The sequence below is a fragment of the Cheilinus undulatus genome, linkage group 15 (assembly GCF_018320785.1).
Source record: "Cheilinus undulatus linkage group 15, ASM1832078v1, whole genome shotgun sequence".
Taxonomy (NCBI): Eukaryota; Metazoa; Chordata; class Actinopteri; order Labriformes; family Labridae; genus Cheilinus; species Cheilinus undulatus.
The window spans coordinates 39,550,246-39,622,334 of record NC_054879.1 but is presented as its reverse complement, the minus strand read 5'-3'; the positions used below and the strand labels follow the sequence as shown (position 1 = coordinate 39,622,334).

General features: G+C 38.0%; 4 protein-coding genes across 4 annotated transcripts in view; 1 reads left to right on the top strand and 3 right to left on the bottom strand.

Moving 5' to 3' along the window:
• Positions 1-8,198, bottom strand: part of LOC121522964 — a 17,749-nt gene extending 9,551 nt beyond the window's left edge. Inside the window, exons 1-5 of the mRNA XM_041807670.1 lie at positions 7,983-8,198; positions 6,237-6,527; positions 5,450-5,722; positions 4,021-4,125; positions 3,607-3,660 (exon numbers count right to left, since the gene is read on the bottom strand). Of these exons, the coding sequence (XP_041663604.1) occupies positions 3,607-3,660; positions 4,021-4,125; positions 5,450-5,722; positions 6,237-6,527; positions 7,983-8,031 (772 nt within the window). The 5' untranslated portion in view covers positions 8,032-8,198. The remainder of the gene's footprint in view (positions 1-3,606; positions 3,661-4,020; positions 4,126-5,449; positions 5,723-6,236; positions 6,528-7,982) is intronic.
• An 8,850-nt stretch (positions 8,199-17,048) lies between these two features.
• Positions 17,049-34,063, bottom strand: LOC121522227 (serine/arginine repetitive matrix protein 2-like). Its single transcript, XM_041806379.1, has 17 exons — positions 33,781-34,063; positions 31,961-32,251; positions 31,173-31,445; positions 29,756-29,857; positions 29,339-29,392; positions 24,952-25,086; positions 23,530-23,559; positions 23,380-23,457; positions 21,843-22,082; positions 21,267-21,347; positions 20,575-20,757; positions 20,063-20,299; positions 19,489-19,569; positions 18,796-18,978; positions 18,284-18,520; positions 17,718-17,798; positions 17,049-17,209 (listed from the first exon to the last, which is right to left on the bottom strand). The coding sequence occupies exons 1-17, from the start codon at positions 33,827-33,829 to the stop codon at positions 17,049-17,051; spliced, it is 2,496 nt and encodes an 831-aa protein (XP_041662313.1). The 5' UTR covers positions 33,830-34,063.
• A 1,007-nt stretch (positions 34,064-35,070) lies between these two features.
• klhl6 (kelch-like family member 6) lies at positions 35,071-50,032 on the bottom strand. The gene is made up of 7 exons (XM_041807632.1): positions 49,615-50,032; positions 49,370-49,535; positions 45,728-46,177; positions 45,370-45,607; positions 43,597-43,799; positions 38,031-38,244; positions 35,071-35,561 (listed from the first exon to the last, which is right to left on the bottom strand). Exons 1-7 carry the CDS (start codon positions 49,869-49,871, stop codon positions 35,263-35,265), a joined length of 1,827 nt encoding a protein of 608 aa, XP_041663566.1. The 5' UTR covers positions 49,872-50,032; the 3' UTR covers positions 35,071-35,262.
• A 5,100-nt stretch (positions 50,033-55,132) lies between these two features.
• LOC121522751 (immunoglobulin superfamily member 3-like) lies at positions 55,133-69,851 on the top strand. The gene is made up of 10 exons (XM_041807389.1): positions 55,133-55,338; positions 55,784-55,861; positions 57,706-58,077; positions 58,179-58,595; positions 58,716-59,114; positions 59,201-59,542; positions 64,936-65,298; positions 65,381-65,773; positions 68,179-68,574; positions 68,665-69,851. Exons 2-10 carry the CDS (start codon positions 55,792-55,794, stop codon positions 68,874-68,876), a joined length of 2,964 nt encoding a protein of 987 aa, XP_041663323.1. The 5' UTR covers positions 55,133-55,338; positions 55,784-55,791; the 3' UTR covers positions 68,877-69,851.
• The last annotated feature ends 2,238 nt before the right edge of the window (positions 69,852-72,089 follow it).

Sequence of the window (72,089 nt, the reverse complement as noted above, 5' to 3'; positions counted from 1 at the left end):
AATTCCACAAAGAAGAGTGGGCTAAAATTCCTCCACAGCGATGTAAATGACTCATCACCAGTCATCACAAACGCTTGATTTCAGTTATTGCTGCCAAGGGTGGCACAACCAATTATTAGATTCAGGGGGCAATTACTTTTTCACATAGGGACAGATAGGTTTAGATTTTCTTTCCCCTTTATAAATAAAATCAGCATTTACAAACTGCTTTTGTATTTACTTGGGTTGTCTTTGTAAGATATCACAATTCGTTTGATGATCCAAAACATTTAAGTGTGATAAATATGCAAAAAAAATGTGGGATCAGAAAGGGGGAATGTACTTTTTCCCGGCACTGTAAGTATATTTTGGGGGAAGCCTCTATAATTCACTACATTTTAAAAAACATCCATTACTTTGTTAAAAAAAAGAAATACAAAACTAAAATCCAAAACAAGGAGCTTCAAGCTTTTTGTAAATGACATGAAAACTGGCCTGTAATTTGGCTTTGACTACACATGGCTTAAAGTGAGAGGTCACCCCTGCATTTTTCCATAATATCAGAGCCAAGTTTATTTGGACATATTCACAGTATCAACAAATGAGTGGTGGAGAAATGAGACTTGTACAAGCAGTAAAAAGTACAAAGGTGTTCATTACATCTCTGATTGCAGGATATAAATTATTCCTGCCTGTTGAGTTGACTTCTAAAGTTAATTTCATCTTTAGTCTGGCAGGAAAATGTTGGGTTCTATCTGGTGGCAACAGTTGTCCTATATACAGTGCCTATAAAAACCCTTAAGCCCTTGGATGTATAACCCTTTTATTGATTTTATAAATCAATCATGGTCAACTTAATTAATTTTTTTTTGACAAAGAAAAGTATTTAACATATTTAATGTCAAAGTGAAAACAGATTTCTACAATATAATGTCAATTAGGTATAAACATGTAAGCTACAATAAGTGATTGTGTAATGTTAACCCCATTTAAAGTGACTGACCTAAATCAACAGAGGTCCAGCCAACTGGTGCTAGTAGTCTCACCAATAGTGACAGAGGGGTCACCTGAGTGCAGTGAATGTGCCTCTAGTGACTGTAGTATAAAGACACCCGTGTCTGCAAGTTCCAGTCACTGGTTGTTCAGTATTCCTGGCTACAATTACACCATGATGATAAAAGAACACTACAAGCAAAAACAGCAAAAAGTGTAAGTCAGGGGATGGATACAAGAAACGTTCAAAGCCACCAAACAACCCCCGAAGCTCAGTTATATCCATTATAATGAAATGGGAGGAATGTGGCACATGTGTAGATTTGCCTAGATCAGGCCGTCCTCAAGAAGGAACTAAGTGAGAGAGGCCACCGAGACACCTATGAATACTCTGAAGGAGTTACAAGCTTCAGTTTCTCAGATGGGAGAGACTCTGCATACAACAACTCTTGCCTGGGTTCTTCACCAGTCAAAGCTGTATGGGAGAGTGGCATGTTGAAGACGTCAAATCAAATCTGGACTAGAGTTCACCAAAAGGCATTTGATAGACTACGTGGTCAAGTGGAAGAGTTCTTTGGTCTGATGAGGTCACTTTGATGCTTTTTTGCCATGAGACAAGATGTTATGGTTCGCGGACACCAAACACTGCACATCCCCACAAACACACCATCCCCACCGTGAAGCATGGTGGTGGCAGCATCATGTTGGGGGGATGCTTCACGGCAGCCTTCTCTGGAAGGCTTGTAATGATAGAGGGTAAAATGCACGTGGCAAAATATTAGCTCATCCTGGAGGACAATTTTACTTTTGTGAATATTTATGTAGTCACTTATGCCAAATTATTTTGACCATGATTGATTTATACAAACCAATAAAACAGCAAAACATCCAAGGGACTGAAAACTTTAATATGCAATTTATATCTTTCTGTCTTCTTTAGAGTACGCAAATAAATACGTGTAGAGAAAAAACTGATTATTTTGGAGAGCTCGGTGGTCTAGTGTATACTAGTGCATCTCAAAAAATTAGAATATCATGAAAAAGTTCAATATTTTTTTTCACTCTTTTCTGAAAGTGAAACCCGTATATTATATAAACTCATTACACATAGAGTGAAATATTTCAAGCCTTTATTTCTTGAAATGTTGATGATTATGGCTTACAGATAAGAAAACCCAAAATTCAGTGTCTCAAGAAAGGAAGGAGAAGGAAGCATGAAGTGCTCTAAAATGTCCTGGTAGATGGCTGCATTGACTGTGGACTTCAGAAAATACAGTGGACCAACACCAGCAGATGCCATGGCAGCCCAAATCATCACTAACTGTGGAAACTTCACACTGGACTTCAAGCAATGTGGATTCAAGGTCCCAGAGTCTGGAGGAAGAGTGGAGAGACACAGAATCCACGTTGCTTGAAGTCCAGTGTGAAGTTTCCACAGTCAGTGATGATTAGGGCTTCCATGGCATCTGCTGGTGTTGGTCCACTGTTTTTTCTGCAGTCCACAGTCAACGCAGCCATCTACCAGGACATTTCAGAGCACTTCATGCTTCCTTCTGCTGACAAGCTTTATGGAGATGCTGATTTCATTTTCCAGCAGGACTTGTCACCTGCCCACACTGCCAAAGGTACCAAAAGCTGGTTCAGTGACCATGGTGTTATTGTGCTTGATTGGCCAGCAAACTGGCCTGACCTGAACCCCATAGAGAATTAATGGAGTATTGCCAAGAGGAAGATGAGAGACACCAGACCCAACAATGCAGATGACCTGAAGGCCGCTATCAAAGCAACCTGGACTTCGATTACACCTGAGCAGTGCCACAGGCTGATCGCCTCCATGCCACGCCGCATTGATGCAGTAATTCATGCAAAAGGAGGCCCAACCGAGTATTGAAGGCATAGAAATGAACATACTTTTCAGAAACCTGACATTCCTGTTTAAAATATCCTTTTTAAAATTGATCTAGTGGAATAGTGTAATTTTTTGAGACACTGAATTTTGGGTTTTCTTATCTGTAAGCCATACTCATCAACATTTCAAGAAATAAAGGCTTGAAATATTTCACTCTATGTGTAATGAGTCTATATAATATATGGGTTTCACTTTCAGAAAAGAGTGACAAAAAACCAATGAACTTTTTCATGATAGTCTAATTTTTTGAGATGCAAACATCTTTAACCCATTAAAGCCTGAAAACACACATTTTAGCCAGAAAATTCTCATTTTTTGGAACTGAAATGTTTATTTCACTTTCTACTGAAATCCAAAAAATCAAAATTTCCATAAAATTTAGTATATATTTGTTCTGTGTCCCATTTGATAGATTAGGTGTGTTTGGTAACTGATAATCCACTTGAGGGCATTTTTTATCATTTATCAGATTGTATTCAGATTGTTTAGTAATTTATTGATCCTATTGATGAGATAGAGGTCTCATAAAAGAAAGTATCAAATATGATATAACAGGCTTTAAGGGGTTAAAATGGGAGTGACAACCCAAACACTCTAAAGTAGTCCAGTTCTCAGCAGAGGGAAAGAATCTCAGTGCATGCTCCTCCTCCCTCTTGGTTTCTATGAGTTTTTATGAGATTTAATACTGTTTCTAAATCTCAGGCTAAAAACATAAAGTGTCATACCTTTGGCTGGTGACTGTTTTTCGATATCACCCTTTTGTCCTCTTGCAAAACATGCTGGAAGCAAATGTGAGAGCAAGAACAAAAAGTTAACTTTATTTATAATAAAGCCATTATTACATCGTTAACAGTTCTATTCAGTGGACAATATTTCACTTGTTAATAAAATCTGACTTGTGCTCAATAATACGATGCATTTAGCTTTCGACTGAGGGTGGCCACGGAAGCATATTGGTCTTTTAACAGCAAAGAATCTTTACCAAGTTAATACTTACTAGCAGCACTAAACTGTCACACAGCTTTCTATACACCTAGACATCATGAATACACTTTAGGTCAGATATAAGGTAGTACTCCTTAAATACTAAGGTATTTCTATCAGTTTATTGGTTAAAGTGTGATTTCTTTCTACTTTACCTTTTTGTTTCCATTTGAAGAATAGAACGGTGCCCACCAATGCACCTAATAATAATAATAAAGCAAGGAAGAAGAGACCGACACCCAGAGGAAGAGAATTTTTTTCTGCACAGAAACAAAAAAAAACTGTTGAAGTCAAACCACATACCAACCATCATGAAAGCGTAACCTGGTTGTTTAGGTTAACACAACCTCAATCCAAGAGAATTTGTGGTGCTGTGCAAAATGTAAATAAAAAAGAATGCAGTGATTTGCAAATCTAAACCCACATTTTATTCACAAGAGAACATAAACAGCATATCAGATGTGGAATCTGATATATTTTTTCCATTTTATGAAAAATATTGGCTCATTTTGAAATTGATGGCAGTAACAGATCTCAAAAAATGTAGGGACAGGGCAATGTTAATCATCCCCTCTTCTTTTAACAACAGTCTGTAGACATCAGGGATGTGAGGAGACCAGTTACAGGAGTCTTGGAAGAGCAACGTTGCCCCATTCTCATCTGATGCAGCTGCTCAACAGTCCTGGTTCTTCTTTTCTGGATTTTTCACTTTATGATACTCCAAATAATTCTGCTGGTGGAAGGTCTGGACTGCATATTTGCCAGTTCAGCACCTGGACTCTTTCATTTTGAAGCCATGCTGTTGTGATGGATTTCGTATCTGGTCTACTATTGTCTTGCTAAATTCAAAGAGATGTTGTCTGGATTGGAGCATAAGTTGCATCAAAACCTGTATCTGCTTTTAAGCATTAATACAGCTTTAACTTGCATTTGTGGATGGAACGGTGAACTGAGTTGTTCTGGAAATGTTTCTGAGTCCATGCAGTGATTTCCAGTACAGAATAATGCTTGTTTTTAATGCAGTGCCACCTGAGGGCCCAAAGATAAGTATCAGCACAGAGATTTCTCCAGATTCTCTGAATCTTTTGATGATATTGGGTACTGTAGATGATATTCAAAGTTCCCACAGTTTTTTGTTAAGGAACTTTTTTCTGAAATTGTTCCAAAAATTTTCAACACAGCTTTTGCAGATTGGTAAACCTCTGCATGATTTTACTTCTGAGGGACTCTGCCTCTCTTAAATGCCCCCTTTTATAATCACATATTACTATAACTACATAGTCATATTACTGACCTGCAACCAATTAACCTAATTAATTGCTAAATTTGTACCACTTTCCTTTCCAGCCTTTAATTGCCCCATTGCACTTTTTGAGATGTGGTGGTGTAAAATGTCTGTTTCAACATCTGATAAGTTGTCTGTTATATTTGGAATAAAATTTGAGCTTAAGAGATTCGCGAATCAAACATTCTGTTTTCATTTACTTTTTTACACAGCACTACAAATCTTTTGGATTCAGGTTGTGTATTCTGGCTGCACTTAGCTTAAATGTATGTGTATGTACTCCTGATATAAAATCCTACCGTGATAGCAGTCCTTTGCTCTGAATGTAGCTCTCTCACTGCTCAAGGGGTTGCTCACTGTGCAGACATAGTCTTCATCAATTTGTGTATCTCCCAGAGATATTGGTAATTTGTTTCCTGGATGTAATTTTCCCTGTGATCTCCACTCAAACTTCATCAAGGACTCAGGTCGTCTGGGCTCTGCAGAGCACAGCAGCGTCGCTTTGACTACAGAACCATCGGTGCTGCTGCCTTCATTTAATTTACAGGATATGGTTGGCGTGACAACCTTGTCTTAAAGAAAACATAAATGAAATAAAGAATTAATATATACTTTCATAAGTATGAAATGTCTTAAATTATGTAGAAAACACTCCAGCTAGGAAAAAAGCAATAATCTTGGCATTAATGACCTGTAAATTAAAGCAACACTGACAAAGGCTAGTCATCAATGTTTAACTTTTCTCTGTATAATAAACAATCTAACCAGCCTTACTCCAGCTTTGACAGTACATAGAAGACTGTCGGCAGGTGCTCGAACACCTGAAATTTTGTTGAGGGCACAGTCTCTACTGATAGCAATGCCGTCATAAAAAATAGTCAATTCACAAGCTATAAAATCCATTTTTTAGTATTCATATCAAACGATAATGCTTTAAATCCTCTTGACATGGTTGTGTGTGACGGTTCAGTCCTGCCATTTATGACCAGTTGAGAAACACTGATCCAATCTACCTCCAGCTTTGAAACACAGGTTCTAATGCTGATGGTTTGACTGTATATAATTATGTTTTAGCTTGAAACTTACCTATGACCTCCAGTTTAGATTCTGAACTATGTAATTCATCGTTAACGTCTACTTCCAGTTCATAGTCTCCACTGTCTTCATATCTGAGGTCGGTGATTTCAAGCTCTGCTGTGATCCAGTTAAGAGTGATCCTATTTCTATACAGGTCATACACCTGTTCCTCACTGCCATCAAACTCTACTATTTTGTTGCCGTTGTGTTTCCAGAGAATCGAGTTGGGCTGTCCAGGAATGTCTGGCTTCAAGTGGTCCCCCTTCCCCTTCAGGACATATTTTGGAGTCTGTCCAGCAACTGTGAATAGAAATGAGAGGTATGAAAAGATGCAGCTTGAAGTAATGTATGCTCATGATCCCAGCAAAATACAAAGAGCTGCTGGTTTAAATGTTATCCTTTAGTGCTAACAGTCTTACTTACTTACATACTTTTACTGCTGCACAGTGTTAAATCTTAAACAAATAGATATACAATAAATCTTATGTGCATCAAACATAAAAAGTCTATGGCCATTATTCAGACTAGCTTAAAATATTATAGTTGATATTATAGTTTAATATTATAAAGAGCTGTTTCTAGTTTATGCACATAATGAATGATCAGTGTGGCAGGGGAAATATGGGATATAGGTTTCATAAAGCAGGGTAATTTTCTTTCTTTACCCTGAAAAAAAAACTAAAACAAAACCTTGACATAATAATCTTGGCTCAAGGTCATCATATTCTTGGGTTTTAAGTAATGCTGTTGAGATCAATCCCATTAATTGCAATTAACTGCAATCCAGAGTTAGTGCCCTTATTTTTTTTATGTTAATTAGTCACAAGTTTCTATATGGCTTTCCAAAAACGTTGATTAACCCAGGTCACTGTCTCCCTGCAGCCACAGTGATGTTAACTTTAAGTCTATCTCTGCCACTTACTGTCTGATTTCACAAAAACCCTAACAGACAGTTCAGTGGATGTGTCAGAAGTCATCTGAACCATTTAATGTCCAAAGTTTACCTTTTTAAGGTTCGCTAATTTCTTTTTCAGTCCATACAAGTTCCTTTTTCCATAGTGAAGTTCATGTTAAAATCTTAAATTTACCTATCAAAACAGGTTACATTTTTAACTTCAAAACAGTAGAATTTTTAAAAGCTATAAGTAGGGTGCAATAAATCACAATTAATTATAACTACAGATTAATCTCATTTAAAAATTCCAATAAATTGATAGCCCTTTGAGTGATCAGAACTGATTGACTTAAAACAAAAAAGCTCATTACAGCCATGTTAAATTTTTTTCTGAGAAATATAAGAAGCTTTTTCAGTGCAAAATACCACAGCACATCCCTGCCATTGTCACTGTATGGAAAAGAATGATATTCCTAAGTAAACAGCACGTATATCTGTATAATTGGGTTGTTACCTCGATGTGTTAAGTCTATGTAAATATTTTCATACATACAGTAAATCAATATAAGCAGGCATGTGATAGGCTTATAACAGCTTATGTGTTTCTTTGTTCTCTGTTATTAAACAAAAGAAATAATTTGTACATATAAGTCTGTTAGTATTCTATTAGTCTATTACTAATATACGTATGAATAATTCAGTTTAAGCAAAGGAAATCCGTAGTGAGATATTTTCTCTTTTTGACCCCTAGCAACTTGAGATAAACTCAGCATACTTTTGCCTATGAGGATTGTACTGTAGTTTCATGTTAAGTTCTGGGCTCATTTATGAGGATATTGACTATTATCGGGCAAACTCACCTAGGAAGAAGGACAAGATGAAATAGGCCAGGAAATACGACAGACCCATTGGAGAAAGGCAGAAAAATCACAGGTAAGCTGCGCAACCGAAGTCATACATTTACTTTCACTTTGTAGTCGCAGATGCAGGAATGAATTAACAGTCCTCTTCGACGATTTAGTCACTTCAGCAGCTCATTAGTTACTTTTCCTCCAACAAGTTTGGACAGGTTGACCAAAAAACCCTCTAGGAGTAGAAGCGCAGGTAAGACAAAGGTGTGTGCCTGTGGGGCAAAGAAACTAGGCAAAGGTCCAAGCGAAAGTGTCTTGTCCAGGTATGACACCTGAGAATTTCCGGCCCCTGTCTACCCCCGACCTTCAACGATATTGAAAATTCGCCCGTTGTTCTGGTGCATAGCCAACATGCTAGGCTAACGGGTATGATAACTTTGCTTAAAGATTACTTTGAAGCCAGGAAACCTAAAATATCTCGTTAAAAAAATGAGGAAAAAAACCTTAACGCTGTGTTATCATGGTAAGGTCTGCATTCGGAGAACAGGCTATCTCTGCACATGCTACGTGCAAGCCAGCTAAAACGTCTGAATATGTGTGCGTGCGTTTCCTAGTTTGACTATTGATATTATCAGATGAGAGAACCCCAGTTTGTATTAAAGGTTTTTTTTAAGACATACCCTTCTTTCAATTTAAACAACTTTTTTTCCAGTTCACTCACTGACTATATTTCTGCGCGTTTTATTTTGAAACTTTACCGGAAGCTTGGATATAACCGTTAACGGTCACCAAATTTGGTATCGATGCCAGATGTTGAGGGTTGCTGTACATGAGAATGTGAAAGGAGTCCTTCACAATTTTATTTTCAAATGTCATCAACACAACCAGTAGTTTTGTAGAATTGTTTAATTTAAGACTTGTTCGTTATTTAAAACCTGATTAGGCTGAAATATGCAGCTGTTTGCATGTGGCCTGTTGTATAGTGAGCCCTGCTGAGGTTGTATTTGATGTAGTGGTTGCACGACTTGAGAATTTTTAAAGTCAACGTTCATTTGATAAAAGTCGAGTTATCTCAGATTGGCCATTGATGAAATGATGAATGAATCTACAGGACAAGGGAATATATTTAGCAAATCATAAACTCCTAGCAACAGGCCGATTACAAGCATTTTTGGTGGAAAATAGATAAGGTTAAAATGCTGTATAACAATTTAAAAAACCCTGATGCACTGTCACTAGATTTGTAGTGTGGCACATTGTACACCTTACCTGCCATCTTCTTGGTCTCCATTGTTTCTTTTTTTGTTTATTTAGCCATTTAATCCATTTAGACCTAAGGTCACCTATAAAATGCCCTCTAAAAACCTAAGTATTGCTGAGATCACTAAGAAAACACAGATATTTATAGTTTTGAGACAAGCTCAATTGATCAGCCTTGTGTAGTTATTTGAAATATGCGTTTTGTTTTATGACCATTTAAGACCAAATGTAGTTTCTGCAGACAAGACTTAACAACACTTAAAGCGGCCTGCAAAATAATGGCATCATCTGCTTAAAATGAGGCATTTAAGTAGTTATCACAGAGATTGTTGACATAATGGAGAATGAAATAGGTCCTTAGTCTGAATCTTAAGGCACACCTTTAGGACCTCCAGAGAAGAAGAGGTGGATGCAACCATCTGAACACATTGCCAATCAAACATTTGGCAAACCATGATGCTGCTTGGTTTGATGTGCGAATGGGATGAATCACATTTATCAGTCAACTGTAGTCTACAGTGTCAAACACCTTAGTTAAATCAATAAAAAGGGGCATATGAGTCTGTCTGTGTGAAGACATTCCTTCTTTTCTTAAATTATTTCACTAATGCCTCTCTAACACTGAAAGCTTCTCTGATCTCTCACTGTAAAAATCAAGACTTTTTAAGTATCCACAGTAACTCTGTTTATGTTGTACTTCTGTAAACACAATAAAGTTTGTTTTAATTTTTTGTAAAGCCTTGTTTTTATTTTAGTTTCATTTAACTAATAGGATTTTTACATTTTTGTTTAACTTATTTCAATAGTGTTAGTTAGCTATAGGCCTAATAACCCTGGCTAAGAGAAGGTGTCAGTGATGTTGAAGTATTTCTTAAAACAGTGGATGCCATATTAGCCATCAGCTAAATTGTTATTTTAAACATCAGTATCACCACTGGCACTGTTTTTAAAATCAGTGTATCTCTATAATGAGTGTTATTTTTCAAAGACAAAGAGAGACAACTCAATCTAAATGTATAACACAGCTTTTAATAATCAGTGCAATGACATACTATTCACTATAGCACCAAAACTAATACATTAAAGCACAAAAACAAGAGGAAACTAACCCTGAGCTCCAAAAAACTTCAAATACAATCATGGCAGTTAATTAGTGTAAACAGGCTACAATCACCCAAAAATATAGAAGCTCTGCATTTGTGGATTAAAATATCTAAAAAAGTACATTCTTTATAAAGACAGCGATTATTTAGCTTCAAACTATTTAACTTTGTTAAAGCACCTTCAGTAAAACCTCTCAGTTTTATATTTACATCTAATTTGAACAATCTGTTGTTTAATCTTAACACAGAAGCTAGTTGTCTTGCTTTGCTTATAATGGGCATATCACTCCAGAAATTTTTTTTTTTGTGAAATTCTTCCTAATATTTTAGTGTTTTTGTTCTCCTTGTTCTCGCACATGTAAATGTGATCTTAAAAAATACTAGCATGACATCCAAAATATTAGTCGTGTATCAAAAGCTTAAAAAAGACAACAAATAAAAAAAGGAATGTTAGAACTCCAGCATTACTAACACGTGTCATGAATACCATCAAAAACATCCTAAACAAGGGTACTTGGTATATTTTCAGTAAAAAGAACGACTAGTTAAAAGCTCCTGTGATCTTTCAGCTGGTGTTGATTTTGGTGCCCCGATATGGACAAAGCAGCAAAAAGACTGTACTCTCTTTGTAAATCTTTGCCATTGATTTTTATTTTTTTAATTTATTAATTTTATTTCAAATACCTTACAAATGAGTATATCATGACTCGTTTGTTTTTGTATGCCATAAAGAGGCATATCTTATGTAATAATATTTTTGCCTGGCTCTTAACCAGATAAAGAAACAAAATTTTGATTCTTATTTAATCAAATATTTATACAGCAGTTGGTTTCATCTAACTGCTGGCGTGGTAGCCATTTCTTTCTACAAAAAGATGTTTGTGTTTTTACTATATATAGGCTGATGCCTGTTTTGTATTATAAACAAACAGACAGCGTTAGTAAGTTAAGGTCATACATTTTTGCTTTTGCTTTCTGCTGTCTGTAAGTGATCTATTTTCAGTTTTAGTTTATTGACAAAGCTTATTCGACAACACTGCCTTTATTTTCCTTGCCTCATTCTTTGTCCTCACTGACTATCATGGCTGACTGCCTTATCACATATATCTCTTTCCTTTATCCTCTTCTTCATCTGCCTCTGTGGGCTGCTGTCTGACTACACCTCACTCCCATATAAGCCCTGCTTAACTTCACCTGAAACTGGTTCCACTGTGTTTTGTGAGTTAGTTTCTTTTATGTTTGAGTCGTTCTCTGGCCCATTGGAAAGTTGCTCTTGTTGTGTTGTATCTGAATTTTCTGGATCAGGAACCTCGGACGAATTCTCTCTGATAGACTCGTCAGATTCACTGTTGCTCTGTAGACCTGCTTGATTGGATCCGCTGACGGTTGTCAGTGCAGTTTCCGCCGTAGTTATTCTTCCTGTTGTTTACCATCAGTGTCTTTAAGGTCCAAATCTGCAGAGCCATCAGTCAGGGGGGGCTTTTGCTAATTGTCATGAAGTTCTGTTTCTGTTGCTGGAACAGGTGTTTCCTCACCCTCTCTTCGGTTCTTTTCTGGCTCTACAACGGAAGAAAGAGAGGTGCTGTTTAAAAAAAAAAAAAAAAAAAAAAAAATTGCTCCTGTTTTCTCATGATTAGAAAAGGTTTAAACTGTTCAGAGGCAGTCCTGCTTTAAAATCATCCTTTTTGGAGTATTTCAAGCTAGAAAAGTTTACAACAAAAGTAAGAAAACTATCTCCTCCTCCAGTTTTCCAAGACACATTTTAGTTTTTTTTCTATTATTATTATTTTATTATTTTTTTCCTTTATTGAGAGTAGACAGAGGAATGAGTGGAGAAAGCAGAGATTGAAAAGTCGAAACCAGTAAAACTATATTGAATAAGTTATAGTAAATAATATTTTGTGTTTCCTTCTGGTGGTATCTCACAGACAGCAGCTTCTCAAGAAAAATAGGACATGAAACAGAGACTTTATCATTCAGTCATCCTTTTAATCTGTACTAATCTAATCTGGATTTCATAGAAAATAGCATGGAAAATGAAAACTGAGAAGAGAATTTAAACAAAAATGTCAGCACTGAGAATAATGAACATGAATAAAATCTGTTCCAGCAAAAAAAGAAAAAAAAAAAAAAAATTAAAATGATGAAAAAATTATTCTCAAACTTTTCAGCTAAAAATTTTGAACATGATTATCTTAGAATTTCTGTAGTTAATTGTGATTAATTGCACCCTTTTAATCAAATGTATCCTGTTTGGGTATAGCCCTGCTTTGACAGGTAGATAGAAGATTATGACATGAACTTAAGTATGGAAAAAGGGATATGTTATGGATTGAAAAGCATATGAGGAGACAATAAAGAGTAAATGTTTGATAGTACATGGTTCAGATGACTTCTGACTAGTCCACTGAGCAATGGTGGACATAATTCACAAAACTGTAGTGGTGGGGAGACACTGACATGGCTTAACCAAAGTGTGTTGAAAGGGACAATAAATATTACCTTGATTAATTGCAATTAACTCGATTCTTCTTGACAGGCCTATTTCTTTTTTATAAAAATGGGTAAAAGTAAACCATTTGAAATCATTGAAAAATTATTTTGTTTATTGGGAGGCATCTGGTGACCACACCTAAGTGTTTTATGACCCCCAATGTGGTCTCAACCCCCATGTTGATCAGCTCCTGTAAGTCAGAGGATCACCCAAGTCATAAGAGGTCATTCTGAGAGAAACATGGAAGCTCCAATTGCAATACATTAAAATCAGTCTACATATTTCCATTTGAACTGATACGGTAGCTCTTAAGGTCAAAATAGAACATTTCGAAAAGCACATTTTCACTGTATAGTTTTGCAGAGAATAGTTCATGGCTTGTAAATAAGGTGCTGTTACAACTCCCTTGAAAAACAAAATGCTGTATCTCCAGGTGTTTTCTTTAAAAAAATTCAAATAGCATTAAACTGCAAAAAGCCAAAAATACTTTATCAATAGGCACAACTAGTTAAAAAAGTTTTTGCTAAACATGATAATTATCTGAAAATTTAGCAGCATTTTCATAGTTATGGAAACAAAATTGGAATGACACATCAGCCAGAATTATTGTGATTTTTCTCTAAAATTCTGCATCCAGCTCAGGCATTTTAGTTTCCAGACCTTTTTGTTCAGCTTTGTCTGGTTCATTTTGTCCCTTTTTTGTTTAAATGGTCAGAATGTTGGACCTTGTTGGGCTCATTTCCTTCAACATCACCTTTGTTGATGTTACTGTGAGGACTTTGGTTGTTGAAAAAGGTTGCCTTGCCACAAGGAGAGGAAACAGGAGATGCAGTTTCCTGCTCACCTGTACTACCTTTCAAAGCTAAAAAAGATTTAAAAATATTTGAATATTGATAATATAATATAATATAATATAATATAATATAATATCATATAATATTTTAAATGTGGCAGTATTTTTAAATACATCCAGTGTAGAACTGTTAATGATGATTATCAAGAGAAGGCATTGATTGAGCTGATTGGTCAAAAATGATCAACTTGATTTTAACAGATAAAATCATGTTCAATTTAGATTGAAGTAATTGAAAAATGAATATCTACAGTCATTCATTTGCTTGTTTAAGTTTCTCAAATTTTAGGATTTGATGACATAAGATTTAATTAGGGCTGCAAGATAATAATCACGTTTATTAAACAAACAAAATTTACCTTGTTTTTTTCTGATAAAGCTTGTCCACTATTGATTAACTCTTTATCATAATTTTCTGCCATTTTTGGTACTTTCCCAGGACACATGCACTGTTCAAGTTATAGTAAATAATATTTTGTGTTCCTTTCTGGTAGCTTCCCACAGACAACAGCTTCTCAGGAGGAAATAGGAAAAGAAACTGGAACTTTATCATTCGTCATCCTTTTAATCTGCAATAATCTACCCTACACTTGATAGAAATAACTCTGAAAAAATAAAAATGTTAGTACTGAGACTAATAAAAGTGAAAAAAACTCTGTAAAAATGTAGCGCTTATTAGCTTGCTGTAAGGGCTTAGTATTTAGATTACATATCATTTATCACAGGGGTTCTCAAATTTTTCAGCTCAGGACCCCCAAAATAAAGGTGCTAGAGACCAGGGACCCCCACTGTACCTGAAGGTGGTTAAAGTATGGATAGACACAGATGTGCACATTCAAGAATGGTCATGTGCAGACTTACGTTTTAAAAATACTGTGCATCCCTACTTAATATTTCTGTCCAGCTAAAATAAATGCTAAGAGACTGACTTGAAGCAAAGTGCAGCCTCTGGCACCTTTCAGCTGGCAAATACATTTTAATCAGCCTAAATTTTCATGTATTTCTCTCTAATTATTCATCATGTAGCTCAAACAGTCTACTTGTCAAACCTGGCTGTTCAGGAGTGGGTATTTGATCAGGTGCTGTGTCCTCAGAACCTGTGCCACCAGCTGGGTTTTGTGGATTTCCTTGCTCAGACCCTGAGAGGACAGAAGGTTGTGTCTTTGCTTCTGTAGAATTATTGGCCTGCTCTTCTTGATCACCTTCACTGTCGCTAGTATGACGGCTCTGATTATGTTGGTGTGATGACTCAGCGTCTTTGTGTTCACCTTTAGTACTTTCTGGATCTGAAACACAGAAAAAGATAAACAGAAGTGAAGACATGCTTTAAGATGTTAAAATATATTCAACTAAGCAATCTAAGCAATTAAGTCTTTAATAGGAAGAAGAGGAGAGAGACATAAACGGTGGGCTGACTTGCAACAAAATGCAGAAGTCAGATTCAAGCCACTGCTTAGAGACACAGCCTCCTACATGGGTCATGTGACATAACTGCTAGGCTATTAGCACCCTTTTCCTGTCATTATTCTGCACTTAGCTCAGACAGTGCTGTTTCAAAAACCTTGTTGTTGAGCAGTAGATATCACATCAGGCTGTGCAAGCTCAGGTATTTCCTCAGGTAAGTCAGTTTGGTTTGGTCTGTTTTCCTCCTCTGTGTTTGATTGATCCTTGGAGGAGGTCGTCTTGCCAGGTGGAGAGGAAAGAGGAGTTACAGTGTCCTGCTCACCAGCATTACCTTTCAAATCTGAAACAAAAATATCAGTAAAACAAATGTTTAAAGAGAAGCAGAATTCAAGTTTAGAGAGGTTTGTGATGACAATAAAAAAGAGGTCAGGCACAATATGTTGATCAATGACTTAGCTGATTGACGGAAGATGATCAAATTTAATTCCAAACTAAATTTACTGATAAATCAATATTTGAACCCATTTATTTATTTGTTACAGTTTCTTAAATGTGATGATTTACTGCTTTTGTAATAAAGATGACAGACATAAGCATAAGTTAGAACTCTAAGATTATAACCATGTTCTTGAAAAAAACAAAATTTTCCCATGGCTTTTTCTGGTGTAGCCTGCCCATTTCTGGCTCCCATTTTTTCATAATGTTTTGTCATCTTTCTGACTGTCCATGAAGAGAGTGACTCGTCAAAATTAGCAAACCTTAACTGAATTATTTATAATAAATTATATTTTGTTTTACCTAAGTTAGAGCTCTAACATTATAACCATGTCCTTGAACAAACAAAATGTACCTTGGCTTTTTTCTGGTGTAGCTTGTTCGCTATTGAGTTCCTCCTTGCCATGACCTTCCCTCTTCCTACTAACATCAGCTTCTAGGAGAGAAAGACGAAAAAAAAAAACCAGAGACTTTATCATTCAGTCGTCCTCAAATCTGTACTTATCTTTTCTGGACTTGATAGCCCCCCCCCCCCAAAAAATCTAAGAGTAATAATTAAATAGATAAATGCTCATTATAATTATAGATCTCATCTTCTAAATGTGTGGTGTGAAGTCTATAATCTGTTTCAGTGTTGGCTGTGTTTAGTTCTCATGTTTACAAAAATCCTGAACATTCAAATAAATTAAGTGATGAAATATTGATTCACAAAGCAGGAAGTGTAACACCATACAGAATGACTTCTCTCAGATATAACTGATCAAAGACTGACTTCCAAACCCAATAGTTATTCTGATCATGTGTTTTTAAGAGGAATCTTAGTGACTGAGAGTTCAATAGAAAGAACTGACACATTCATGTTTATCAGCCTGAATCTTCATGTATTTCTTTCTAATTATTCATCATGCAGCTCAAACAGTCTACTTGTCAAACCTGGCTGTTCAGGAGTGGGTATTTGATCAGGTGCTGTGTCCTCAGAACCTGTGCCACCAGCTGGGTTTTGTGGATTTCCTTGCTCAGACCCTGAGAGGACAGAAGGTTGTGTCTTTGCTTCTGTAGAATTATTGGCCTGCTCTTCTTGATCACCTTCACTGTCGCTAGTATGACGACTCTGATTATGTTGGTGTGATGACTCAGCGTCTTTGTGTTCACCTTTAGTACTTTCTGGATCTGAAACACAGAAAAAGATAAACAGAAGTGAAGACATGCTTTAAGATGTTAAAATATATTCAACTAAGCAATCTAAGCAATTAAGTCTTTAATAGGAAGAAGAGGAGAGAGACATAAACGGTGGGCTGACTTGCAACAAAATGCAGAAGTCAGATTCAAGCCACTGCTTAGAGACACAGCCTCCTACATGGGTCATGTGACATAACTGCTAGGCTATTAGCACCCTTTTCCTGTCATTATTCTGCACTTAGCTCAGACAGTGCTGTTTCAAAAACCTTGTTGTTGAGCAGTAGATATCACATCAGGCTGTGCAAGCTCAGGTATTTCCTCAGGTAAGTCAGTTTGGTTTGGTCTGTTTTCCTCCTCTGTGTTTGATTGATCGTTGGAGAGGTCGTCTTGCCAGGTGGAGAGGAAAGAGGAGTTACAGTGTCCTGCTCACCAGCATTACCTTTCAAATCTGAAACAAAAATATCAGTAAAACAAATGTTTAAAGAGAAGCAGAATTCAAGTTTAGAGAGGTTTGTGATGACAATAAAAAGAGGTCAGGCACAATATGTTGATCAGTGACTTAGCTGATTGACGGAAGATGATCAAATTTAATTCCAAACTAAATTTACTGATAAATCAATATTTGAACCCATTTATTTATTTGTTACAGTTTCTTAAATGTGATGATTTACTGCTTTTGTAATAAAGATGACAGACATAAGCATAAGTTAGAACTCTAAGATTATAACCATGTTCTTGAAAAAAACAAAATTTTCCCATGGCTTTTTCTGGTGTAGCCTGCCCATTTCTGGCTCCCATTTTTTCATAATGTTTTGTCATCTTTCTGACTGTCAATGAAGAGAGAGACTCGTCAAAATAAGCAAACTTAACTGAATTATTTATAATAAATTATATTTTGTTTTACCTAAGTTAGAGCTCTAACATTATAACCATGTCCTTGAACAAACAAAATGTACCTTGGCTTTTTTCTGGTGTAGCTTGTTCGCTATTGAGTTCCTCCTTGCCATGACCTTCCCTCTTCCTACTAACATCAGCTTCTAGGAGAGAAAGACGAAAAAAACCAGAGACTTTATCATTCAGTCGTCCTCAAATCTGTACTTATCTTTTCTGGACTTGATAGCCCCAAAAAATCTAAGAGTAATAATTAAATAGATAAATGCTCATTATAATTATAGATCTCATCTTCTAAATGTGTGGTGTGAAGTCTATAATCTGTTTCAGTGTTGGCTGTGTTTAGTTCTCATGTTTACAAAAATCCTGAACATTCAAATAAATTAAGTGATGAAATATTGATTCACAAAGCAGGAAGTGTAACACCATACAGAATGACTTCTCTCAGATATAACTGATCAAAGACTGACTTCCAAACCCAATAGTTATTCTGATCATGTGTTTTTAAGAGGAATCTTAGTGACTGAGAGTTCAATAGAAAGAACTGACACATTCATGTTTATCAGCCTGAATCTTCATGTATTTCTTTCTAATTATTCATCATGCAGCTCAAACAGTCTAGTTGTCAAACCTGGCTGTTCAGGAGTGGGTATTTGATCAGGTGCTGTGTCCTCAGAACCTGTGCCACCAGCTGGGTTTTGTGGATTTCCTTGCTCAGACCCTGAGAGGACAGAAGGTTGTGTCTTTGCTTCTGTAGAATTATTGGCCTGCTCTTCTTGATCACCTTCACTGTCGCTAGTATGACGACTCTGATTATGTTGGTGTGATGACTCAGCGTCTTTGTGTCCACCTTTAGTACTTTCTGGATCTGAAACACAGAAAAAGATAAACAGAAGTGAAGACATGCTTTAAGATGTTAAAATATATTCAACTAAGCAATCTAAGCAATTAAGTCTTTAATAGGAAGAAGAGGAGAGAGACATAAACGGTGGGCTGACATGCAACAAAATGCAGAAGTCAGATTCAAGCCACTGCTTAGAGACACAGCCTCCTACATGGGTCATGTGACATAACTGCTAGGCTATTAGCACCCTTTTCCTGTCATTATTCTGCACTTAGCTCAGACAGTGCTGTTTCAAAAACCTTGTTGTTGAGCAGTAGATATCACATCAGGCTGTGCAAGCTCAGGTATTTCCTCAGGTAAGTCAGTTTGGTTTGGTCTGTTTTCCTCCTCTGTGTTTGATTGATCCTTGGAGGAGGTCGTCTTGCCAGGTGGAGAGGAAAGAGGAGTTACAGTGTCCTGCTCACCAGCATTACCTTTCAAATCTGAAACAAAAATATCAGTAAAACAAATGTTTAAAGAGAAGCAGAATTCAAGTTTAGAGAGGTTTGTGATGACAATAAAAAAGAGGTCAGGCACAATATGTTGATCAATGACTTAGCTGATTGACGGAAGATGATCAAATTTAATTCCAAACTAAATTTACTGATAAATCAATATTTGAACCCATTTATTTATTTGTTACAGTTTCTTAAATGTGATGATTTACTGCTTTTGTAATAAAGATGACAGACATAAGCATAAGTTAGAACTCTAAGATTATAACCATGTTCTTGAAAAAAACAAAATTTTCCCATGGCTTTTTCTGGTGTAGCCTGCCCATTTCTGGCTCCCATTTTTTCATAATGTTTTGTCATCTTTCTGACTGTCCATGAAGAGAGTGACTCGTCAAAATTAGCAAACCTTAACTGAATTATTTATAATAAATTATATTTTGTTTTACCTAAGTTAGAGCTCTAACATTATAACCATGTCCTTGAACAAACAAAATGTACCTTGGCTTTTTTCTGGTGTAGCTTGTTCGCTATTGAGTTCCTCCTTGCCATGACCTTCCTTCTTCCTACTAACATCAGCTTCTAGGAGAGAAAGACGAAAAAAAAAAACCAGAGACTTTATCATTCAGTCGTCCTCAAATCTGTACTTATCTTTTCTGGACTTGATAGCCCCCCCAAAAAAATCTAAGAGTAATAATTAAATAGATAAATGCTCATTATAATTATAGATCTCATCTTCTAAATGTGTGGTGTGAAGTCTATAATCTGTTTCAGTGTTGGCTGTGTTTAGTTCTCATGTTTACAAAAATCCTGAACATTCAAATAAATTAAGTGATGAAATATTGATTCACAAAGCAGGAAGTGTAACACCATACAGAATGACTTCTCTCAGATATAACTGATCAAAGACTGACTTCCAAACCCAATAGTTATTCTGATCATGTGTTTTTAAGAGGAATCTTAGTGACTGAGAGTTCAATAGAAAGAACTGACACATTCATGTTTATCAGCCTGAATCTTCATGTATTTCTCTCTAATTATTCATCATGCAGCTCAAACAGTCTAGTTGTCAAACCTGGCTGTTCAGGAGTGGGTATTTGATCAGGTGCTGTGTCCTCAGAACCTGTGCCACCAGCTGGGTTTTGTGGATTTCCTTGCTCAGACCCTGAGAGGACAGAAGGTTGTGTCTTTGCTTCTGTAGAATTATTGGCCTGCTCTTCTTGATCACCTTCACTGTCGCTAGTATGACGACTCTGATTATGTTGGTGTGATGACTCAGCGTCTTTGTGTCCACCTTTAGTACTTTCTGGATCTGAAACACAGAAAAAGATAAACAGAAGTGAAGACATGCTTTAAGATGTTAAAATATATTCAACTAAGCAATCTAAGCAATTAAGTCTTTAATAGGAAGAAGAGGAGAGAGACATAAACGGTGGGCTGACTTGCAACAAAATGCAGAAGTCAGATTCAAGCCACTGCTTAGAGACACAGCCTCCTACATGGGTCATGTGACATAACTGCTAGGCTATTAGCACCCTTTTCCTGTCATTATTCTGCACTTAGCTCAGACAGTGCTGTTTCAAAAACCTTGTTGTTGAGCAGTAGATATCACATCAGGCTGTTCAAGCTCAGGTATTTCCTCAGGTAAGTCAGTTTGGTTTGGTCTGTTTTCCTCCTCTGTGTTTGATTGATCCTTGGAGGAGGTCGTCTTGCCAGGTGGAGAGGAAAGAGGAGTTACAGTGTCCTGCTCACCAGCATTACCTTTCAAATCTGAAACAAAAATATCAGTAAAACAAATGTTTAAAGAGAAGCAGAATTCAAGTTTAGAGAGGTTTGTGATGACAATAAAAAAGAGGTCAGGCACAATATGTTGATCAATGACTTAGCTGATTGACGGAAGATGATCAAATTTAATTCCAAACTAAATTTACTGATAAATCAATATTTGAACCCATTTATTTATTTGTTACAGTTTCTTAAATGTGATGATTTACTGCTTTTGTAATAAAGACGACAGACATAAGCATAAGTTAGAACTCTAAGATTATAACCGTGTTCTTGAAAAAAACAAAATTTCCCATGGCTTTTTCTGGTGTAGCCTGCCCATTTCTGGCTCCCATTTTTTCATAATGTTTTGTCATCTTTCTGACTGTCCATGAAGAGAGTGACTCGTCAAAATTAGCAAACCTTAACTGAATTATTTATAATAAATTATATTTTGTTTTACCTAAGTTAGAGCTCTAACATTATAACCATGTCCTTGAACAAACAAAATGTACCTTGGCTTTTTTCTGGTGTAGCTTGTTCGCTATTGAGTTCCTCCTTGCCATGACCTTCCTTCTTCCTACTAACATCAGCTTCTAGGAGAGAAAGACGAAAAAAAAAAACCAGAGACTTTATCATTCAGTCGTCCTCAAATCTGTACTTATCTTTTCTGGACTTGATAGCCCCCCCCCCAAAAAATCTAAGAGTAATAATTAAATAGATAAATGCTCATTATAATTATAGATCTCATCTTCTAAATGTGTGGTGTGAAGTCTATAATCTGTTTCAGTGTTGGCTATGTTTAGTTCTCATGTTTACAAAAATCCTGAATGTTCAAATAAATTAATTGATTAAATACTGATTCACAAAGCAGGAAGTGTAACACCATACAGAAGGATTTCTCTCAGATATAACTGACCAGTGACTGACTTCCAAACCCAATAGTTATTCTGATCATGAGTTTTTAAGAGGAATCTTAGTGACTGAGAGTTCAATAGAAAGAACTGACACATTCATGTTTATCAGCCTGAATCTTCATGTATTTCTCTCTAATTATTCATCATATAGCTCAGACAGTCTAGTTGTCATACCTGGCTGTTCAGGCATGGGTATTTGATCAGATGCTGTGTTCTCATGTTCTTTGCCACCAGCTAGGTTCAGTTGATTTTCGGTTTCAGACCCTGAGAGGTCAGAAGGTTGGACCTCTGCTTCTGTAGATTCTTTGGCCTGGTCTTCTTCTTGATCACCTTCACTGTCACTAGTATGAAGACACTGATTCTGTTGGAGAGATGGCTCAGCTTCAATGTGTTCGCCTTTAGTACTTTCTGAATCTGAAAAACAGAAAAAGACAAACAAAGGTGAGGAAATGCTTTAAGACAGGTGTCATCGGCTCCGTTTTCGCAATGACCAGCTTTTTCTTGCTAGACATTGAGATAGACTGAACTAAAATCTATATTTTTGTATAATTCATTTTTTTTAATTAAAAAAAAATACAAATACAGTGCTTAACAAATTTATTAGACCTCCTGTCATATTTGTCTCAGAGACCATCCAGCATCATGAAGTGCTTTAATGCGGACTCTTTCATTTTCAGTGAGTTCTTCACGTTTTACCATTTTGAACAGGAATGAGGAATTTCAAACTGAATTCACCCAAATTTGAGCCGGCTCACTGGGCTTCTCTGAGAAGTCAGAAATCAATCAGGCATAACATTCAACCACTAAAACTCATTTTTCTGTTCAGGAATGCAAGTAAATTACTATAATTTGACATATTAATCAAGAAATAATAATGTGCTTTACTATTTTTTCAGTTTTTTTGTAAATCAGTTAACTTAAAAATTCATGGATAACAATAATATTTATATTTTAGCATTAAATATATCATTTTGGTTAAAGAGCTTCTACATATTGGTGTATTAACCATTGCAGAAACATAAAAAATGATTTTGGTTTTACCAATTTTTACCAATGCTGTTAATTTAGGGCAGCTGTGGCATAAACCTTACTTTGGGTGGTGGTCTAATAAATTTGTTAAGCATTGTATATATGTACACATCATTTCTTTCCAAAATTTGTGGAACTTTAAGCCTTGAACAATGAGATCAGTCCCTATCATCACCTTTACTGCAGCCAGCCACAAGATTGAGATATTTTAGCTACATATTACTGGAGCCCTCTCGATGTTTATCACTGAGTTTGATGCTAATATGCTGTGATGTGATTGGCCAAAAACACATGCAGGAAACAAGTCTGTGAAGATTCCCAGAGGAGGGAAATTGCACTCTCAAAGAGCCTTATGAGGAAAATTATTGCAAAAAACTGCAACTTTGATCCAGATAACAATAATAAATATGTTCTTACCATGCTAAATTACAGAAATGCAAATGTGCTTCTTATCTGATCAGCTGCTAGGTTGAAGGTTTTCTTTAGACTTCAAGAAAAAAAGGTAAACTATAGCATGCCATATTTTTGCCCTCTCAAATTTTCTGAATTTGATCATCCTCCAGGGGCCAAATGGGAAGTTGTGGGGGCCTGATGTGGCCCCTGGGCCTCCAGATTATGATGACAGACATAAGTATTAGTTAAAGCTGTGTGATAATAATGGCTTTGAACAAACAAAATTTACCTTGGCTTTTCTCTGGTGGAGTCTGTCCATTTTTGGCTGCCAGATTGTCAAAACCTCTTGCCATCTTTTTGACTGACCCTGGAGAGAGTGACCAGTCAAAACCAGCAATCCTTAACTGAATAATTTATAATAATTTATATGTTATGTTACCTTTTGATATCACCCCACCAACATCAGCTTCTAGGAGAAAAAGATGGGAAAGAAACAAAGACTTTATCATTCAGTCATCCTTTAAATCTGTACTGATCTAATCAGGACTTCATAGGAATAGCTTCCTAGGACAGAATTTCAATCTAATAATTCAACAGAGAATAATAAAAGTGCATTAATATGTTTCAGTAAAATATTTTCTTTTGTAGTTTGCAGTCAGGGAAAACAAATCTTAGTAAACAACAAAAGAAGACAAATCTTAATAGACAAATAAATCTATGTTCTGTTAGCAGTTTTACATGTTACTAGTGTAGCACTGAGATGACATTCAATGATTGGTGAACTCATCAACAAGTCTTAAAATATTTCATGGTTCTTTCTTCTAAGACTGAGAGGATTTATTGTTTTTGTGGTTCTGATAATGGAAATAGGATTAAGCTACAACTTCTTACTAATGATGGATATTTTTGTCTGTTTTCAAAACTGCGCCTTGACTGAAAGCAGCAAACTTCATTTTTCAGTATGTTTAAGTCATAATAATCGGTTTTGTTTTAGCTCCTGGTGGCTGATGGTCCTCACCAGCTGCAGAGAAAAAGGAGAAAATCAGAAATGATTAAAAAACTAAACAAAGTTTTCTTTCTTGCTCAGCTCTCAACTGTGTCTACTCATTACAGTTTGTGACACCCATTCTTTTAGACCAGTGGCCCTAAAGTGATGATTTCGGGACCCAAAAGTGAGTCACTGAGCTGTTTTCAGTGGGTCGTGAATATGTGCCTAGAAAAAAGTATGGCAGAGTCTGCACATCCTTATTTTACACTATTTTGCTGTGATCCTGTGTAGACTTCGGTCATTTTATTCTGATTTAGACCTATTTTTCTTGTCATCTTGGAATTCAGTGCTGGTTTTCCTATGATAATGCTTTAATTCCTGAAGATTCCTCTAGAAAATGGTTGTTGTCATGGGAAGTTGAGTAAAAGGTGTATGCATTTTTTTTTTAATTTGCTCTGGTTCATCCTTTCGTTTCCTCCAATCATGTGTTTTGTTCCATCAAAGATCAAAACTGCAAATTTTAACATTAACCACATTTTAGAAGTTGAAAATGTTTGGCAATTTGGATCAAAATGTCTCATTAAACAGGGAGAGGTTGGTCCTGATACTAAACCAATTTAAAAGCACTGCTTTAGATCATAACGAACACATAACTCTGTATATTTCAGCTCACAAAATGAAAATAGAGAACAATATTTTTTTTAAAAACTACCTTTAATATTGTTAATAATAAAATTATATTAATTTGTTTCAGTACAAATGGGCTCAGTGGTTTGCTGAGATATACAGAAAAAGATAATCATGTTATATACAGTAGCTAGTAATGTAAAAGTAGACTTTTAAAAGCTGTAATCAACATTCAGGGACTGTTACCTTTTTGACCAGCAGTCAACTTATCAGGGCTTGTTTCATGATTTTGTGGCAAATGGCCAAGTGGCTGATGACTTGCAAGTGTTTCAGCTCTGTTGGGTTTTTTTCTCAGAAGAGGACGGTTTTCACCAGTGGGCTCTGCAGAAACAAGAAACAAGAAGTGTTGCAAGAAAAGATTGAGTAAAAAGAGATACCTGATAATAAATCCTTTATGTAACAGTATATTAGAGCAGTGGCTCTCAAACCGGGGGCCGGGGACCCCTGGGGGTCCATGAGCAACAGCTTGGAGGTCCCTGAATTATTTAATAAGTTATCAAAGTAATTCAAAACCATTTCATTCAAAATCAAATAAATACACATAAGGATCACAGTGCCGTAAACTAACCATACTAAAACAATGACTCCCACATAAATCAGCTTTGGGCCAATAAAAACTCAGATATTATTGTGACATATCACGTTAATCTATGACTCATCACACATCAGTCACTTTGCTACAGGACTTTGTTGTACAGTCCTGCTAAGCTATCAGCAACCATCTTCTGCATCCTCCTCCAGTTTCTAACTTATGCTTTCACTTTCTTATGATTTCTTATGATTGTTAAGATTAATCTGTTAATAACTGAAAGTGATGTTCCATGCTTTGTTTTGACTCTTGGGACTAACAGGATAAACATAGTAGAAAAAAACGCTAAAATCGCAAACTGTAGTCAGTGGGGAACAACTTATGATGGTTCAAAATTGACTAAGAACTATGGCACATACAGTGCTTAACAAATTTATTAGACCACCCTAACCCTAACCAAAGTAAGGTTTATGCAACAGCTGCCCTAAATTAACAGCACTGGTAATTACCAACATCATTTTTTATGTTTCTGCAATGGTTAATACACCAATATGTAGAAGCTCTTTAATCCAAATGATATATTTAATGCTAAAATATCATTATTATTGTTATTCATGAATTTTCAAATTTACCGATTTACTAAAAAAATGAAAAATAGTAAAACACGTTAATATTTCCTGATTAATATGTCAAATTATAGTAATTTACTTGCATTCCTGAACAGAAAAATGAGTTTTAGTGGTTGAATGTTATGCTTGATTAATTTCTGACTTCTCAGAGAAGCCCAGTGAGCCGGCTCAAATTTGGGTGAATTCAGTTTAAAATCCCTCATTCCTGTTTAAAATGGTAAAACCGTCAAGAGCTCACTGAAAATGAAAGAGTCCGCATTAGAGCACTTCATGATGCTGGATGGTCTCCGAGACAAATATGACAGGAGATCTAATAAATTTGTTAAGCACTGTATATTGGAGTATGTAATAAAACTTTGAGTCAATTACAACTGTGGATAATTGGGGGCTGCTTTGCTGCTTCAGGACCTGGACCACTTACTGTGATTGATGGAATAATGAATTCTGCTGTCTACCAGAAAATCCTGAAGGCCAACGTCCAGAAATCAGTCTGTGCCCTCAAGCTCAAGTGCTCTTGGGTTATGCAGCAGGGCAACGACCCAAAACGTACCAGCAAGTCCACCTCTGAATGGCTCAAACCCCCCCCCCCCCCAGTATTAAGGTTTTGGAATGGCCAAGTCAAAGTCTAACCAATGGATACGCCCGTTTCCGTGTTTCTCACTGGTGAGTCCATCCTGCAAAGCTAAAGCTTCCTAAACGCTGTCTATTGAAGGTTTTCTAGATGGATGTGTGAAACAAATCCATCTGGCGTGCCAGGTTAGTCAAAGTCCAGACTTAAATCCAGTTGAGATGCTGTGGTGTGACCTTAAACGGGCAGTTCATGCTTGAAAACCCTTCAATATGACTGACTTAAAACAATAATGCAAAGAAGAGTGGGCCAAAATTCCTCCACAGCAATGCAAAAGACTCATCACCAGTTATCCCAAATGCTTGATTGTAGCTATTGCTGCCAAGGGTGGCACAACCAATTATTAGGTTCAGGAGGCAATGACTTTTTCACATAGGGCCAGATAGGTTTAGATTTTCTTTCCACTTAATAAGTAAAATCATAATTTAGAAACTGCATTTTGTATTTACTTGGGTTGTCTTTGTGAGATATTACAATTGGTTTGATTATCCCAAACATTTAAGTGTGATAAATATGCAAAAAAAATTTGGGATCAGAAAGGGGCAAAGTACTTTTTCACGGCACTGTAAGTATATTTTGGGGGAAGCCTTTTTACTTGACTACATTTTAAAAACATCCATTGCTTTGTTAAGAAAAAAAGAAAAACTAAACTAAAATCCAAAACAAGGAGGTTCAAGCTTTTTGTAAATGACATGAAACTGGCCTGTAATTTGGCTTTGACTACACATGACTTTAAGCGACACATAGTGAGAGGTCACCCCTGATTTTTTCCATAATATCAGAGCCAAGTTTATTTGGACATATCCACAGTATCAACTAGAATGGCCGTCTGAGGCGGCAGACCCACGCCTAAGCAGCGCCACCGAGGAACTCACGCTCCCATTGATTACTATGGTGTTCAAAATTCGAAGTGCGAGAAAAACTGAACGGGCGCGCGGATCATCACCAAAATCTAATCGATTCTTCCCTGTCACTATCCCAATATTCCCTGAAAGTTTGGTGAAGATCCGACTGTTCGTTCTCGAGTTATCTTGTACACATACAAAGAAACAAAGAAACAAAGAAAGAAAGAAAGATACGGAACCCTTTACATAACCCCCTGCCGATTTCATTGGCGTGGGTAACAATGTGTGGTGGAGAAATGAGACTTGTACAAGCGGTTAAAAGTACAAAGGTGTTCATTACATCTCTGATTGCAGGATATAAATCATTCCTGCCTGCTGAGTTGACTTCTAAAGTTAATTTCATCTTTAGTCTGGCAGAAAATGTTGGGTTCTATCTGGTGGCAACAGTTGCCTTACATACAGTGCCTATAAAAACTATTAACCACCTTGGATGTTTTACCCTTTTATTGATTTTCTAAATCAATCATGGTCAATTTAATTTGATTTTGACAAAGAAAAGTATTAAAAAAACAATTTAATGTCAAAGTGAAAACAGATTTCTACAACGTAATGTCAATTAGGTATAAATATGTAAGCTACAATGAGTGATTGTGTAATGTTAACCCTCTTTAAAGTGACGACCTAAATCAACAGAGGTCCAGCCAACTGGTGCTAGTAGTCTCACAAATAGTGAAAGGGGGACCACCTGAGAGCAGTGAATGTGCCTCTACTGATTGTAGTATAAAGACACCTGTGTCTGCAAGTTCCAGTCACTGGTTATTCAGGATTCCTGGCTACCATTACACCATGATGATAAAAGAACACTACAAGCAACTCAGAGAAAAGGTTTTTGAAAAATGTAAGTCAGGGGATGGATACAAGAAAAGTTCAAAGCCACCAAACAACCCCCGAAGCTCAGTTATATCCATTATGATGAAATGGGAGGAATGTGGCACATGTGTAGATTTGCCTAGATCAGGCCATCCTCAAGAAGGAGCTAAGTGAGAGAGGCCACCGAGACACCCATGAAGGAGTTACAAGCTTCATTATCTCAGATGGGAGAGACTCTGCATACAACAACTCTTGCCTGGGTTCTTCACCAGTCAAAGCTGTATGGGAGAGTGACATGTTGAAGAGGTAAAATCAAATCTGGACTAGAGTTCACCAAAAGGTATTTGGTAGACTCTGTGGTCAAGTAGAAGAGTTCTTTGGTCTGATGAGGTCACTCTGAAGCTTGTTGGCCATCAGACAAGCTGTTATGGTTTGCGAACAACAAACACTGCACATCCCCACAAACACACCATCCCCACCGTGAAGCATGGTGGCGGCAGCATCATGCTGGGGGGATACTCCTTGGCAGCCTTCTCTGGAAGGCTTGTTAAGATAGAGGGTAAAATGCGTGTGGCAAAATATTAGATCATCCTGGAGCACAATTTTACTTTTGTGAATATTATGCAGTCACTTATGCCAAATTATTTTGACCATGATTGATTTATAAAACCAATAAAAGGGTAAAACATCCAAGGGGCTGAAAACTTTAATAGGCACTTCATATCTTTCTATTTTCTTGTATTTTCTATGTAAATAACTACGTGTAGAGAAAAAAAATGAATATTTTGGAGAGCTCGGTGGTCTAGTGTATACAAGTTTTTTTTTTTTTTTTTAAATATCAGTTAATTTCTTTCCTGTGTATTTGCTTCATAAACATCTTAAAAATGGGAGCGACAACCCATTGCACTCTAAAGTAGTCCAGTTCTCAACAGAGGCAAAGAATCTCAGTGCATGCTCCTCCTCCCTCTCTTGTACAGTGAATTACAGTTACAGGATATTTCAAATTTGTTTGGAGTTTTATGAGATTTATACCCGTTTCTAAATCTCAGGCTAAAAACATAAAGTGTCATACCTTTGGCTGGTGACTGATTTTCGACATCATCCTGCTGTCCTTTTGCAAAACATGCTGGAAGCAAACATGAGAGCAAGAACAAAAAGTTAACTTTATTAACATCATAAAGCCATTATTACATCATTAACAGTTCTATTCAGTGGACAAGATTTCAGTTGTTAATAAAATCTGACTTGTGCTCAATAATACAATGCATGTAGCTTTTGACTGAGGGTGGCCATGGAAACATCCTGGTCTTTTATCAATTAAGAATCTTTACCCAGTTAGTACTTACTATCAGCACTGAACTGTCACACAGCTTTCTATACACCTAGACGTCATGAATACACTTTAGGTCAGATATAAGGTAGTACTCTTTAAATCCTAAGATATTTCTATCAGTTTCATGGGTTAAAGTGGGATTTCTTTCTACTTTACCTTTTTGTTTCCATTTGAAGAACAGAACGGTGCCCACCAATGCACCTAATAATAATACAGCAAGAAAGAGACCGACTCCCAGAGCTACAGAGAAATTATTTTCTGCACAGAAACAAAAAAACATGTTGCAGTCAGACCACATAACAACCATCATAAAAGCGTAACGTGGTTGTTTAGGTTAACACAACCTCAATCCAAGAGAATTTGTGGTGCTGTGCAAAATGTAAATAAAAAAGAATGCAATGATTTGCAAATCTAAACCCATATTTTATCCACAAGAGAACATAAACAGCATATCAGATGTGGTATCTGATATATTTTTTCCATTTTCTGAAAAATATTAGCTCAATTTGAAATTGATGGCAGTAACAGGTCTCAAAAAAGTAAGGACAGGGCCATGTTTATCATCCCCTCTTCTTTTAACAACAGTCTGTAAACATTAGGGATGTGAGGAGACCAGTTGCAGGAGTTTTGGAATAACAATGCTGTCCCGTTCTTGTCTGATATAGGACTCCAGCTGCTCATCAGTCCTGGTTCTTCTTTTCTGGATTTTTCACTTTATGATGCTCCAAATATTTTCTGTTGGTGGAAGGTTTGGAGTACAGGTTGGCCAGTTCAACACCTGGACTCTTCCATTTTGAAGCCATGCTGTTGTGATGGATGTCGTATGTGGTCTACTATTGTCTTGTTAAATTGAAAGAGATGTTGTCTGGATTGGAGCATAAGTTGCACCAAAACCTCTATCTGCTTTTAAGCATTGATACAGCTTTAACTTGCATTTGTGGATGGAACGGTGAACTGAGTTGTTCTGGAAATGTTCCTGAGCACAGGCAGTGATTTCCAGTACAGAATCATGCCTGTTTTAAATGCAGTGCCACCTGAGGGCCCAAAGATCATAAGTATCAGCACAGAGATTTCTCCAGATTCTCTGAATCTTTTGATGATATTGGGTACTGTAGATGATATTCAAAGTTCCCACAATTTTACATTGAGGAACCTTTTTCTGAAATTGTTTCACAATTTTTCAATGCAGCTTTTGCAGATTGGTAAACCTCTGCCTGATAGTACTTCTGGGGGACTCTGCCTCTCTAAAATGCTACTATTATACCCAGTCATATTACTGACTTGCAGCCAGTTAACCTAATTAATTGCAAAATTTGAACCACTTTCCTTTCCAGACTTTTATTGCCCCATCCCTACTTTTTGAGATGTGGTGGTGTAAAATGTCTGTTTCAACATCTGATAAGTTGTTTGTTATATCAGGAATAAAATTTGAGCCTGTAAAATTTCCGAATCAAGCATTCTGTTTTTATTTACTTTTTTACACGGCACCACAAATCTTTTGGATTTGGGATTGGATATTCTGATTGCACTTAGCTTAAATGTATGTGTATGTACTTTTGACATAAAATCCTACCGTGATAGCAGTCCTTTGCTCTGAATGTAGCTTTCTCACTGCTCACAGGGTTGCTCACTGTGCAGATATAGTCTTCATCAATTTGTGTATCTCCCAGAGATATTGGTAATTTGCTTCCTGGGTGTAATTTTCCCTGTGATCTCCACTCAAACTTCATCAAGGACTCAGGTTGTCTGGGCTCTGCAGAGCACAGCAGCGTCGCTTTGACTTCAGAACCATCGGTGCTGCTGCCTTCGTTTAATTTACAGGATATGGTTGGTGTGGCAACCTTGTCTTAAAGAAAACATACATGAAAAAATGAATTAATATATACTTTCATAAGTATGAAACATCTTAAATTATGTAGAAAACACTCCAGCTAGGAAAAAACAATAATCCTTGCATTAATGACCTACAAATGAATGCAACACTGACTAGGGCTAGAAATCAATGTTTAACTTGTCTCTGTATAATAAACAATCTAACCAGCCTTACTCCAGCTTTGACAGTACATAGAAGACTGTCGGCAGGTGCTCAAACAACTGAAATTTTATTGAGGGCACAGTCTCTACTCATAGCAATGCCGTCATAAAAAACAGTCAATTCACAAGCTATAAAATCCATTTTTATCATGCATATCAAATATTAATGCTTCGAATCCTCTTGACATGGTTGTGTGTGACGGTTCAGTCTTGCCATGCATGGCCAGTTGAGAAACACTGATCTAATCTTCCTCCAGTTTTGCAACACAGGTTCTAATGCTGATGGTTTGACTGTATATAATTATTATGTTTTAGCGTAAAACTTACCTATGACCTCCAGTTTAGATTCTGAACTATATACTTTGTTGTTAATGTCTACTTCCAGTTCATAGTCTCCACTGTCTTCATATCTGAGGTCGGTGATTTCAAGCTCTGCTGTGATCCAGTTAAGAGTGATCCTATTTCTATATGGGTCATACACCTGTTCCTCACTGCCATCAAACTCTACTATTTTGTTGCCGTTGTGTTTCCAGAGAATCGAGTTGGGCTGTCCAGGAATGTCTGGCTTCAAGTGGTCCCCCTTCCCCTTCAGGACATATTTTGGAGTCTGTCCAGCAACTGTGAATAGAAATGAGAGGTATGAAAAGATGCAGCTTGAAGTAATGTATGCTCACAATCCTAGCCAAATACAAAGAGCTGCTGGTTTAAATGTTATCCTTTAGTGCTAACAGTCTTACTTACTTACATACTTTTACTGCTGCACAGTGTTAAATCTTAAACTAACAGATATACAATAAATCTTATGTGCATCAAACATAAAATGTCTATGGCCATTATTCAGACTAGCTTAAAATAATATAGTTTATGATAATATAAAGATCTGTTTCTAATATCTTATGCACATAATGAACATCAATGTGGCAGTGGAAATATGGGACATAGGTTTCATAAAGTAGGGTAGTTTTTTTCTTTACCCTGAAACAAAAAGCTTGACATAATAATCTTGGCTCAAGGTAATCATATTCTTGGGTTTTAAGTAATGCTGTTGAGATTAATCCCATTAATTGCAATTAACTGCGATCCACAATTAGTGCACTAATTTATTTTTTATTGTGATTAGTTTCTATATGGCTTTCCAAAAACGCTGATTAAACCAGGCCACTGTCTCCCTGCAGCCACAGTGATGTTAACTATAAGTCCACCACTTACTGTCTGATTTCACAAAAACCCTCACAGACAGCTCAGTGGATGTGTCAGAAGTCATCTGAACCGTTTAATGTCTAAAATGTACCTTTTAAGGTTCACTAATTTCCTTTTCAGTCCATAACAAGTTCCTTTTTTTGGTAAGGTTCATGTTCAAATCTTAAATTTACCTATAAAAACAGGTTACATGTTTAACTGCAAAACAGTAGAATTTTTAAAAGCTATAAGTAGGGTGCAGTAAATCACAATTAATTATAATTACAGGTTAATCTTATTTAAAAATTCTAATAAATCGATAGCCCTTTTTCGGAGTGATCATAACTGACTGACTTAAAACAGATAAAGCTTATTACAGCCATGCTAAACCATGTACAGTTGCCATTTTAAGATTACACTTTTAAAATTTTAAATTTTGTTCTGACTGGAGAAATATGAGAAACTTTTTTCAGTGCAAAACACCACAGCACATCCCTGCTATTGTCACAGTATGGAAAAGAATGATGTTGTTAAGTAAACAGCACGTATATCTGTATAATTGGGTTGTTACCTCGATGTGTTCAGTCTATATAAATATTTTCATACATACAGTAAATCAATATTAGCAGGCATGTGATAGGCTGATATCAGCTTGTGTTTCTTTGTACTCTGTTCTTAAATGAAAGCAACCATGTGTACATAGGCCTATAGCCTGAGTCTATTACTAGTCTATTACTAATATACTACGAATAATTAGGTTTTAGCAAAGGAAATAGCAATCATATTACTACTGTTTGATGCATAAGCCTCCTATTGACGTGATTTTAATCTGTAATGAGATATTTTGAATTCTTGACCCATAGCAACTTGAGATAAATGATTAACTCCACATACTTTTGCCTATGAGGAGGTTTGTACTATAGCTTCATAAGTTCTTGGCTTAAATATGAGGATATTGACTAACTCACCAAGGAAGAAGGTAAAGCTGAAATAAGCCAGGAAATACGGCAGACCCATTGGAGAAAGGTAGAAAAATCACAGCTATGCTGCGCAATCGAAGTCGTACATTTACTTTCACTTTGTAGTCACAGGTGTAGGAATAAATAAACAGTCCTCTTCGACGATTCAGTCACTTCAGCAGCTCATAAGTTATTTTTCCCCCAACAAGTTCCGACGGGTTGATCAAAAAACCCTCTAGGAGTAGTAGCACAGGTAATACAAAGGTGTGTGCCTGTGGGGCAGAGAAGCCAGGCAGAGATCCAAGCGAAAGTGTCTCGTACAGGTATGACACCTGAGAATTTCCGACCCATGTTTACCCCCGACCTTCACAATAATATTCAAAATTCGCCCTTTGCGCTAACACATACCCCACATGCTAGGCTAACAGGTGGGTTAACTTTGGTAAAAGGTTACTTTGAAGTCGGGAGAGTTAAAATATCTCATGTAAAAATCGAGGAAAAAAACGTTAACACTTTGTTGTTCCAATGCTAAAGTTTGCATTCGACAAAGAAGCTATCTGTGCACGTGCTACGTGCTGGTCATCTCAAACGTCGTCCGAAAATGTGAGCGTGCGCTTCCTAAATCCACTGTTGATGCCACCAAATGAGAGAACCCCACGTTATATGTATTTTTTCCCTCTAAAAAACAGACCCTTCTTTCAATTTGAACAACTTTTTTTCGAGTTCACACACTGACTACATTTCTGTGCGTTTTATTTTGAAACTTTACAGGAAGCTTGGATATGACCGTTTGGTATCGATGCCAGTTTTAGGGGCGGTTGTACATGGGAATGTGAGATATGTGCACAAGGAGTCCTTCGCAATTTTATTTTCATAGCCACAATCAGTAGTTTTGTGGAATTGTTTAATTGAAATCGTGTTCGTTTTTTTTTAAAAAAAAAAAACTTGATTAGGCTAAAATATGCAGCTGTTTAAAGAGTAATTTAAGGATTTTTTACATGTTAAATAATAGCCTACAACCACCACTTGATGGCAGTGTTTATAAACAAATAGACGGATAAAGAGGGCAGTGCATAAAGACTTTCTCTGTTTGTGAATAGAAAACACCACATGCTGTTAGTTCCTCCATGAAAGTCACACCTAGACATAATGATACGAATAATACACATATTTTTAGTGCCATAAACTTTCATATTTGATTTAAAAAATATTCTTTAGTGGGACTGTTACTACTTACCATGAATTTGAAAACATATTTGTTCAAAATGATAAAAAAGCATAACTGGTTTCAAAGGCAATTCATCAGCTGTGATTTTTAATATTTTCATCAGTTTAAATTACATTTCAAAAGATCACATTGTATTGGCAAAATTTAAAACATATTGAGTGATTCAGTTTATTTGGCAGGGACATAAAATGACACAACATGAACACACAAAACTACTCTTTTCACAGTCTAACATTTCTGTCCTTTTTTCGCAGAGGCCTGTGTCACTGGCTTTCCCCAGCAGGTGGGACTCTGTGTATGTGCGTGTAGGACTTCATGAGGGTCACACTGCCGTGGTGTGACACTCCCAAAGGTAAAACACATTCCTCTGTGAGGAGCCCTTGACCAACATCCCAGCACATCACTGTAGAGATGACTTGGTTTTTGTTATCCCGTCCCCCAGTGATGAACAGTTTGTTGTTACAGGCAGCGATGGCGCAGCTTGCTCTCTCCCCCAGACGGGTGACTAGAGACCAGGAGTCCGACAGGGGTGAGTAGCAGTACATGGCATGCATGGCACCACCTGTTGGCAAACAGAGAAATTTAAATAATAAACTGTATTATCATAACTAGTATCTTCAATTCTACATGTAAAGTCTCTTTCTTTTGCAATATGCTAAACAGCTCTCACCACCTATCATGCCAACACAGATCCATTCTTTACCCTGCCTGCCCTACCACACCTTCCTAGTCCAAACAGCATTTCCACCTTCAACAAGCCCGGGCTCTGCACATGAAAACAGCCAGGACCGCCCCTGGCCAAATTAAGGCCCTAAGCAGACTCTGTTATGAGGCCTCCAATACTGCAAAACTTATTTTTATCTGAAAAAGTCACACAAATTATTACTTTTAATGATCACATCCCTTGTTACAATAATAAAATAATATTGATTTCCATCTATCCTTTTTTTCAAGGTAATCACTGTGGGATTATTATTATCATCATAACATTACTCCCATTTTATTACCTATTGGTTTTATTGGGGTCTTCTCCTCAAAATTAAACTGGCATAAACCAGAGGATCTTGCTCCCTCATGCCCCCTCAAGCACACCCCTGCAACCCTCCCCTTCACTCACACACAGCAGCTCATCCGTTTGGCTTCTTCCTCTTCCTCACTGGTTTTCTTCTTCAGTGTTATCATCAGTAGCTGGTCTTTTATTAAATCACCATAAACTATACGCTGATTTTAAAACAGCTGATCTGCGCCAGGAAGTTCGACGACATCAATAAATTCCAGCATGGGAACTTTATGAAGTTTTATCATAAAGTCACTAAACTAAACGATGGTAGAAGTTAATGGTTTACAAGAGAGGTTGAAGAATAATGGGTGACAGACGTGGTGAGAGTTTCTGTGCTGCAAATAGTAGCAAGAGAGAAGGAGAGCGAGTGGACACTGCATGCACTTAATTCATCACAGATGGCACCGATCTCCAAAAAAGATGTCTTTAGGGTTAATTTACTAATGTGTGACGGCCAGGTAAAGTTCTGTTTGGTCAACATCATATATACATTACCTGGATAGTATTTATCTTGCAAACAGCAGACTGATGCCCAGAGAGACAGAGAAAAGAAAAAACACTCAAAGCGAGGCCCCCCATAGTGATGAGGCCCTACGCGCTATGTGTAGTTTGCGTATAGGCAGGGGTGGGCCTTCAAGCACCAAGTGACAATGCTGACATTACCTACCCTATCATGACTCATAGATGCACCCACTAATGGGCAACTATTTCTGGCACCAACATTACACATGAAACTGCAAAGAACGTAAGAAAAACTAAAATGTCAGAGAAAAGTGTGAGATGAGAGCGCAAGGGAAACAGAGGCAGGGTGAGGTGCCCTGACTGGAGCTATCACTCATCCCCACCTGCCAGGGCTTGGGGCCTTACCTTCCCCTAACCTTCTTAATTTTACGATGGAGGAGAAAAGAAAATAGAGTTTGAGAAAAGAGAAGAGTCAAGGGGTTTTCGTAGAGCATTATTTTAGCCCCCAGCTGGCAATATTCCTTCTCATCCAAATCTACTGACTGGTCTGAACTGCTTCATCTGACATCTTCCTAACCGTGCTTTACAAATTCTGACACTGCACTCCCAGCTCTCTAAGTAATGAAACTGCTGACCTTGCTATTAACCCCCTACATCCCACCTCTACTGATGTACCCTCGCTTTCCATCCTCGCTGTTCAGCTTCTGCTTTTACATCTGCATATCAAAGCTTATTTTACTTTCATACGCTTCCTCCATAGAATCCTCCCAGAGAACAGTCAGTTCTATAACACAAACTATTCACTGACCTTAAGACCTTTGCGCTAAGTCAGGTCTTGGATTAGTGCAAACCATGTCCTGTGGCATGACAAGTTTCCCTCCTAAATCTATCTGCATGTCCCAGTCATTAGTTCCATGTAACTGGCAGGACAGATGCCTGCCTATAAACCCACCTCTTCTGAATTTGTCTCCCTTACGAACAAACTGAACAGCTGCTCTCCCTTCCTGATTACATCCTGCATTCGCCTGTCGCCTTCTGTTTTTCTGTTCCTGCTGCCAAACTTTTCAAAACCCTGTTGTGCTGAAATGTATACCCACTTCATGACCTACTGATCTTACATTTTGCCAAAATGTGCCTGAATGGTGTCCTTGAGCACAATGAGCATTATGGGTCCTGGCCTACCCCACGTTTTAGGTTCTGAGATGATTGTAGGACACCATGGGTAGCCTCAGCTACATACTCAACTACTTCAACGGGCAAATGATGTGGGTCAAGACTGCTCACTTCAGCCTCCTCACACAGGGTGCTAGGCTGAAATAGCTCCCTGATATGATTTATTTTTGATGATTAAATATTATTAAATATTAACATGAAAAGTGTTGATCAGTTAAAAAATGAAAGTTTGAAAATAGGAAGTAGGACATTTCCCAGAGTAAAAGCATGGAAGCTCTTTATATCCAAACTGTAATGTAAATAGCCCAAATGTGCCATCCACCACAGCTAACTCACCAACTATATAGATGCAGTCTTTGAAAGTTACTGCATTAGTGCATTTGGTTTCAATGGGAACGGGCGCCCGTAGTTCCCAGCAGTCCGTCCCAGGCTCCCAGCACTGGACCTGATCAGTAGCCAGTTTTCCATTCGGCCCACCACCAATCACGTAGATCCATCTGTCAAAGCTTGCTGCAGCAAAGGAGCTAACTCCCACTGCAAGGGGTGTCACCTACAAGCAGAAGGGGCATCTGAAGTTAATGACACAAAAAACTGTCAGACAGGCAGAGAGATGATTATCCTACATTACAATTCTGTAAAGATACAGTGCTTAACAAATTTATTAGACCACCTGTCATATTTGTCTCAGAGACCATCCAGCATCATGAAGTGCTTTAATGCGGACTCTTTCATTTTCAATCAGCTCTCGACGTTTTACTATTTTGAACAGGAATGAGGAATTTCAAACTGAATTCACCTTTTTATACCCAAATTTGAGCCGGCTCACTGGGCTTCTCTGAGAAGTCAGAAATGAATCAAGCATAATATTCAACCACTAAAACTCATTTTTCTGTTCAGGAATGCAAATAAATAACTATAATTTGACCTATTAAGAAATATTAATGTGCTTTACTATCTTTTCAGTGTTTTTAAGTCAATAAATTTGAAAATTCATGGATAACAATAATAATGATATTTTAGCATTAAAAATATAATTTCGGTTATAGAGCTTCTACATATTGGTGTATTAACCATTGGAGAAACATGAAAAATGATTTTGGTAATTACCGATGCTGTTAATTGAGGGCAGCTATGGCATAAACCTTACTTTTGGTGGTGGTCTAATAAATTTGTTAAGCACTGTATCTTTACTGAACAGGGCATCAAATATACTTTCTTACCCACATAAATGTACACAATAGTTGAACAGTAACGAGGTAAGCTATGGGGTTTGATATTTTAGTTGTCCTTTTTTAAAACTCTTTTTCATAGTGGCATTTTCCTAATTTCACAATTTATTCTTGTTTCCATGATGGCAGAAAAATCAGTGGACTCTTACATATTAGCTTTAGCTAGCAAACAACATCTCCAAGCAGAATGAGTCAGTTAGCTTTCACTAGCTAAAAAAGCTACAGTGCCAAAGTAATTTTGGATGAAACCTCTCATCTACTTTAAGTACTCATACTCATACAATACACATGAAAAGATTTAAGTAATAGAAAACAATTTAAGTCATCAGTTAGAGCATTGACATTCAAAAACTCTGGATTTAAAAGTCTTAACTAAAAATGTAAAAACATTCAGAGACACCAAGTTTTGCAGTTTAAATTCAGTCTGCAGATTGTTTTAAGCTGCTCCAACATATAAATATTATAAAAAGTCTTTTACATCTTCAATTTAACAAAGAAACACATATTGCTTTGGGTATAAGCATCGCTTGAATAGTCATAATACCTTAAAAAGCAGTACTTGCCTAACTAGCTAGTAGTAGCTAGCCAACCAACACAGTTGGTGTCTTAAATCGCATACTGAAACGTACACTCAAATACAGTATACTATTGGCAAGCTCATAAAGCTCTGGGAATTTAGTGGGGAATGATGGTAGCTGAATGCCATATTGGTGACAAAGCAGATGTTGCACTGTTAGCGTGCTAGCGTGCTACCTAGCATTAGCATCCGCATCCGGTAGTTAGCGAAAGTGTTAATAGCAACAGCAGGTAGTTTTGATTTTTAAAACGGCCTTAAAGCAAAATAGTTTAATTTTCCTTATGTAAATGATGTTTTAATAATATACAAGTTACATGAAACTAACAGTGAGTGAAAATAGCCATCAAATTTTGATTAGAATTGCTAACATATTCTAACAACTTGCTGTTAAAAAAGGTAGAAGAAGAAAACAGAGGCAGTTAAACTGTTGCCACTTCCTGTTAGTGCACACTAGCCCAGTGTGATAGAGCTCTGTACTGTATTGAAGTGATCTGTCTTATATTATACTAACAGAAGTGTGTGTTTTGATACACACTGAGTGTTATCTTTACAGCAGTTTTCCTTCCTCAGGAAGGAAAACTTTTTATATCAAAAACCTCACAGGCTGTGTCCACAATCCCTCCCTTTTCACTATATAGTGCACTATATAGGCTAATGGTGTCTGAATTCTGAGTGGGCATTGTTATACACTATATATTGTACTCATTCATTCCCACAATCCATTGTGAAAAGTAGTGAACAACCAATGGTCACAAGCCAAGCAATATTTACCAGCATGCATCACGGCTGCTGCTCTCAAACATGATAGACAAACTGTAAGAAAGTGTGAAGGATTCATAACAATGTAACTTTCTTCCCACATTGATGATTACAAGGAATGAAACCATCACCCATGCAAAAATAAGAGATGATACACAAAAATATTTAAGACTATTTTGCCACAAAAGTCACAGAACATTTTTATTGATGAGTATTTTTCTTTTTTTGTGAAGACATTACATTTTGTATCCGTTTTCAGTGAAATTGTATTGTTTATTTCGATTCTCAGCCATTTTCATGGAAATCTACGACTTCTTGCTGCTAAAAGTTTTGATTGTGAGATGGCGAGACATCATTATCCGAGGACGGAGTAGTGTCAAAAATCGGTTTTGTGTTTGCAAATGAGTCCTCTATATAATCCACCATATGCTGCTCATGATATGGAGGATAGGGAGTAAATGAGTGTGTGGTTTGGACACAGCCACTGACTTCTTTTTTCTACCTCAGACCAACAGGAGCTAGTCAACGTTGCTAGCACCAGTTGACGTAGTGGTTGGTAGTAGCTCACTAGCTGCTCAGGCTAACCTGGTAGAGCATCTTTATGAAGCTGTGTTTGAAAAGATATGGACTGGGTTTTTTTTTACCAGCAACCTCTTGGCATTAGCGCTGTTGTTCAAGGGAACAGGTGCAGACCGGTTAGTTATGGTAATTGATGTTAAGTTTACTGGCTTGAAATACAAAACTGTTGAATGGTTTGCTGGGAGGTGGAAGGACAGTCGACACAACACTGTCATAAAACATGGCGCTATGAAATCAATTATGACTTTCTTTAAAGTGGCATAATGGCAGTTATTAAATTATTATACCAGTGTTTGAATTGAGTGCCTGAAAGAGTTGATATCTTCGACTGTTGATGGTTAGAATGGGTCCAAGATGATGTGATATTTTTTTAAAGGAATTTTGTTTCTCCCTTTTTTGGGCAGCAGGAAAAAATGTAATGTTTTGATTAATCACCTATAAAGTTTGCATGTTACAGTTTAGTAAATGTTCTAGACTTTGCTTAACAATATAATTTATATGTGCTCACTCTTATGGCTTTTGTGAATAAAGTTAGTTCAATATTCTGTGGTAAGTTGTTTTAGACTGACTTGAAGGAAATGCCCATCCCTGCTATTCGCTTCACCAGTCAAATTCCACAATCATCATGAGATACTGGGCTTTTTAAAAAAATTAAAAATAGCAGCAAGATGTGATCGAAACGAGGTTGGGGAGAATACCGAGAGGCAAACACTTAATGCTACTGGAAGGGACTTTCCATTTATTTTCCATTCTGTAAACAAACTGGCATCTTCTTTAATTTTGCAGATCTTGTTCTGTACATGTGTAAGTGTTTTAAAACAAAAAAACTCATCCTGCTTTTTTAACGGCCAACTGCGACACTTGCTGGGAATCCATTTAGTGAAAAAATGTTTTTTTTGTCGTTTTTAAATAAAAGCCTTTTTGGGGATGCACTGATACCAATTTTAACAAATATATCAGCTAACATTTGGGTAGTCACCAATACTGGTATGACTTTGTAAAAATATGTTTAAAGCTCTTTAGATGACTTTAAAAGTATGTTTAATTTTAATCAGACGTTCACTGCTTTCTGGCTGTTGCAATTGAAGAACACTGTGGTGCAACTGTTGGTAATGTTTTAGCAACATCAGCAATAAATGCAGGCTTGTGGGATTTTCTAAAGGAAGAGAAACACATTCTACTTTCATGTAACAAATCAGTGGATTTAAGGGGCATAAAACATTTGCAATACATTTATATGTCATCATATATTAGTGCACTGAAAAAGCTAATATCAAAGGAGCTAATATGCATTCTGTCTAAAAAGAAAATTATGGAGCTATAATTGTTGCAAAAGTATTTGCAAATGCGTACAAAGATCTGCGCACAAATCCACAATCATCACGCAGGCGCTGTTTGTGCTGCAGGTGCAGGATCAGCAGCACCACATTGGGCAGAGCCAGGTGACTCAGAGGTCTCTAATTTCAGAGTTTTTCTGGTGGCCACAGCAGAACTTTAGCTTTTACATTTTTATGTTGGGATTCTTTTGCTCACGGGACTGCAGAGCGATTTTCTGTTTCAAGGACAGCTGACGGCGCTATCAACGTGATGTCAGAGCAAATGATCAAAATATTAAAATGATTGTGTAGTGCGAACTGTAATGGACTGAAATTAATATTTCGTCAGGCCGATGGTTTTGATCACACATTAAAGCACATTTTCAAGTCCTATATGTTTCCTGGCCAGGAAATAAGAAATAAATATTTAGGATATTGCAAGATTCAAACCCATGACTAGGTAAATGAAAGTCTGCGATATTGCCACTCAGTCACCTGATCAACAGGCTGAAGGATGCTGGAGTAATGTGATTAAGATGTCAACATTGGTGGATGCTGTTCAGCTCTGTGTATAGCCGTCAATCTTCCTCTTCCCCTGTTATTTATATAAATAAAAAATGTTACACACCAAAAAACACCACCAAAATGAACTAAGTCCACAAATACAAATTGGTCTACATATTTGCTGATTAGTGCACGCATTTGTGGATCTTTGTACAAATTTGCAAAACTTTGCACACATTTGCAAATCTTTACACGCATTTGCAGATCTGTACACACATTTGTGGATTTGTGCACATATTTGCAGATCAGTACACGCATTTGTGGATTTGTGCGCAGATCTTTGTACACATTTGCAAATACTTTTGCAACAATAAAAGCTCCATAGAAAATGACCAGTGCAGTATTTGCAATTGTATGTGGTTTTCCCCATTCCTCTACTTTGCCTACTTGTTCAACCAATGAGAGGCTGATATTCTACTGAGTAACCTTGGGTGCAGTTGTATGGGTGATGCATGAGAGTGAGAACTTTAGCACAGTATTCGACTGACACTGGTGTCATTATGAGTGCATTTAAAGACTGTTTTAGCAGTGTGCTGTAAATTGTTTTGTTCACACCTAACCCCCAGCAGCAATGCCCCATATCAAAAATAACAACATAAAAATAAACAAGTTTCATGGTTATAGATTTGCCTTCTTTTTTTATCTCAACTTGAGGCATCAGTTTCAAATTCAATCTGAAAATCATCACATGAGCTTTAAGTTTCAGACCTAATACTAAAAAATGGAACCGAAATACATAGGGGAAAATAGAGTAAGGTTATAATTCACTACAACTAATTAGTTCCACAAACATATAGTATCTGTTCTGACTAATGGGGAACATTTAGTGAAAGTCCCATAATAGTATTACTATCACTATTAGTTTCCTGTAAGTTTACCTGTGTCCAGCGGTTGTGAAACGGATCATAGGCCTCTACACTGGAGAGTCTCTTAACTCCATCAAATCCACCCAGCGCATACACCTTCCCCCTGTGAACCGCCATCTTGTGTCTCCAGCGGCCAGTTGTTAGGGGCTCGATCTGGATCCACTTGTCGAGGGCGCCGTTATATTTCCAAACATCATGCTGTGTCTCTTTACCTCCTGCAATAACAAGGGCGTCACAGAAACTCTTACTTCATACAGACTAACATTTATCCCAAAAGTCTGATGCATACGTTTTTAACCCTGTATTTAAATCCAAACATTTGCTGTACCATATGAAAAAACATGCAAATTCCTATGACCTAGACCAGGGGTGTCCAAACTATGACCCTGGGGCCAAATATGGCCCACAGCAAATTCTAGACATAAAACGAAATATGGAATATGAAGCTTGAATATGCTTTAATGCATTGGTTCCCAACCTGGGGCCCGAGACCCCCCAGGGGGTGCCAAAGAGGGGGGGTGCAAAGCTTTGCGTGTTCTGAGGCTGCCAAATTAGATTTACAAATATTGACTAAAACCATGATATAGCAGTTATTAAGTTGTTTATGCAAAGGTCTTTTGAAAAGAAAAGCATGCATAGATAGGCCTTTTTGGGTTCTATCAATAAAAAAACTAAAATCTATGTTGATTTTTGATGGCAGTGTGTCACTTTTTCTTCTCTCTTATGTCCTGGGGGGGCTCTGCTTCTCTTAGGTACCTGTAGGGGGGGCTCCAAGGAAAAGTGGCTGCTTTAATGTCTTGTACTTCACAGTTTCACCACAAGGTGGCGCTGCCAGTATAATTCTGTAAACAAGCATTTTGACAAACATTTTCTGTGACTAAATTGAGACGACACTGTAAATGGTGAAATATTGGCAACTAAAATAATTGCAATTTCTCGATTGATAACTCCCTGATGGATTATGGCAGCAAAAAGCAGCACCAGTAACATTTTATGGGTAGGGCCAGTAGTAGTCAGGGCTGAACAGGGCCCCCTGAAATCTGATTGGCCTCCCTAAAATCTTGAAAATGATTGGCTATTTGCCTTGACAGCTTACCTACATTAGACTGGTTTACTACCTTTAATATCCTCAAGGTGAGGTTTAATGAAAGTGACCCCACCTCTATATATTTCTGTATGTGTCCTTTGTTGGATTTGGACACCCCTGACTTACTTTCACACTTCACAGTGTTGTTTTACAGTTGTGATGCTGAGGTGTCAGTTTATTTTCTGAAGCTGGAAAACACCTAAAACCACAACAACCTTTGATGCACTGGATGCTACATCTCTTTTGATTGGATGACTTTTGGGCCAAACTGTTGACTAAAAAATTAAAACAACTTGAACTTTGAGTTCAAAGAAGCCTAGAAAAATCTACAACATCTACAACCCCCTGTATGGTGCAGATAAAAGAAGGTACTAGGAAAGCACTTGGAGAGCACAGATATCCGCCATTAGCCCTATCTCCCAATAGTAAAGAATCCTTAAAAAAATTCCTGGATCCCGACGGAGATCACTCCCACTCCCTCACTCCCAAAATTGAATCAGTTCTTCCTTATGCCATTTCTGACATTTCCAGAAAATTTCATCAAAATCCGTCCAAAACTTTTTGAGTTATGTTCCTAACAAACTAGCAAACAAACTAACTAACAAACCCTGCTGATCACATAACCTCCTTGGCGGAGGTCATTTGCAGATGCAGTCGGTAGACGGTGAACAGTCTTGCCTTTACTTAACTTCTCTCACCTGATATGTACACTTCATTGCGAAAGGTGATGCAAGCAAATTCCACCCATTTTCTGTTCTGACTTTCATCCTCCATCTCTGTAAATGGAAGCCGTGCGACCTCCAGCCTGCTGCGTCTGAGAGGGTCCAAGCAGGTGACGGTGGAGATGAATCGTTCATCTTTAGTGCAGCCTCCAATTATTAGAAACACTTCAGAGAGAAAGTGCCGTTCCCGGGGTTTTGTGCGTTCAGAGACCAGCTGTAAACATATCATACAAATACAACTGACATTACCATACTTATCATGAAAAAGGGGGGCATAAAGGGACAACAGTTAAGAATTTTGTCATGCAAATGTTTGACAATATTGTCTACTGACCTCCCTGCCACACAGGTGATATGTACGGGCCTCTTGCAGCAAATGAAAAGCCTCACTGCAGCCACGAATCAGTTCATCTGACTCGACTTTCTCTACAAAGTACGCTGGCTCAAGCAAAGGCAGTCGCACATGTGGAAGCAACCTGGCCAGAAGCGGAGAGCGTTCATCCTTTCTGGCTCTCACCCAGCACATCATGGCTTCAAAAACGCTCTCCTCACCCTTCACATCCAGGTCATCCCTCTGCAGGATGCTCTGTAGAGACTCTGCAGGCATCTCCAGGAAGTCCTGCTGCTGGACAACCTGGGAGAACTGAGAGGTGATGTAGTCCTGAACCTTGGTCTTCAGAGCCGGCAGGGCGTGGCTTTCGGCGAGATTCAGGATGCCGATGCAGCTCTCTAGATGTAGAGACTTACTCAGGAAGCCAGCACACGCATCCACAACACGCATGAACTACAGGAGACAAGGTCAGGATATGAAACATTATTATTTTAACCCCCTGAGACCTTAGCTTTCATTTGTTAAGTTTTTTTAATATCTTCTACTTATTTGGGATTAGTAGGATCTGATAAGTCGAAAATCTAAGCACTGTATTTCAACAAGAAGTAGTTTTCAAATAAATTGATGTCCTCACATGAGGACAGTGGGTCTAATTTTCTGTGTTGCACAGAAAATTGGCAATTCTGCTAAATTGGTGCAAAAAGAGCTGGAAATATCCTGAAAGAAAATAAAAGGATTTATTCCCTAATTTTTATTCCTGCATATACATGAAAACTTTAGGGACATTCCTACAATTTTTCCCACTTAAATTGTGCTTTTTATTTCAGTTTCCCAGTATTTTTAGTCTTCCAAATCCGTCAGGAAACAAAAACTTTTATAATAAAATGAATATGATTATAACACTCTTTTTAGATTTTTTCAAATCTACATGAAAAATTATTCATTTATTACTATATTTTCAAAACATTTTTAAGTATTATTTTTGTTTTTTGTGATTATATTTTTCTGGCAAAAGGCATTAATTTATTTGAACTGATTTCTGAGTTAATGAGTCATTACTTTTGATCCACACTTAACTAAAACAACATCAAAGAAGCGTAATTAATGGTTTAACACTTGTTATATGGGATAAAATATTGCCATGATATGATATTGATAGCAAATTTGAGTACAATTACAAAAAACTTGGAATGATTGAGAACATTTAATTAAAACTAAAATATGTTCAACTCAAAAAAATAGAGCTTAAATAGCTATTTGGGATTTTTAAATTAAAAAAGCTCATTTTTTTAACAACATACTGTTCGGTCTTATAGTGTAATAAGCCTTGAGAAGTCTACTTAACCCATAGGGACCCACCGTAACACAGGTGTCACATGACCTTTATGTTAATTAATGAAGATTCTGAGTGAAACACAACATTCTGAAGTGGTCATGTGACTTAAGGGGGGTATGGGGAGAACTTTCTTGGGCCCAGCCAAACTGGGGGTCAATTAAGGTCAGCAAAATCATGATCCATTCAAAAGTTAAGCTGTAATAAACATATTTTATATTTTTAAATATATATACAGAATAAATATTTTTAAGTATATACATGGGTTACAAGTGGCAAACATGGGCAAAAATTGATTAATTGTGGCAGAAAAGTTGCAAAAATGACCAGATACAGTAAACAGGACTACACAGTGACATAAGATGAGTTGAAAGTGGAAAGAATGGATTGGATGTTGAAAAAGTGGCAATGAATGGAGACAGCAGCGAAAAGAGTTCAAAAGAGACAAAATGGGATAAAAGTGGCAAAAATTTGCTCCCAAAAAAGGAGGAGAAATGGGCAGGAAAATGGGCCAAAATGGGTTGAAGAGGCAAAATGGGCAACAAAATGGCAAAAAATGGATAAAACAGCAAGATAAACTGGTAAAAACAGGTTAAAAAGTGACAAAAATGAATTTAAATGGGAAAAAATAGCTAAAAGTAGCATACAGTCAAGGATTTTTTATTAGGCAAAAAATTGGTTACAGAAATGCACAAAGGGTATAAAATGGGGGGAAAATGTTGAAAAGCAGTTAAAAAGTGGCAAAAATGATTATAAAGTGGCAACAGTTGCAAAAATGACTAGATGAAGAAGGAATATTTTGTTCAAAAGTGGCAAAAATGAGTTAAAAGTAGTAACATGGGGCTAAAAGTGGAAAAAGTGGCATAAATGAGTGGAAAAAGTGGTGAAAAGGGGTTAAAAAGCCCAAATTCTTTGAATTCAGCTCATGTGTTGATGTCATCAATAAATCGTGAATGGAGAGGGCATTTACTTTGTTTTTGCTTGGAAAAAAAACTGAAAATGACTATTGTAGTTGAATCTCATTGATTTTGACCTCTGCTGTATAAACACAAATGAAAATATATAGTTAGTGTTATGCCCCCCATCATTTTTTCTATTAGGACAACTGGGTGTGGATCCTTATAGCTTAAAAAGTACTTAAAGCATAAAGTCAGATGATACATGCACATCCTCCACCTCTACCAGTTTATCTGCTTGTTGATCTAACCTCAACAGTTTAGCTGTTAAAAAACTTCCACCAACCACAGAACATTTAACATTTTTCCAAAATCTAAATCTTGAACAGTTTGTCTTAAAAATAGAAGTCTAAAAACACAAACACCTGCCCTCTCTGCTGTGTTTCACAGCTGTGTAGTTAATTTAAGCCTCATAGAAAAATGATCCTGAGTGTGAACAACGGGCCAACTTTCACTTCCCTTTTAGGGTGTCTCATCTCTTACGCAGTGACACATTTGTTCCACTGAGGGGGGAAGAGCATGTAAAGTGCATAGATAAGAACATTTATGAGATTTTAATCTAGTTTAGCTTGACCACAAGGCCTATAAAAATAATCACTCAAGTATGGTTAGTTTAAATTCAGAAAGTGATCTAAATTTAAATAAATCAGTGTTGTGTTGCTTTAGTTGTGCTTTTTGCTGCTGAATCTGAAACAAAGCAGCTTTTGAGGCACCATTTGTGCCAACTGACAGGTAATAATTCAACAGCCCTGAAGTTAAATGCCATGAATATCCATCATACTGTATAAAAAGCAAATGTGCTTTGCAGATAGAATTTATGACTCTAAATCTGGTTGTTTCTCTTTTAACTTGGACTTATGAACCCCACAGTCGATCAAAAGGAGCCCATTTTTTACCATTTTTCTGTCTTTGTGCAGATTTAAAACCCTAGGAAATACTTTCAGAAAAAGTTATGCATTCAAAAAGCATTCAACACACTTAAAATACTCATATCAATCATCAAAACAAATATGAACAGAAACAATAGAGCTGTATAACGACAAGGCATCAGGTTCTTAAAGTAAATATGCAGGGGGCTTTGTGTAAAGTGTCTGTACTTTAATTATTTAATGGCAACCAGAACAGATCTTTTTCTTTTTATCTATGAATTTATGTATTAAAAAATAATTTAAATGTCAAAATCATTGTCCAAAAGATTTTTAGAGAACTTTATTCTACTGGAAATTAGTTTTAAAAAAGACTGATGCTTATATGTAATCAAGATAAACAAGTAACTCCCTTTGTTCCTGATTAGGATTGGACCAAGTTAGTTAATCTTCTTTAAATGTGAGTTTTTGTAAATATAGGTCAGTTTACCTGAAATTGACTGGCAGCTTCCAGTATTTTCTGGACGTTTGAGTGTGTCAGGAAGGCCTTGCTGGTGTACGTATATTCCAGGAGAGTGTTCATCGTCCCACTGTCTAATCCCTTTATTTCCACAGTCTTCTCATGACTTTCCCTTAGGCCACTGCAAAACATCGCCCTGCACACAAAAAGTATCCAGTCAGCAAAAGTAACAAGCAAAAAATTATGACAAGTAAGGATCCGACGGACTATTTTACCTGAAGTACTGACTGGCTGCAGCGAGTACGGCTCTGTGGCAGGGGAAGTCATGTCCCTGAACACACAGTACGACATCAGTGAGCTCTCTGTTCACCCTGAGGGTCTCCATCCCTCTCTGCAGCTCCGCAGGGAGACCTCCGTCCTCCCAGCCAAACTCGCCAGAGCCCATCAGGTCGTCTCTCTCTTCCTCAGGGCTGGACTCATCTCCAAGAAGCAGCAGGGGACAGTCTGTTGTCCTCTCCAGTGAGTCACTCATCTTTTCTACACCAGAAGCTCTTCAGACACCCGTTCTTCTTTACAAGACTGGCGTGCAGCTACTTTGGGTGCACCTGCGCCAGCACAGGCTCCCCTGTGGTTTTATGTTCGTAACAGTTCTGTCGTAGCAAGATGTGGATTTGTTTTTTCCTGTCCTCTTCATACTTCCTATTCCTGTTCAGAGAGGAACAGGCGTATGAAGCAATACTTGTTTCTAGACACTTCCTCTTCTTGTGCTGAGTTAATTTCCCCTAAAAGTACTATTTTTTTTCCTTTCTTTATCAGAACCACAAGTCTACTGAACAATTTTAAGCAAAGAACATAAAATAACAATTAAAATATTTTAAGATGGGATTAAAGTGGTAGTGAGATGCTTAAATTTCATTACATATTTAAATGCTGTAAAAAATAAAATGAAACAAATAACACTATACTGTACAGTTCCTCAATTAGTTTATTCTAACGGACAAATTGCAACAAAGTTATTAAGCCACTGGCAAAATACCTGTGAGTTATTATTGTAGAGGTTATTGTTGCTATGATTGTCATTATTTTATAATCATAATAAGTGGATGAGGTAGGAATTAAAAATGATAAAGTCCTGTCATACAAGAAATGACTGATACAAAATCATAAACCATAACTTCACCATTATTACATATAACATATATAAATACATATTTCCACTTTTAACCCATTTTTGCCACTTTATGCCCATTACAATCACTGTTTTCAATTTTTCACCAATATTTACCAATTCTTTTTGGCACTTTCACCCCATTTTTGCTATTTGACATCAAATTTTTACTTTGTTGCCACTTTTAAGTTTTCTTTTGGATTTTGCCACTTTTCACCAAATGTATGCTACTTTTAATATATTTTTTCAACTTTATGCCCTTCTATACCACTTTAAACCCATATTTGCCACTCTATGCAAATTCACATCTTTCAAAAGGTGTTTTTTGAAAAATGTAAACCACACATTTCATGTTTAAGTTTTTAAGTTTTTCCTTGTTCTCATGAAGTTTTCATTGTTATTCTTCAGTTGATTTTTAATGTAGCATTGTGTTATTTTGGTGAACTCTTCGTGGGACACAGAGAATTTCTTTTTAATCTGAACTTTATTTTACTTCGTCACTTTTGTGTTATACAATTTGCTCTTCTTTTTGTTTTATGTTGTAACCATGACAGGGCCAACAAATGAAGCAAAGTCTAAGTTCAAGTAGGAAGACTGTCCGACACACATTCATATTGCTGACTCTTCAACTCTCTCTGTTCTTCCTGCTGATTATCTGATTAAATGCATTTCCTCTTTAAGTAACAAACCAACCAGACGTTGACACAACCTCTATGGACTAATCACTGACTCTTCTCTCTGTTGCTGTCATGGATCCATGAGACCCTCCATCCCAGTCACCACCTGTCCCACCCTTCATAGTCCAAAACCACATCTTCAGATGAGAACTGCACATCATGCCCTGAATCCCTCATCACCACCACCAGTGTTTAGACCCCATCATTAACACCTACACATTTATAAATTGACTATACCTGTGTAAATCTAAATCTGCATTTACACATTCAAGGATCTCTGTGTGCATTTGGGGTTCTTTATAAATAACTAATGATGTGATAATGATGGGTTGTTTTGTGCTTTTTACTTGTCCTTCAACTTCCATAAGATGATCTGATCTTCATTTTAAGTAGACTTTCATTTTGGGTTCAGTTGATATGGTTAGACTCAGTGCAAATTGTAACTATCTATAATGAATAGTGTTCTGGGGGCTATGGGGGCTTTCCTGGAACAGCAGAGTTTGGGAACTCCTGTCTTATGTCTCTCACTCTTATTCAAGCATGAAGTGGGAGGAACTGATCATAAACTTGACAAAATAACTAATAGGTGGTCTGTTTTCCCTAAACCAAGGTTGGTTCTTTTGACTGTTTAACTACATCTGCTCTTTATTCTCTTTGCACAGGAAGCCAAGGATGCAATGATGTTAATGTCATTACAAACATCATAAAACCAAAATAAATTCTTGTAGCTTCATGGAGATAATTTCTACTGCTACATTTAAACTCTAACAAATGAAAGGTATGGATGGCATTCTTAATATCATTATCCCTGCTGTATTTCAGTCATTTCAGTGCTGATATTCAATACAAATTATTGGGACAAGGGTAATATTGCTTTTACACAATGGTTAGAAAATGAGATGACAGTTCATCTAGGTCCACATCTTAACTGAACTGAACACTTGGACCCAGACTTCTCCTATACTTCTGGTACTTTGTGTCTTTGGTTACCATGGACCAGCTGATTAATTTAACATTTATTTATGTTTTTATTTCTCATGCAACAAGTTAAATAGGAGTCTGTCTTATAATTCAAAGATTCCAGCACTTCTGGAGATGCCATTTGTTAAATCAAATGCTCAGCTGGAACATCCTTTAAAAGTGACTCATTGAAATACTTGAAAATTAAAAATGTAAGCCCCATTATTGGTGGGCATCCCAAGACTTAAAAGGTGTTAGAACAGTGAGGAAACTCCTTTGTTTATGCTGTGGACTTAAAACATTTGGGTTTGACATCAAAAGATGAATATGATAAAAGCGGTACAATATATTGCCAAAAGTATTCGCTCACCTGCCTTGACTTGTATATGAACTTAAGTTACATCCCAATCTTAATCGATAGGGTTTAATAAGACGACGGTCCACCCTTTGCAGCTATAACAGCTTCAACTCTTCTGGGAAGGCTTTCCACAAGGTTAAGAGGTATGTTTATGGGAATTTCTGACCATTCTTCCAGAAGCGCATTTGTGAGGTCACACACTGATGTTGGACAAGAAGGCCTGGCTCTCAGTCTCCGCTCTAATTCATCCCAAAGGCGTTCTATCAGGTTGAGCTCAGGACTCTGTGCAGGCCAGTCAAGTTCATCCACACCAAACTCTCTCATCCATGTCTTTATGGACCTTGCTTTGTGCACTGGTGCACAGTCATGTTGGAACAGGAAGGGGCCATCCCCAAACAGTTCCCACAAAGTTGGGAGCATGGAATTGTCCAAAATTTCTTGGTATGCTGAAGCATTCAGAGTTCCTTTAACTGGAACTAAGGAGCCAAGCCCAGCTCCTGAAAAACAACCCCACACCATAATCCCCCCTCCACCAAACTTTACACTTGGCACAATGCAGTCAGACAAGTACCATTCTCCTGGCAACCCCCAAACCCAGACTCATCCATCAGATTGCCAGATGGAGAAGCGTGATTCATCACTCCAGAGAACGCGTCTCCAAAGCTCTTGAGTCTAGTGGCAGCGTGCATTACACCACTGCAGCCGATGCTTTGCATTGCACTTGGTGATGTATGGCTTGGATGCAGCTGCTCGGCCATGGAAACCCATTCCATGAAGCTCTGTATGCACTGTTCTTGAGCTAATCTAAAAGCCACATGAAGTCTGGAGGTCTGTAGTGACTGACTCTGCAGAAAGTTGGCGACCTCTGCGCACTATGTGCATCAGCATCAGATGACCCCGCTCTGTCATTTTACGTGGCCTACCACTTCGTGGCTGAGTTGCTGTCATTCTCAATGGCTTCCACTTAATACCACTGACAGTTGACTGTGGAATATTTAGGAGTGGGGAAATTTCATGACTGGAATTGTTGCACAGGTGGCATCCTATCACAGTACCACGCTGGAATTCACTGAGCTCCTGAGAGCGACCCATTCTTTCACAAATGTTTGCAGAAACAGTCTGCATGCCTAGGTGCTTGATTTTATACACCTGTGGCCATGGAATGGTTGGAACACCTGATTTAATTTTTTTTTTGAATGGGTGAGTGAATACTTTTGGCAATACAGTGTATTTCCAGGAATTTACATCTAGATCTGACACACAACTTAGAAGAAAGCACCTTTTGTTTGAACCCACAGTTTCTCATGTGAGCAAAAGTATTGGAACATGTGACTGACAGGTGTGTTTAGTTGCCTAGGTGAGTCCTATTACACTGATTATTAAAACAGTAGGCTATATTGCGATGAATGTCTACACTCAGTTTCAGATTTGGAACAAGATGTTGTAGTTAGAGGTGCAACCAACATGATAACCAGAGAGCTGTCTATGGGTGAAAAACAAGCGATTGTGAAGCTGAGTGAAGATTCAATTCAGTTCAATTCAATTTTGTTTATATAGCACATTTCATACAAATGTAAACTCAATGTGCTTTACAGAGGATAAAAACTGACACATAACAAACAAACAGCAACAAAGCTACACTACTGAGTCAAGAAAAACAGAAATTTTAGGCAAAATGATCTTGGACACACCTTGCAACAATCTGTACAACATTTTGCATATACTAATGTTGGGATCTCCTAAAAGATGGAAAATCAATCAGAGCCACTGCACAGACATTGTCCAGCCAGAGTAATCATTAGGAAGAAGAAGAGAGAAACCGCTTTAACTTTTGTGTCAAAACCTAAATGTTTTCAGTCAACAGCAAAAATATAAAAGAATTAAAGGAACTGTACCAATACTTTGGAGGGGCATATATATTTCCTGGAACCATAATAAATAAATAAAATCCATTAAGTGTAGGAAAAAAACAAATATAAAGTATTATGAGTATTTACTTACCCATTAATATTCATTTAGATACAAAATATTTATCTATATGCACACTTTTTTGTGCTACATGAAAATTTAAGGTAGATCAACATGCTTCTTCCTGATAAAATTTAGGGTCTATGATATCAAACAGGAATTCCTTTTATATCACAGGTACTTAAATGTATTTTGATACTTGCTCTACGTGACGGCTCTCCTTCCTGTTTTACTCCTAGCGTTTAATTTAAAAGTTCACACTTTCTTTTCCCACCTCTTAGCATGCTTCTGTTCGGTGCTGTAACGTCAGTTCCCCCTCAGGGACAAATAGTCTTATCTTGTCCCATCTTATATAAACAACACAATAAGATGGGAGGGGGGATTTTTAAAGAGCAAAGAAACCTAAAATATGACCCACCTTTTTCCTTACATGAACCACGATGCTTATTAAGCCGTTGGTTATCTCTGTTTGGGGTGTAAGTGTATGGTTTAATTTCCTCCACCGAGTGGCGCTGTTGCCCCACTCGTCTCCAGCACCTGCCTGCGATCCAAACGAGCACAAACTTGAATCCTGTTTCAGATTGAGCCGAAATGGGTCAAACTTGGGCCCAAGCTGTTTCCTAGCAACGCATTTCATCGCCTGGCTCCTCATTTAAAAAATTCGGTACTTTGTGATAAGACTGGAGGTATATTTTCATCATTTCAATTTAAAGCATACGTCAGGCACTTAACTGTGAGAGGATTCTATTTTTTAGAAAATGGTTGGAAAAGTTGAATGGAGGAGAGCTGGCGGGCTGATGATGAAAACACAGATAGGACGCATTACCTGACCGCAGCAGGACGAATCACACCGTGTCACTCCGCGCAGGTAAGCCCAAGAAGAGTCACTACAAATGCCACTGTGTGAATTTAAACAACGAAATGATTATGTAACCGATCTCATTTGATGCTGTCATCCATACAAGTCTTCTCAGTTAAGATTATTTTTTTTCTGACGCCTCTTTGTGGCTTGTAACAAACCAAAGTGTTATCAGAGATATGTGGGACTATTTTTCCTGCCAATATTTTACAATTTAACCCCCTTTTAAAAACTCTGACATTTTAAAGCCGTGCTAATGACAATGATAATGTAGAAGCCCTAGACGCAATTGTGTGTCTGTCATGCAGGAAATATTTCAGACTTCCTCTTAGTGAACCTACAGGAAGCATAGACCACTGTGTTTTTTCTGTAGTCTGTCTGGCAGATATAAAGGCTGTCTGAAAGCTTGCTTGGTCAGTCTGCTCTTGTGTGAACACTGTAATTTCTGAAGCAGGTTTCAGGATGAGGAGCTCCCTGCAGTCCCTATGGAGAGCCAATTTGTTCTTCTATCTTGGACTATGTCTGCACTGTGGTGAGTGGCACATTGAATTACTGCAGATTGAGTGGATTCAGGTGAATGATCAAGCTGAGTAAAAATGAAATCAAATAGCAGGTAGTCATTTAGTTGATACAGACTATATTCCTGTTAAAATGTGATTTTTAAATCAACGGATGTAGAGCCAGCACCTATGATGTTGCAGAATGATTTTAAGATTTTTTAAAAATGCAGATTTAGTTCGCTTTAAGTCTCTGTCTACATCAAATAGAAATAAATGGCCTAAAATGAGGCGTTGGCCTGAATTTGTCTTAAAGATCAAAACCCTATCTGCAGTAGAGCTACATAATTAATTGAATTTTAATCACAATCAAGATTTTGACCTTCCCACGATAATAAAAAACCCACAACTGTTGGCATTTATTTGCACTTTAGATATGTCCTCCAGCCATAAAAACTCCACATGGTGTTCTGTTTGAAATATTTCTTTTGATGAATACAAAATCCATACAAAAGCCATGATGCAAAACCCCCCTTTCCCCACATCCCAAAGGTGCTCTGTTGCATTGGTTCCCAACCTTGGATATTGGACCCCCTAAGGAGGGGGTGGGGGGGCAAAGATCTTAGGGGGGCTTGAGGCTTTGTCTGCTCTGAGGCTGCCAAAATTAGATCTGCAAATATTGACTAAAACCATGATTAAACAGTTATTAAGTAGTTTATTCAAAGGTCTTTTGGTAAGAAAAGCATGTATAGGCCTTTTTTAGGGGTTTATTAGTAAAACAATTCAAATCTATGTTGATTTTTTGCAGCAGTGTGTCACGTGGCACCAACAAGCATGTCACATTCAAAGTTACTTTAATCCCTTTTCTTCACCATTCTAATGAACTTTGGCAAGTCGTCTTGACCGCATCTATGTGCCTATATACACCTTGTGTATATAGGCACCTTGTGACTGGCTGATTAGCTATTTCTGTTAACAAGAAATTGAACAGGTGTCCCTAATAAAGTGGCCGGTGAGTGTGTATGTTTCTGTTAAAATTATTTTACATTAACCTGATTCCACCATCTCTTCTTCTCTTCACATATACAATAGTTAACTAAAATATTATGTAAGAACTTTATGACAAAAAACATTCTGAGATGAGGATTAATTGGTCTTGTTCTTTATAATTTAGTCTTCTTTTGAGTACAAATGTTGTGTAGCCCAACAGCGGAGTGGCTACTTCATTTAAGGCCGCTGCTGTGTCATAGTTGACCAAATGTTAGGGTTCAAAATGCCAAAGCAGAATTTTTATCTCAGTCTAGCCCTGGAAAGAGGTTAGTAGCAGGATATATGGTTTTTAAAGCTGAAAATATAATTAATCATGATCTCAATATTGATTGAAATAATTATGGTTATTATTTTGGCAAAAATTGTGCAGCCCTAATCTGGAGATTTGATCATTTTATTTAATAAGTGAAAGAAATCCATTTTTACTAATCATTTCTGTGATTAAACTCTGTGATTGAACATTGATTGTTTTCTTCTGTAATTATCTTTTTTACTATTTAACTGGTTGGTTAACATTAATGGCATATCACTTTTCATGAAAGTAAAAAGCAACATAATTGCTTCTTTTCTTGTGAAATTAAATCAGTAGTTTCACTTTTATAGACTTTTTTTCATATTCACAGGCAATAGAAGCATCCTCGTGGTAGAATTTAAATCATACACTATAAAAAAGTGTACTTCCTCACATTGTTGCCATTCAACCTGAAGGTTTACTTTAATTACCTTGAAATACTGAAACAAAGTTTTCCCCCGTAGTGTTGAATCATCATTAATCAAAACTGACACATAAAGTTGAGGTATTAATTTGACTTTAATCTGCCTCTCTCAGGATACGCCAAAGTACTAACTGAAGTGCAGATTGGGCCTCTGTACCGTGTTGTGGGCGCTCCACTCTCCATCTCCTGCAGTGTGAGTGGCTTCACTGATGCCCAAGCAAAAAAGGTCTTTGAATACCTCGTTCAGAAGCCTGGAAGTCAAAGGGAGGAGAATGTTATCAGCACCCGTGACCCAAACTTTGCCTATGCTAAGTATAAGCGCCGTGCTGAGAGATCGGAAATCGCTCTGACGCATACATCTCCAAACTCAGTCCTGTTTGAAATACACCAACTGGAGAAAAGTGATGAAGGGGAATATGAGTGCAGTACTGTGGAAAACGCATTTGTTTATGATGGAACCTACAGCGCTACAACATCAGTGAAAGGTAATCAGTCTCTGTTTTTTATGTAAGACATCCTTTTTAATATAACTGCAAAGATGTTTGACTTTCATGTCTCTTTTTCTATTTATGGCATGGCTCCTTAGTGATTGACAACTCCCTGAGTGTTTCATCACCTGCCTCCACCTCACTGAGCTATAATGAGGGCGAAGCTTTCACCTCCACATGCCAAGCCTCCAGCAACACCGTCCAGCACACCCACCTGTCTTTCGCTTGGTTTCTCCATAAAGATGGTGAGGAAAATCCTCGGCCCATCATCTCTCTGGACAGGTATTTCACACTGAGCCCCGGCCCGGGCTTTGAAGGGCGTTACCGAGCTGGACTCATAAGATTAGATAAGATTGGAGAGTCCACATACAGGCTAAACATCGCTCAGCTTGAGCTGTCAGACCAAGGCAGGGTCTTCTGCCGCGCTCAGGAGTGGATCCAAGATCCTGACCGCTCTTGGTACGCCATCGCACAGAAGGACACGGAAGGAACTGTCCTGCAGGTCAAAGCCAGAGGTCAGCGGCAGCAGTGGTTATTAGCAGTTTCAAACTCATAGCTTGACATAATCATTTTTTTGCTCTTCTTCTGTGGCTTCTTCACAGGAAGTGTTTTTGTCTCACTGTGCTTATTTTCAGAGGTGGTGCCAGACGTATCATCTCTGTTGGTGAGAATCTCCTCGCAGTCTACAGCTCTGCAGGTCGGCCAGAAGCTGTCGATATCCTGCAGCGTGAATGCACAGAGCTTAGAGGAAAGGTTCTTCTCAGTGGCCTGGTTCAGAGGAGATGATGAGCTGGCCCGTATTGGGCCTACAGGCATTCTCACTGTGGGGCATGAGTACAATGTGCGAGAGGAAGAGCTAAAGGTGGCCAGGATCAGTGACAGAGATTTCTATCTCAGATTACAGCCTGTCAGAATAGAGGACCAGGGAGAGTATATCTGTAGAGCATGGCCTCAGAAAAGAGGACAAGACAGTGATTTTATACAGGGAGCTGCGCAGGACTCCACCCCCCAGAGAATAAACATCTCAGCCACAGGTCAGTCAACAAGGGAACCGCCAAAATAAAGCTGTGTTTCTATAAATATGCTTATGCCATCTGTCTGTTCCCTTGTCTCATCATAGAAAGCGGGCTCTCACTTGACATGCAAGGCGACACGAATGTTAGCGAAGGGGACAGGCTGACGCTCACCTGTAAGGTGCATGGCTACAAAGGTCAGCTCTCCATCACCTGGCAACAAGGGTCGACCACTGTTATCAGCCTGAACCAGGAGGGTGTGGTGGTAGAGGAGTTAAAAAGCCGGAAAATAAAGGCGACACGTCCAGCAGCAGACACCTTCACTCTGGAGCTGGATGATGTCACACCTGAATCAGAAGGTGTGTATCAGTGCGCCGTGTCCGAGTGGGAAAACAACCGCATGACCAACAGCCGCTCACAGACTGCCACTGTGACAGTGGTTCCTGCTGGTAAGATACGTCTCCATCTCTGTGGGAATTACAAATAATTCAAAATGAATGATGTAACATGCCTACCGACACAACAGGTTCCTCTTATCACGTTTAAAAAACCTGAAACAAAAGGATGAGATGCAGATGTTGGCCAGTCTGCCAATTTCTGTCTCCCATCTGTTCATGAATCCATCAAAGAGTTTAAGCCACTGAGAGGAATTTTTATCTGGTTAAGAAAAACATTGATGCTGTTACTGATGCCTGTTTATAACGATCAAAGCAAATAAGACCATTGGGAAAAAGGCTGATTATTTTAAATTGTTTTCTTTAACATGTAACCCCTGCGGTGGGTTTTTGAAGCATCTTAATTCACAGTCTCTTTGAAGGATTGACAGCGACAGTGATGTTTGCTATGTCTGGCAGATACTACAAGATAATTGTGCCAATTTTTGGCCTGATTCCCTCCTAACCAGAGTCAGCAAAGGCCTGATGATCAAATGATTCTAAACATTATCTTGATGGATTTTCCCTTGGCGTGGTCAGAGTGGTCGGAGTGGCTCGGAGCTCAACTTTAGGTTGTAAATATTAAACAGTATTTATGAACAGAAATCCTAATGTGTGAGGGAACACCAAGGACAGCTGAGCAGGCAGGGTTGTGTGGGAACGAAACCATGCCCAATCAGGAAGCAAGCTTACTTAAAGAGGAAGCACAACAAACACAGCCATGGCAATGATAGTGAACGTAAAGCAAAGTTCAATAGACATCAGGAATGGAGGACAAAAAATTTATTACAAGTTTTATACAAGTTTTTATGCAACATGTACAGTCAAATTGACAAGGGAAGAAGCTGGGCCAAAATTGCTACTGCATTGGATGTAGCAGGAAGCTAATGGCTAACTTATTTCCTCCTTTATCTATTTTTTCTTAGTAATTAGTGTCATTATTGAATCAAGAGCTACAAAATGAATGGGTCAATCGACTGAAATTTGTATCAAATTGAGTAAATACTGGGGGGCCTCATATCCTCCCTTAACCCCTTAAAGCCTGTTGTATCATGTTTGATACCTACTTTTATGATACCTGTCTAATCCATATGATCATAAATTACTAAAAATAAACCTTCTGAATACAATCTGATAAATGATAAAAATGCCCTTAGGTGGATTATCAGTTACCCAAAAAACCTAATGTATCAAATGAGATACAAAAAATATATATGTTAAATTTTAAGGAAATTTGGATTTCAGTAGAAAGTAAAATAAACATTTCAGTTCCAAAAAATTAGAATTTTCTGGCAATAATTTTTATTTTCAGGCTTTAATGGGCTAAAAATGTCCAAGTTGGGTAGTTCAGTGCTGCGAAATAATGCAAGTAAATTAAATTTAATCATGGTAAAAATACTGCTCATAAATAAGGAAATTATGCTTCAAAAATACGTTAAAATGTATATATTTATTTGTAAAAAAAACATTTGTTGCTTGGCTAGCCAGTTAAGGGCCTGTGTAATATTTTTTCTGGGGCCCTAAAATCCATAGCTACACCCCTTCTGCCAGGTTTAAAGCAGCTACAGGATTATCAGAATGATTTTGGCAAGACCATCTGGCTGCAGTCTGTTCATCTCTGATGGCTACTCTCACAGACTGTTTGTCTGAGACGCCATATATCTTAGAGAGGAAATACATGCTAAAACTTTCAAAATAAAACCGTGTTAAACTTCCATTTAAGGTTAGGATAAACATTAAGTCACGTTCAGGATACGAAATGTTTAATAAAGCAGAGTAAACAGTCTGCTTACTGGAAAAAAACATCTGATCATGAAAATATTCTAATGCAACATAGCCCTTTTAGCTGTGTAAGCTATATGTAGATAATAGAGCATTGTAGCTAACATAGCTAAAGCTAAAATCACAAAATAGCTATGTATCTACGCTATCTACATAGCTAAGTTAGCTTTAGCTGCATGTGCTAAAGCTAAGGTTGCTTAAGCTAACTTAGCGTTAAATAACAGAGCTACATAGCTAACATTGCTAACATTGCTAAGCTCATAAAGCAGCTATGCAAGCTATGCAGATCAGTCTCTATGTACCTATGTTATCTATATAGCGCAGTTAGCTTTAGTTACATTTGCTAAAGCTTACTTAGCTACAGTGGCTTATATAGTGGTGTTAATCTTAGCTAACTTAGCTATGTTAGCTTTAGCTGCAAACATATGCTGGTCAGACCAGCACATTGGCACTGGAGCAGCAAGAACAAGCACAACAGGGGCCCTTTAGGAACAATGAAGGCTGAGAGCCTGTGTGCACTGGCAGCGTTCACAACCTTAGTTTCAGATCGTTCCACAAGAATCTGCTGTTGCTTCTCTCATTAGTATCCAAGCTAAGGCTCATTAATGCTCTGCACAGGCATGTAGCTGACTTCTGATGCATGTAGCTGCTCCCAAGTGGTATGCCAAATGCCACTTTCATTCTTGGCCCACTGTCTGTTGAAGGAAAATCCAGGCACGTTGGACAGATGCAACTGGAAAGTTTTTACTTGTTTGGACTAGCCGTGAATCCCTTTTCATTTTTATACAACAAATATCAAACTGTAATTGGGAGAAACGTAGAGAGTGCTTTAATTCTCCAGAGAGGACGAACCTTTTACTCTGCCTCATGTGCCACCTAAGGTCACAATCTTCCTTTGAAGCCGGTTGTCCTGATGTTTGCACAAGCATCTCCCAAGACAAGAATGGTTTTTGATTACAAGTACAGCTTTTAGAAAACTAGATTCTTCAGGATCTTTTTTGCTCTATTGAATGCTTTTGTGCATTGGGGGGTTATGAATATTGCAGGGTTCACTTCCACAGTTTGAGGCTTAAACTTTGTTAACAGCAGCACAAAAACTCTGGAGTGCTTTTATTTGAATGTAATGATAACATTATGACAACTTAATGTTTTAAAAGTCCTGTGAGGAATTCTTAGTTTTTGTTCATTTTTGCACAACCTGTGGGCAAAGTAGAGTTTCTATCTCTGTCCCATAAGTTTGTTTTTGGAGAAAAATCTTATCACGCTGTCTTTTAGCAGCCAAATGTATCATATGAATTTATAATTGCTGTGGAATATAAATTCTGGGTGCTATTAATCTCTTTGAAAGGCTGCCCATATGGAGTGATAAAGGTGTGAGCCTTCTTGGGACCAGCCAAACAGGGTCCCATGGAGGTCAGGAAGATCATGGCCCATTGTGAAGTTAATCTGTGATAACCATATTTTACATTTAACCTGAATAATAACCACTCTTATGAAAGCAACATAAACATGGATTTTATTCATTTATGCTGTAGTGTGATGTAGCTTAACCCCTTTTCTGAAAACAGAATTTCCCTTTCTTTATTTTTGCCAATATTACCATTGTGGATGGGCACATTGACGAAACCATTTGAAAATGATTGTCAGACTTCATATCTGAGTCTGCACAAGCACCAGGATGCCAGAGAATAAAGTCAAAGGAAATTAATTAACTTTATGAGGAAAATAACAAAATAATTTCAAAAGTGGCAAAATGGGTTAAAAGTGGAAAGAAATGGCAGAAAAATGGTGAAAGGGGTTACAGAGTGGCAAAAATGGTTGTTAAGGAATGAGAAAATTGTAAAAAAAAAAAAAAAAGCAGAAATAAAAAAACCTGCAAAAGGGGTTAAGATATAAGGTGAAAAGCGGTTAAAAAGTGGATAAAAAATTGGTTAAAAGGCAAATAAATTAAGTCATTTGAACAGCAGAACCGAATAATAGCTTGGCACACTTTTCAGCTCCAAAATGAAGTTGCTATTAGCGAGGACACCAGCATCAATGCTAATGATCCAACATAGCCTTTTTCAAAACGCAAACCCATTTTTCAAACAGTTTCCTTTTTTGTACTGTTAGCGATGGGGATGGGCACATTGACTAACCCATCTGGAAAGTAATGTCAGATTTCATAGCTGAGACATGGTCTGCAAAAACATCAGGATACCAGAGAATACTTTTCAAAAGGAAAGACAAGAATGAGTAAAAAGAGGCAAAAATAGGATGAAAACTGCAGAATGGGTTAGGAAAGGCAAAAAAGGAGCCAAAATGGTCAGAAAAAAAGATGAAAAATGGAAAAAATTGGTCAGATGAGGCAATGGATGGGTTAAAATGCAACAAATGTCGTCTAGGTGGTCTAGTGGTTTGAAAGTCACATATTTTACCCCATTGATACAAGTTTATATTGGTCTCAGAGGTCCTCAAAACATGCCTGTGAAGTTTGTTGCTGAAAAAACACTCCAGTATTGGATTTATGCGTGTCTAAAAACAGGAAATGGATGTTGCTTAATGGATGTAGTTCTCCTGATCAGGAGAGGAGGGCGAAACTTTCTCCCAAGCAGAGAGGGCCAACCGAACCTGGGGGCGGTGCTAACTCCCCACATGACATCCTGAGGGGAAAATCTGAGAGCAGCTTGTTTTAGCACACATTCTCTGTAAGGTGGAGAAAGAGGGGGGATTTTTCTGTTTCTTGGGGGGGATTGTGAATAGGCCAGGGGCACATATTTTTGATAGAGAAGCCTGAAGAAGTGTATTTTGCATAATATGTAACCTTTAAGGCGCGCTCTGTCTACGTGGTTGACCCGGGTTCAAATCTGGCCTTTGGCACTTTCTTGCATGTCTGTCTCCAGCTCTCCCATCCCTGTTTCCAGTACTGTCCACTGCCAGTAAAAGCATAAAATGCCCAAAAATAAATCTTTAAAAAAATGCAAAGAATGTTGATGGTTGAAAACAGTGATAGAAATGGGTTAAAAAGTGTCCTGAACAATTAATTTAAACATTAGAACCCAATAATAGCTGGACACACTTTTCAGCTCCAAAATAAAGTAACTGTTAGCCTGATCACTAACACCAAGGCTACTGGTCCAACACATGTGCACTGATATCATCAGTAAAACACAGCTTGGGAGGGCTCGTTCTCTGGGTTTTTATGGGCCCAGCTAAATCTATGGGCAAGCCTGCTTCACCTATCCTATAGCAGCATCCTTGGATAACTGAAATGATCAGTCTTCTTCCTGATGGTCTCATTTGTTTTCGTAGTTCTTTAGACATCAGTATCAATTTACTGCTTTGTTAACAGATAAAAACTCCTCACAACAGCTTTGAATTTTAAGATTCAATTTATTTACTTGCTTTGTTCAGTGGAAGTATATTGACTCACAGATACATCATTTCTTGTGCAACTGAAGAAGATTTTTGATGACTGGAACTCCAGCTTTTGTTGTCTAAAGAAGGAAATGATATCTAAAATGTATTCACACCCATGTGAGGGAAACTAATTTAAGAGCATGGGAGTTCTTGTGAAGTGTGGTTATTCACATCTTTTTTTCATCATCTTTTTCTGTCGTAACCAACTTCTCCTTTTTGTGTTTCAGCCTCCTTTGTGAAAGTGAAGCTTGTAAGTCGTGACAATACAGTGACTATAGGGGAAAACGTGGACTTGATTTGCCAAGTCAAAGGCGTGCACGTACCGATCACAGTGACATGGAGCCGTCTGCGTGATGACTCACACATTGAAAACATCCTGACAGTGTACTCAAATGGTGGCATCAGCTGGTCTGCAAACCAGCACCGCTACCAGCTGAATATAGAGAGGAGAGAGAACGAGTTCATTCACCGTCTTCTTATCAGGGGTGCGAGCAACATGGAGGCTGGACGATACCAGTGCATTGTGTCGCACAACACGCACGAGACGCTAGCTGTGTCAAATCAGCTGGCAGTACAGGTGGAAGACCCAGGTACTGCTGAGATTTGTGCCGTAATTTTGGCTGGTGTTTAAGCAAAATATGATTAATTTTATCTCCACCATCCCTCTTCTAGTGAGCAACCTGGTTCTGACATCAACTCGGCGCTTGAAGACTACCATCGACACTGACGTAGAAATAAAATGCTTCATCACCTCTGAGCCCTCTGTATTGTCTCGCTATGCCGTCACTTGGTATCTTGAACAAAATGCAGAAAAGAAGATCTTATTGAGCTCAGACCAGGATGCCAAAGTAACGTTTGGACCTGAGGTAGACCTGAGCCAGAGACAGAGGATCAGCATGAAGCGTACAAAGGGCCCATGTTTTGAGTTAAATATTCGCCAAGCTTGGATTTCAGACAACGGCATTTACTCGTGTGAGGTGGCAGAATGGCAACAAGATCCTAAGGGGGATTGGTATCGTCTCTCATCGGTGTCCGAAGTAACGAATTTAACAGTTACAGAGCCAGGTATGTTGTTGTATCTCTATCTGCACACTGAAAATGTTGTTGGTTTCAAATTTCAAGAAAAACACACAGCACAGTTGAGAAAAGTTCCAGCACATAACCCAGCTGAATATGTAGAAGATTGGATAGATTTTGACAGAGCAAGGCTTCATATTTCCTGTCTGTATGCTAAGCTAGGCTAATGCGCAACTTCAGGAAGTCACTCCTGAGTGTCTCAATGCAAACGCGTGTTGCAATTTTTTCTCAAAACTAAAAATAGGATTTGTTGGTAGATCATATAATGGTGCTTTTTCACTATTTGGTATTGACTCAACTCTTCCAACTCAAACAGTTTTTTGACTGCCTCTTAGGGATCATACCTGGTACCTGGTCATTTTTGTTGTATCACCTCTGGTGAGGTTCCATGTGGGCTAAGCTGATACTAAAATGCAGTGGCGAAACCATCAGAGCCCTATGGGCCCTCGAAGTAATTTGAAAAATAGTATTTGAAGTCATCAGTTCAAATTTAATTTAAAATTTCATGTTTTTACAATCAACACCTAAAAACAATATCTGAGGGAACAAAATAAAACAAGCCTTTGCTGTCTGTGTTGGCATGTAAAGGGTTAAATGAAGGAAAACTGCTTTTCCTCCTATCAGAATTTTCTGTCTCTGCTGTTGCTGGGCAGGATTATGCTTTATTATTAGCTCTGGGATTGATGTGCCTTCGACGAAATTTCAGAGGGCCGCGGCAAAGTCAGTCCATGAGACACTATTTATCATGATCAATCAGAAATTCCCTCTTCATGGTTGTTTTTTGTTATCTTTGACTTTCACTCACTGGAGGGTGAACGATTCAGAAGCTTGCTTAAAGTTGACTGAATAAGATAGCCAGCTTTCTCATTTGATTAAAGCCATAAGTTACGTTTCCGTGACTGGAGCAGCAGATCAATATCAATGCTGTTTTCTTGATTTGACTTTTATTGGAAAGTCATTTTGCAGATGAAGATGGAGCAGAAAACAGAGGCTGTCAATGTGATGGCAAGACACTGCTGACTACCACCCCGGAGAAAACTCGTTTCAGCCGCTTGTATCTGCTATCTCATTCTTTTGGTCAATACCCAGAGTTCCTGATCATGGGTCAGCTCCCTCTTTATCACAACAGTTCGGCATAGCGGTTGCAGAACTGCTCTTGCTGCACCAATCCGTCTGTCAATCTCACACTCCCTTTTACCCTCACTTGTGAAAGAGACCCCCAAGATACTTGAACTCCCTCACCTGAGACTGAGACTTAATCCACACGTGAAGGGAGCAATCTACCATTTTCAGGCAGATATCCATGGCCTGAGACTTGGAAGTTCTGACTCCCATCCCAACTGCTTTGCACTCAGCTGCAAACCATACCTATGCCTGCTAGCTAGATCCCCAGCTAAGGAAGCCAACAGAACCACATCATCTGCAAAAAGCAGAGACGTAATTCTGAGCTCCCCAAACAGGAAAACTCCATCTCCCTAGCTGCACCAGAATCATAAATTAGGGGCAGGGGAGAGAAGACCAGTCACCAGACACATGCCTGCAAGCCCCTTCTCCCCAGGTGTGGTTTCAGAGGGGTGCCGTAGTACCCAGAGTCTGGGCAAGGTATCTGAATTCCTGATTTGCCAGTTCGTGGTGGGTGTATGAATCACTCTTTGTCTGGGCCCTCCGCCTTGGAGACCCTACTAGGAGCTTATGTCCCAACACAGCTCCTAGGTTCACAGGGCCATGCAGCCCCCCCAACCTTGTTAAGGTAGTGAGTTGAGGGGGGGGTTGCAGGGTTGCAACCATCCCTGGAACAAAATTTGTCTCCATACTGAAACAAATAGCCACAGGCAAAACCAGCTGCGTCATCTCCCTTAATGTCCTCCATGGATGTTGTGTTGGATAACACACCAGTTTAGCACACTTCGTGCTATGGCAGCCCTACCTCGTTTGAGGTAGGGCTGCCATAGCACGAAGTGTACTATGGCAGCCCTACCTAGGTTGAGGTTCTATCAAAGTAAAGTCAGTAATGGAAAACAAAGAGCCCTGTTTGCAAACTGAGTAGATGTGAGCCAAGCTGAGTTGCTACCACATATGGATAAAGCACCATATGTAGCATCATATGATGTGCATGCTTGGTGGGACATTTTTATGCTGTCACAGCTAACTTGACCACTAACAACAAAATGACCACTTTTGGTGGGGTCATACGCTTTGTACAACATGTACATCAGTTGCTCTTGTTCTGCTTTTACTGTGTATGATTCAGCCCTTTGCAAGGCCTCCTAATCTCCCTCTTGCCTCCTTTTTTACACTTCTCCCTTGTCTGTCTGTGTACTTAGGAATTTAATTTAAGGTCCCATTGATTGGTTGTCCTCTTGAATTAAAGATTACTGTGTGCTTTTTCACAGAAAAAAAGCTGTCCATCCTACAGGAAGACATGGAGCTGAATGTTACCAGTTCTCAGAATTTTACCATCCATTGCCACATCACCAGCCGAGCCAGCAATGAATCTCAGTTCCAGGTGACATGGTATTTTTGGCAGAATGAGACAGAATCAAAACAGCGCCCCATATTCACAGCCTACCGGAACTCCACCCTACAAGACTGGTTTAAGAAAGGGGATCAACTGAGATTTGGCCACTTTTCACCCGACCAGTTCAGCCTCACAGTGTCGAGACCAGGCACTGAATACAGCGGCCTGTATGTCTGTGAGGTAGAAGAGTGGCTGCTGTCGCCGTCTCACGGGTGGAGGAAGTCCGCAGTGGAAACATCTGGAGTTTTGACTGTTTATGTCTATGCAGAAGGTAAGAACACTACTGTCTCTGCAAATGTCAGTTTTTAAACATCTTTTACGATTATTTTAGGACACAAATAATGAGTCTTCTTCTTTGCAGGAGATGTTAAAGAAACCTGTAAACCCGAATGCAATTTAGGGACCTGGATAGGGATCCCTGTGGCTTTCATCATCTGCACACTGGTGGTCATATTTCTGCTGGTGCTGAAGATATGCAGCAGCAACTCCTCCGGAGGAAAGAAGTCAGGACAGTCTCTGTGGGCAGAGCATCCTCTGAACCCCAAACCCAGCACAGATGATTCAACTTTCTGAAGTCAGAGGAGGAGAGGAGATAATTAGAGAATGCAGTCATTGGCCTATTTTTTTATGTGCTCTGTAATATAGGAGAGGATGTTTTATAATTGGACTAGTTCCACTGTAAATATTTTTATTCATTTTCATTCAAAGTCCAATCAGTCTTGTTTAAATTAGTTGGTTGATAATGTTCCCTACAAAAAGTTTGAATATTTTAACTCTCTGTGCAGCTAGGGAATAATTTAGCCTTTATGAATAAATAAAATTAATCTAATCCTTAAAATTAAACCAGCACTTTTTATTTTACTGCTGAACTGCTGAGCATAACGGCCAGCTTCTCACTGCCAGCGACGGACAGTCAGACTAGGCAGCAGATCGGCTTTGAGGCTTTACTGTGCACCTGCAAAGCAACGCTCTGACTGACAGATTACTTTTTTATGTAGCAACATACAAGGCAGCTTGTCTTTGATGGGGAGAAGTCAAAGCGTTGCACGTCTCAGGGAGCAGCTAAGCACGAAATGTGTGCGAGATTTGAAAACTGCAAGGGACACAGATGTATCAAACAGGAAGTGCTCAATGGGCTCTGCTAGAGCACTGTGTGGTCTGCAAATCTGCTGACAGTTTTAATGTGACAAACATTTGAATAGACAGTCACAGTACTGTTAGAGGTTGCATTCAATCAAGGAAGCACAAATACTCTGTACTGGTACTTCTTTAGCAGGGGATTTACAATGTTTTTGCTGATTACTGTGTTATAGTTTACAAAGTTGTGTTTGAATGATGTGAACAGAGTAATTATTTCTTGTTAGGGTATTTTTATGCTTAAATACCCACACTGATCGGATATGAAGGAATTCTGCTGAGCTGTTGTGTGGCAAAAAATGATTCTTGAAGAAGACACAGGCATAAGCAGGGGGGGCATTACATTCAACAATTTGAATATGGTAATTCAGTGGTTATAGGGCTTATATTTTACAGTATTTTGTATTTTAATGGCTTGTTTAATGCTGTTTTCAATTGTCTAAGCACTTTGATATGCTCTATACTTGAATGTTGCTCTGTAAATAAACTGGTCTGTTCTTGACTTGTCTGCCTTTTGCATTCATTGTCCTGTGATGTTGGGAAGGCAGCAGATCAGATATATCCAAACTGACCTCCATGGATATACTTTTTAAAACATTTTTTCATATGAATGATTGAAAGATTATATGAAAGATTTTGTATCCTGGCTTAAAAGAAGCTCATCTTTACTTTGCCATTACTTATCTGTTTTCAAAAGGTCATCTATTATCTTCCTGATGACTGTGTTTAATTTGCATGTGGTTTTGCAGAACAGTGTGTGTGTGTGTTTCTAAGAGTGTTTATAAATGAGGTTTATATCTGATGCGACAGTGGAAAAATTATTTACTAACTCAGAGGTAATCCTGGACCAGCTGTCTCCTTCCTATGACTGAAACACAATAGTTCTGATACTCAGACTAACAGAATAACCTTAAGTGCATATAACGCACAGCATGTGAAATCCACCATCAGGTGGAGAACAGTAACACCGGGGACATGTAGAGACACACTGCTAGGCTCTGCTACCTCCAATGTGTACTTCTTCCACTGAAACCAATCCCAGAATGCTTTGTGAGTTACTCATATTGCTAACCAGTAGGCCACTTTTAACTGTAGCTTTTCTTCCTTTTATGCAAAACGTATCCAGGGAAATAACAGTGGTTTGTAGTTCTAAAAAAATACACTTTATGGAGTGCAGTTTGTGTTGCATTGACTTCAATTTGAAACAAGAAATAAGCAGAGGAAGTGGGCAGAGCTTAGCAGCGCGGTTCTGTGCTTCTTCAAAGGATTCAGTGTGGCTGCACTCAGTGGTGAAGTTGTACCTGAAGAAACGGGTGTAAGCAAGGGATAAACTTGTGTCATTAAAGAAGATATGTAAGACCATGTTGCATATTCAATTAAAATGTTAAAAAATGTCCTTAAAGATGCTGTAAAGTGAAAATCAATTTGCACATAGGTTTGTTGTATGACAGGTCACTGTGTTGTGAACCTCCAGGTCAAATTTCAGTCCAATAAAACATCTCCAAGTTTATAAAATCAAGTTTCAGAATCATGAAAAATGAGGCAGTAAAATCTGCACTACGATGGTGTGGGTGTGTCCGTTGGATGAGATGAAGCCACGCCCACTCACAAGAAAGACAATCCTCTCAAATTTAAAAAATGCTACTATCTGAATGGAGAAGAGCTCTGCCCTTTGACCTTACATTGACTTATGATCAGAGCGCAGCTGCCTAACTCTGTGCCAGAGAAGAGACAAAGCCCATTTTCTGGCTCAAATCTCTGTTATGATGCTTTAAATGATCCATAGACCACTGATAGATTTGAAAAATTTACCTCACAATGAACAAAAAACAGCATTTAAATGACTTTTAACTTCAAATAAAGGCAGTGACATCAGCTAACAACAGACTGTGCTGAGATGAACTGCTCTGGGATTTTATATTGTGGGGTTAGAGGGGCGGGGTCATTCCCCACTATGGGCCAGTGACATCACAAGTCCACATATTTGCCCCGCCGACCTTAAACCCAGCTAGGAAAGAGGTGAAAAACATTCTAATGGTCTAAATCCAAAACTCAGTCAGTAGATCTCAGTGTTTTCACATGTTTACAGCAACCTAATGCAATAATTAGCAGGTGTGGCCAAATACTTTTGTCCATATAGTGTATTTCAATGCATATAATTCTACATTTGTTATCTATTGTATTGCACCTCCATTAAAGTTATGACCTGTTTGTGCAGTTTAAGACCGCTGATTGACACATTAAGGCAACACAGTGCTAGCATGCTGCTTTGTGTTCACCTAAATATGCTAATTATCTTAATTTCCATCTTGTGCACTGCTCTGTAATACAAGCTTTGAAACTGAACAATTAACTGAGATTAAATTGTTTTATATTCTAAATTTGTTGGTCCATAGATGGTGATCAATGTGTAAAAACCTCTCCACCTTTGTAGACAAAGGAGAAGTGAAGGAATAGATGTTTTAACTGATCCAGATATGAACTAAATGATGCTGCTAAAGCCCCCTGCTGAAGGTAACCTCATCTGTACAGCACTTTACTTCCACATTTTATGTCAGCACCAGAATTATGTGGCGTTTTGAATCTCTGTCATAATGCAGTTGCTGCTTTAACAGATGTTCATACTCAACCAAATTGGATGCTGGAGAG

Coding starts and splice junctions, on each gene's coding strand:
- LOC121522227 (XM_041806379.1), bottom strand. CDS start 33,829: ATGGGTCTGCCGTATTTCCTGGCTTATTTCAGCTTTACCTTCTTCCTT. Junction 18,979..19,488: donor TACACCAGAAAAAAGCCAAG/GTACATTTTGTT, acceptor TTTTTGTTTCAG/ATTTGAAAGGTAATGCTGGT. Junction 18,521..18,795: donor ATCTACTGCTCAACAACAAG/GTTTTTGAAACA, acceptor TCTGTGTTTCAG/ATCCAGAAAGTACTAAAGGT.
- klhl6 (XM_041807632.1), bottom strand. CDS start 49,871: ATGAGTGACTCACTGGAGAGGACAACAGACTGTCCCCTGCTGCTTCTT. Junction 46,178..49,369: donor AAGCTGCCAGTCAATTTCAG/GTAAACTGACCT, acceptor TGTCTCCTGTAG/TTCATGCGTGTTGTGGATGC. Junction 35,562..38,030: donor AGACTGCATCTATATAGTTG/GTGAGTTAGCTG, acceptor GTTTGCCAACAG/GTGGTGCCATGCATGCCATG.
- LOC121522751 (XM_041807389.1), top strand. CDS start 55,792: ATGAGGAGCTCCCTGCAGTCCCTATGGAGAGCCAATTTGTTCTTCTAT. Junction 58,596..58,715: donor CCTGCAGGTCAAAGCCAGAG/GTCAGCGGCAGC, acceptor GCTTATTTTCAG/AGGTGGTGCCAGACGTATCA. Junction 68,575..68,664: donor TGTTTATGTCTATGCAGAAG/GTAAGAACACTA, acceptor TCTTCTTTGCAG/GAGATGTTAAAGAAACCTGT.